The 67,659-nt window shown below is 34.8% G+C and overlaps 10 protein-coding genes and 3 long non-coding RNA genes across 18 annotated transcripts in view; 9 read left to right on the top strand and 4 right to left on the bottom strand.

Annotated features, from left to right (window-relative positions):
* LOC100185209 (caspase-7) overlaps nucleotides 1–1,229 on the top strand; it is a gene marked incomplete at its 5' end in the record, with an annotated part of 6,550 nt that extends 5,321 nt beyond the window's left edge. The window contains 1 exon segment of the mRNA XM_018814230.2: nucleotides 880–1,229. Coding sequence (XP_018669775.2) covers nucleotides 880–1,038 — 159 coding nt within the window.
* A 1,085-nt stretch (nucleotides 1,230–2,314) lies between these two features.
* LOC100186836 (leucine-rich repeat and immunoglobulin-like domain-containing nogo receptor-interacting protein 3) lies at nucleotides 2,315–7,239 on the bottom strand. 2 transcript variants are annotated; one of them, XM_009862156.3, is made up of 8 exons: nucleotides 6,853–7,239; nucleotides 6,482–6,613; nucleotides 5,244–5,990; nucleotides 4,949–5,022; nucleotides 4,201–4,308; nucleotides 3,636–4,043; nucleotides 2,728–2,891; nucleotides 2,315–2,628 (listed from the first exon to the last, which is right to left on the bottom strand). In XM_009862156.3, exons 1-8 carry the CDS (start codon nucleotides 7,074–7,076, stop codon nucleotides 2,617–2,619), a joined length of 1,869 nt encoding a protein of 622 aa, XP_009860458.1. In that variant the 5' UTR covers nucleotides 7,077–7,239; the 3' UTR covers nucleotides 2,315–2,616. The 2 variants fall into 2 exon arrangements, with proteins under 2 accessions (XP_009860458.1, XP_002130298.1); XM_002130262.5 differs by having other exon boundaries at nucleotides 2,317–2,628; nucleotides 3,636–4,040.
* Nucleotides 7,240–11,865: 4,626 nt separating this feature from the next.
* Nucleotides 11,866–14,114, bottom strand: LOC100175016. The gene is made up of 3 exons (XM_002124534.3): nucleotides 13,353–14,114; nucleotides 12,955–13,099; nucleotides 11,866–12,445 (listed from the first exon to the last, which is right to left on the bottom strand). The coding sequence occupies exons 1-3, from the start codon at nucleotides 13,534–13,536 to the stop codon at nucleotides 12,097–12,099; spliced, it is 678 nt and encodes a 225-aa protein (XP_002124570.3). The 5' UTR covers nucleotides 13,537–14,114; the 3' UTR covers nucleotides 11,866–12,096.
* A 1,921-nt stretch (nucleotides 14,115–16,035) lies between these two features.
* Nucleotides 16,036–18,338, bottom strand: LOC100176614 (solute carrier family 43 member 3). 2 transcript variants are annotated; one of them, XM_026836972.1, is made up of 2 exons: nucleotides 18,162–18,338; nucleotides 16,036–17,926 (listed from the first exon to the last, which is right to left on the bottom strand). In XM_026836972.1, the coding sequence occupies exons 1-2, from the start codon at nucleotides 18,321–18,323 to the stop codon at nucleotides 16,463–16,465; spliced, it is 1,626 nt and encodes a 541-aa protein (XP_026692773.1). In that variant the 5' UTR covers nucleotides 18,324–18,338; the 3' UTR covers nucleotides 16,036–16,462. The 2 variants fall into 2 exon arrangements, with proteins under 2 accessions (XP_026692773.1, XP_002130161.1); XM_002130125.4 differs by having other exon boundaries at nucleotides 16,068–17,926; nucleotides 18,087–18,285.
* Nucleotides 18,339–20,896: 2,558 nt separating this feature from the next.
* LOC100178938 (biogenesis of lysosome-related organelles complex 1 subunit 2-like) lies at nucleotides 20,897–22,023 on the top strand. The gene has a single exon (XM_026836910.1). The coding sequence runs from the start codon at nucleotides 21,129–21,131 to the stop codon at nucleotides 21,588–21,590; it is 462 nt and encodes a 153-aa protein (XP_026692711.1). The 5' UTR covers nucleotides 20,897–21,128; the 3' UTR covers nucleotides 21,591–22,023.
* A 2-nt stretch (nucleotides 22,024–22,025) lies between these two features.
* Nucleotides 22,026–28,174, top strand: LOC100181293 (ethanolamine kinase 1). Of its 2 annotated transcripts, none has more exons than XM_002129968.5 (9): nucleotides 22,026–22,177; nucleotides 22,792–22,914; nucleotides 23,238–23,374; nucleotides 23,755–23,883; nucleotides 24,211–24,344; nucleotides 25,798–25,881; nucleotides 26,406–26,560; nucleotides 26,858–26,931; nucleotides 27,367–28,174. In XM_002129968.5, exons 1-9 carry the CDS (start codon nucleotides 22,049–22,051, stop codon nucleotides 27,425–27,427), a joined length of 1,026 nt encoding a protein of 341 aa, XP_002130004.1. In that variant the 5' UTR covers nucleotides 22,026–22,048; the 3' UTR covers nucleotides 27,428–28,174. The 2 variants fall into 2 exon arrangements, with proteins under 2 accessions (XP_002130004.1, XP_018669883.1); XM_018814338.2 differs by lacking the exon at nucleotides 22,026–22,177 and adding an exon at nucleotides 22,623–22,722.
* Nucleotides 28,175–30,013: 1,839 nt separating this feature from the next.
* Nucleotides 30,014–30,712, top strand: LOC108949995. Its single transcript, XR_001974989.2, has 3 exons — nucleotides 30,014–30,321; nucleotides 30,462–30,505; nucleotides 30,571–30,712. It is a non-coding gene; the product is annotated as an uncharacterized LOC108949995 (long non-coding RNA).
* Nucleotides 30,713–32,467: 1,755 nt separating this feature from the next.
* LOC100177355 (fatty acyl-CoA reductase 1) lies at nucleotides 32,468–42,518 on the top strand. The gene is made up of 13 exons (XM_002129821.4): nucleotides 32,468–32,594; nucleotides 33,304–33,504; nucleotides 34,041–34,216; nucleotides 35,512–35,606; nucleotides 36,052–36,190; nucleotides 36,641–36,764; nucleotides 37,229–37,439; nucleotides 37,918–38,085; nucleotides 38,285–38,363; nucleotides 38,759–38,848; nucleotides 39,972–40,101; nucleotides 40,708–40,835; nucleotides 41,093–42,518. Exons 1-13 carry the CDS (start codon nucleotides 32,577–32,579, stop codon nucleotides 41,286–41,288), a joined length of 1,755 nt encoding a protein of 584 aa, XP_002129857.1. The 5' UTR covers nucleotides 32,468–32,576; the 3' UTR covers nucleotides 41,289–42,518.
* On the top strand, nucleotides 42,175–51,538 carry LOC100186004 (fatty acyl-CoA reductase 1). Of its 2 annotated transcripts, none has more exons than XM_026837248.1 (14): nucleotides 42,175–42,246; nucleotides 44,042–44,174; nucleotides 44,654–44,845; nucleotides 45,030–45,205; nucleotides 46,192–46,286; nucleotides 46,893–47,031; nucleotides 47,413–47,536; nucleotides 47,890–48,127; nucleotides 48,502–48,609; nucleotides 49,136–49,214; nucleotides 49,702–49,791; nucleotides 50,263–50,392; nucleotides 50,814–50,941; nucleotides 51,184–51,538. In XM_026837248.1, exons 2-14 carry the CDS (start codon nucleotides 44,118–44,120, stop codon nucleotides 51,314–51,316), a joined length of 1,689 nt encoding a protein of 562 aa, XP_026693049.1. In that variant the 5' UTR covers nucleotides 42,175–42,246; nucleotides 44,042–44,117; the 3' UTR covers nucleotides 51,317–51,538. The 2 variants fall into 2 exon arrangements, with proteins under 2 accessions (XP_026693049.1, XP_009860455.1); XM_009862153.3 differs by lacking the exon at nucleotides 42,175–42,246 and adding an exon at nucleotides 43,660–43,805.
* Nucleotides 51,539–52,738: 1,200 nt separating this feature from the next.
* LOC100179698 (fatty acyl-CoA reductase 1-like) lies at nucleotides 52,739–58,944 on the top strand. The gene is made up of 13 exons (XM_004226724.2): nucleotides 52,739–52,846; nucleotides 52,988–53,179; nucleotides 53,306–53,481; nucleotides 54,407–54,495; nucleotides 54,693–54,831; nucleotides 54,985–55,108; nucleotides 55,574–55,853; nucleotides 56,052–56,171; nucleotides 56,280–56,364; nucleotides 56,625–56,714; nucleotides 56,886–57,015; nucleotides 57,697–57,824; nucleotides 58,321–58,944. The coding sequence occupies exons 1-13, from the start codon at nucleotides 52,754–52,756 to the stop codon at nucleotides 58,460–58,462; spliced, it is 1,788 nt and encodes a 595-aa protein (XP_004226772.2). The 5' UTR covers nucleotides 52,739–52,753; the 3' UTR covers nucleotides 58,463–58,944.
* A 2,028-nt stretch (nucleotides 58,945–60,972) lies between these two features.
* The window catches only part of LOC100175818 (bile acid-CoA:amino acid N-acyltransferase), a 15,935-nt gene continuing 9,248 nt past the window's right edge, over nucleotides 60,973–67,659 (top strand). Inside the window, exons 1-7 of the transcript XR_003396457.1 lie at nucleotides 60,973–61,196; nucleotides 61,411–61,552; nucleotides 61,748–61,880; nucleotides 62,242–62,400; nucleotides 63,146–63,305; nucleotides 66,581–66,679; nucleotides 66,990–67,076. The gene's annotated coding sequence lies outside the window, so the exon portion shown is untranslated. The remainder of the gene's footprint in view (nucleotides 61,197–61,410; nucleotides 61,553–61,747; nucleotides 61,881–62,241; nucleotides 62,401–63,145; nucleotides 63,306–66,580; nucleotides 66,680–66,989; nucleotides 67,077–67,659) is intronic.
* Nucleotides 63,858–65,359, top strand: LOC108949991. Its single transcript, XR_001974985.2, has 3 exons — nucleotides 63,858–63,986; nucleotides 64,714–64,835; nucleotides 65,068–65,359. It is a non-coding gene; the product is annotated as an uncharacterized LOC108949991 (long non-coding RNA).
* LOC108949993 lies at nucleotides 64,958–65,539 on the bottom strand. 2 transcript variants are annotated; one of them, XR_003396458.1, is made up of 2 exons: nucleotides 65,240–65,539; nucleotides 64,958–65,176 (listed from the first exon to the last, which is right to left on the bottom strand). It is a non-coding gene; the product is annotated as an uncharacterized LOC108949993 (long non-coding RNA). The 2 variants fall into 2 exon arrangements; XR_001974987.2 differs by having other exon boundaries at nucleotides 65,262–65,353.

Genomic DNA, 67,659 nt, shown 5'->3' with positions numbered 1-67,659 from the left:
TAAGCAGCAGGACAGATCAAGGCATAAGCACCTTAAGACAAAAGNCTAATGCTTGTGTTTATCCAATATCCTATATTGTTTTTAAGGACCGGTTTTAAAAGTCCACAACGGACATATCAATTAACCTCTTGTTGTTACTGCGGTGTTCTTTTGCTAGATATATATAGGCTGTCTTAAAAAACTTCTGTTTTAAGCCAAATACTATTTTTACTCAGCGACTGAGCCAAACTAAACTGTCGGTAAAACTTACTTGTATGCGGCACGTGGTTAAAAGTAACTCCTATCTGTTCAGTCATGCTTAAACATTTATAAAAAATATAAGATGTTGATAAAATAACCCGAAAAATAAGGTAATTTAACCGGGAATGGTAAATAAACTGTTATTTGGTGCAAAAACTACAGCCAGACAGCAAAATCCATTCATAAAACCGTGACGTAACAATGTATTATAATGGGCATTATTCGCGTCAATAGGCCTCTTATTTTCTGAGCAGTTTCGGTGTATTCCTAGGCCGTGTATTGAGTAGGCCATGGTGTACTATGGTGTATGGCAGTGCTCTTAACTTTTTTTGGATTGGTAAACCCCTAAATTGTTGTGACGAACTCATGCACCCCTGATTGCTTTAACGTCAAACTAATGACGTTTCGCAATTCCCAGTGATGCAAGATATAGAATTAATATAAAAAAATGTAAGAAAGTGGCTAAATTGGTTAAAAATGTTCAAAACTAAATATTAATGCTGACAATCGTTGAAGTTTGTGATGCAACCTTGTATATCCTTTTGTAATGGTGCCCCATTGAAATATTCGTGCACACCGGTTGAAGAGCACTGGTGTAGTGCCAAAACGCTCAGGTAAATAAATTTCTTTTGCCGTTAGATTTTAACGCGAGTGAACCGTGTGGTTGCTTTCAACTTCGAGTCTTGGACACAGCGTCCTGACATGAACCATATGAAGCAGATTCCATCCATCACCAGTCAACTAACTGCGGAACTATTCATCAAAAAGCCAAAACGAAATACCAATCCGAGCACTTAATTGTACAAACAGTGGGATCTACTGCTATTAAATAAACAGCCTGAAAACGTTTTCGTTTATTCCAAACGTGTACCATACCACAAGAAAAGGCAGAAAAAAAATGTTTAAGCTTGATTTCCAAACCGTACATATTATTTTGTGCTATTTTACGTGTATTACGAATAATAAATTCATCTAATATTTAATTAAAATTAACAAGAATTTTAAACTGTCCCGTCAAATTCCATCTGTTTTCGAATTGCTAATATTACATCGGTGAGCGAAACGCTAAATAACTCATCATGTGTGCTAATATATATTTTTATTTTGAGTTTGGAAATATTGCGCTCTTAAATTATAGTATAGGGTGGGAGAAAATGGGCCACTTTTTATACTATTTTCTCTTCTCAATTTGTAGTAAAATCATTTTTTTGATATACATCGCGAAGGGAAACTCACAGGGCAGCGCTCTCAAGCAAGTAGAGCGTCCGTAAACTGGTATATTATGATCACTCAAAAATGGTGCGGTTTCCAACGGAGAAATCATCGTTGGTGTATATGACTAGTATTATATTAAATTCTGCTGTTCTACTACAACTGCTGGCCTTATAAAACGCAAGTTGGTTGTTCCGCCACATCAGGTGTTTATAACGCTTCGGTTTCATTAACAGTTTCTAACTTAATACTCTTTAACAACAAACTTTTCGGAGCGCAGCGTCAACCGCATATCGTAAGCAAAAATTTCATTGTTCACTAAAATCTTTAAAATATAGTAGAATGGGGGAAGATGGGACACTTTTTCTTCCATTTTCTCGCCCGCTTGGTAGTAAACAAAGAACATTCAAAGAATTATAAAACCCTATACTCCAAAGACTCCTACAGACCGTTGGTAATTGTTTAAAACGCGATCAGGGTATTTGGACAATATGTGTTAAGGGCGTCCCGTCTTTACCCACCCTAATATATATATCGTTATTCGAAACCTAACAACGGATAAAACAAGAACAACTGCTTTATGAAAACATATTCGATGCGGATACGTTATACCCACGAATGAGGTGTATATTATTTGAACTTTAGGAATTCTCAATTTACAAATGTGTGAGGTAATTAGAATATAAGTTAATCTGTTGCCCAAACCGATTTTTTTGTCGTCATATCTCATTTATATTTGTGTGACGGGTTAGTCAAACGAGTAATCTATATTAAAAATTTTACGAAAGTGATGAAATCCAATATAGGATTTCTATAATATCTGTTTAGCCTATTCCACTGGTTTAGTTTACATAATACTTTGTACAATATGCTTGAAAGTGTATTACGAAGTAACATAAATATGCTGTGTTTAATCGAACTCGTTGGAACATTTGTTCACAGTGCGATTACAGATAGATTATCGTACTGCAAGGGTGCAGTACTTATATATGTGTGTGTGTAAAATGCAATGCAGAGAAGCCCTATTTACAAGTACAAGCATTATTTAGTGCACTTATAAGGCGCAAACTGGAACTTTTATTATGGACTGTTTCAACAAAAAGCGTAAGCTTTGACGACAATGCACATGCATTACAGAGTTATGTGGTGTTGCTTTCCATTTCATCAGTTTAACTCCTGAAAGGTAGTGTAACGTATTACTATTTTCCTTACAACATCATAGCCTAAACCCAATTCCTTAAATTCAAAGTCCAATTTTATATTAACAAGACCTACCGGACACTTTGCACAGTAATCCCATGTACCACCATCATCAGTATAGCACCACGTCCACGTTGTACTTGATCTATAAGGAGCACACTCATTGTAACTGACTCCATCATAAACAAATGGCAATATGCAAGTCACGCCATCGTCCGTACAGAAACGTTCCTGGATGTCTGCAATACATTATGACGTTATAAAATTGCTCTATTACAGTGGTTCTTAAACTTTTTGTATGCTTTACTTTACGCCCTTAACAAAGATGCGTATCAGTTTTACCAAAAATATGTAATAAAGCGCTCATAATTAAATCAGTTATATTTTAATGCCACAGATGTGCTAGCTTTTTGGCAACGATCCTTTTAATGTCTTGTAAAGTACCACAATCGGTACAAATTTTCTGACTTGTCAACTGGTGTGGATTCTTATTGGTAGCTCATTTACCCTTTAAATACGAGAAAAATGCTCCAGGAATAAATGTACCCCAGTTTAAGAAACGCTGCTCTATAATTGGATGTTAAATGTACACAACCTGCGGCGAAGCTACTGTTTAAAGCAGCACTTCTTAAACTGGGGTAAATTCACCCGAGGCCAAATTCCTCGTATTTAGAGGTTAAATGAGTTACCAATCAGAATCCACATCAGTTAACGGGATAGAAAAGTTGTGTTAATTGTAGTACTCCAATAGAAACTAAACAACTCATTGCCGAAAAGCTAGCGCACCCATCGCCCTAAGTTTAAATATAACTGATGTAATTAGTTGTTTTTCCTTTTTAATAAATGGGCGCCATGTTACATTTTGGGGGTAAATCTGATAAGCATCTTTATTAAAAGGGTAAGGCATAGAAAAAAGTTTAAGAACCACTGGTTTAAAGCAAGATACTCTGAAGTTGAATACTAATTAAACTAACCAACTATACCTGGAGCATTGTTTCCTAAGGTGGTAGTTACAGGTAGTTTGGTAGAGGTAGTAGTTTGCGGTATTGTGGTGGTTGTGGTTGTGGGTGGTAGTGTTGTGGTTGTGGGTGGTAGGGTTGTAGTTGTGGGTGGTAGGGTTGTAGTTGTGGGTGGTAGGGTACTGGTTGTGGGTGGTAGGGTACTGGTTGTGGGTGGTAGGGTACTGGTTGTGGGTGGTAGGGTTGTAGTTGTGGGTGGTAGGGTTGAAGTTGTGGGTGGTAGGGTACTGGTTCTGGGTGGTAGGGTTGTAGTTGTCGGTGGTAAGGTACTGGTTGTGGGTCGTAGGGTACTGGTTGCTGTACTTCTTGTAGAGCTGGGAATGAAGCGAGTAGCAAAGAGGGTCGGTTTCGGTCGAGTAACGACTTTGTCTACTGATGCAAAAATGTTTTAAGTTAATATCAATAAATTAAAATTAAAAAAATGTGTACGTGTAGGTAACACGGACCTTCTGATCAGTATCAGTACAAAAATGACAGCCCATGTTTGCTTTTGAAGACAAACTTAATATTTCAAAATTTGTTAACCCACCTGACGCAATAGGTGCTGCAAGATGACGACAGATTGGTTTTTTTCCACTACTGGGACCTTGAATTGTACAACGAGATTTCACAATGCTGGTGTAGTTTTTATTCATTTCTGTAGAAGAAAAAGGTCTGATTTATACAAATACAATTATAACACTGAATATAAAACTTTTAACTCCATGTTTATCTTAAGCTCATATATGTTATCTTAGATGTTAGAATATATTTTGTTCATAAGTAGGCTCTATACGTCTACTACTCTACATCAGTGCTCTTCAACCGGTGTGCACGGTGCACCCTAGGGTGCACCAAAATATGCCAGGGGTGCACCAGTGCAAGAAGGTATGCAAGGGTGCATCACAAACTTCAACAATTTTCAGCAATATTTTTTCATTTTAAACTTTTTTAACCAATTTAGCCACTTTCCTACATTTTTTTTATATGAATTCTATATCTTGCATCACTGGGAATTGTGAAACTTCATTAGTTTTACGTGCATGAGTTCGTCAGGGGTGCATGAGTTCGACGCAACAACTTTAGGGGTTCACCATCCCATAAAAGGTTGAAGAGCACTGCTCTACATCATTCTTTCATTCTACTTCTAATGATACAGGTTTCTAACAAATAGCAATATGTAATGTGTGAACCACAAATGCGTTTGACTTACGAATAAACGTAGTTGTTAATCTATTTATTACTATCGCATAAACACTACAAAGGTCCAAGCGTGGGAACGAAATAATGTTACATACCCCCATGTTGCATGGTGGCCAATCTCATGTCGATGTCGTTGCATACGATGTGGGATGAATCAATTGCAAAACTCCTAAATAAATGTAATTTGTTTAAAAATATTATTTAAGGATTGAAACATGTTTTATGTTATAAAAATTGGCGACAGACCAATGGCGGCTGCATAACATAAATGCATACCTCAAAATCTTAAAAATTTTGTACTGGCATATTACAGACTTACATTAGTGGAGAATCAACACAAATTAAATTAAAATTTGCTTCAAATGACGTAAGACATAAGTACGAAAGTACCTGAACGTTCCTGTTGAATCTCTTGGAAACGAATTCAGAATTTTCCGATTGAGACTTTCAAGAGAGGAAACCAACTCACAGTTGCATTCCAACGGATTCCCGGAAACTTTAACCTCACGGAGATTAATATTGGAATGGAACCAATCGAAATTCACTTTTCTGAGAAGGTTGCCTCCCATATCCACCACTCTGAGGTGAGCTAAACATGCGAATGCATCAGGGTGAATAACATCAATGTTAGAATGCCCGATTCCAAGCTCTTGTAAGCTGTTGATACCGCGGAAAAACGTGTTTTGAGTAATTGGACCAATCCCGATATTTCCACCCAACATAAGTCGACGCAGATGCATCAAATTGCTCACGTCTAAAGATTCAATGGTGGAAGTTAATCGGTTTCTACAGACGCTCAGTTCAACGAGCGAAGAAGGCAATAGGTCAGCACCAATACTTGTCAGTCGATTTTGTTCTGCTTTTATAATCTTCAAACCTTTCAAATACCGCAAGTCCCCAAAACGTGGAATTAAATTATCGCCTATTGAAATTTTCGCCAGCGATGGTGGTAGAGAGCTGGGGAAAGTTTCAATTCTATTTCTTTTTAATATTAGTTTCTTAAGAAGGGGATTTCCGACAAAGACGTCTGGTCGAATAGACTTGATCTTGTTACCACCTAAGTTGAGACTTTTAAGATTTGGCAAGGAGCGTATCTCGTTGGGAACAGCGCTTAGCATATTCTTATGCAGGTCTAACCTGTATGACAGTTAACTCATTTTTATTATATTGCCTTTGATGCGACAACACAAATGAAATACTGAATATATTCGAAGTCACTTATGTTTAGGGGTTTCTGACGTAAAGGCCATGCATGCTCATAAATTATAAATTTCATGCAAGGCAATTATTAAATTTCTGTCCAACACACTTAACATTCAATCCACCAAATTCGTAATAGCACAAACGGTGCAAAATTTCGATTCCCACTGCAATACTTAGACTGTGTAATAATAAATGGGAAGATTTCTCGTACGTTTTAAAGTATCAGAAGTTCTGACACACATTTTTATACGCGCAGGTGATTTTGTATCATTTCGAAACAGATAATGTATGTAACGTGGAGGCTTTACATAGTTTACAGAATACAATAATCGTGTAACCTGAGCGTTTATTGTCCATGTATCAATGGACTCTCCACCACAACAATGTAACTAGGAAAAAATGACTTCCGCTGTTGTCTCACTCACCTTTTCAGATTTGGAACGTTCGAAAATGCTCCGTGCAACACTGCGTAGATTCCATTATTGAAGAAGCGAGCACTTTTTAAGTTCGGCAACACTGCAAGATCACGTGACCGAATCACACGAAAACTACGCTGTCTGAAAAGCACGTGAACATTATATTTTAATATTCTTACAAAATTTTTCGAACCCTTTTTTAAACTCTGATAAACTTTTTAAATGTTATCCTATAGTTTAAACCACAGTCTGCAAAGTAATTGTCTTTTTATATGGTTTAGTGCCTAAACGACTCAACACGCAATGGCCTATCTTAGGTACACGCGTTTATACCAGGCAGTGATAAATACGTTTAAAAGTCATATATGTCACACGTATACCTGGAAACTACGATGCCTGTAATCTTGAGGCCTTCTTCAAAAGTAATGTTACCGGTGGGCAATCGTTTCAAGCAGTTACTTTTCATGCATACCACTGTTCCCTTCTTGCGGCACCGACAAAGTGGGATTCCGGCAGGGCAGTTCTTGCCCGTTTTACCGGCACTACTGTGGTTGCAAGCAAAGGCCACTAAGCATGTAATGAATGCGAACCATGCCAATTTCATTCTCCAGTCACGTTATATACAGCTATATAGGTCTGCTTCACTTAATTTCTGTGGGTAGTTAACTAATTTCTGTGGGTAGTTAACCTATAACGTTGGTTATATATATTACAATGTCCTAAAATAGAAGTGGAAAACTATCCACACTGTTACTAAACTACGAAAACCTCAATTCTGAAGCATGAAATCAGCATTAATTAAGAATCCACTTAAATTCAGATTAAAAACCGACCCTGTCCTGTTTGTCTCGTGGCGACTTTCAGTCAGTGTACGCGACCCAATGTAAACATTCCGCGTAGTGAAAGAGTACAGTGTACTACGGTCCAGAACATCGCGCAAGCCAACGTAAATAGCATTCCTTTTCATGGGTAATCGGCCAAAGCAAAGCCATAATCACAAGTGCTTTTGTTCCTCGAGACGAAAGCGTCCGAGTGCGAGAAGCAAGTGCTGCCAGATTACTTTTATTGTTCTCGTTATTACAATGCGAGGATCAAATAAGAAATATATCCGGAAGCACTTTAAATGAAAGAAAACGAAATCGTAATTGGGGCGAGGGACCCTCAGCTGACTGAGGTTACTACGTTGCATTCTTACGTCATGTCCATAGGGGTTACTACAGGTCATCAGACTCGTAGAGGTTATAAAAAGTGACCACTTTCCACCACACAGTATATACTAATACGATAATATGACCAACCAACGTTTAAATTACATTAACAATAATAACCACATTCCGAGGATACAAACTAATAGAGCTCAGAGACACGGTTGAATTTTACAACGCATCTCGGTGGTATATATGGCAAATCCTTCAATTTTCGCCTCTCTAACTTTTCCCACTGCCTTCCTTTTCCCAAAATTCTTATAACCAGTGGAAAAGTGATCGGCGGAGAAATTTCTTCGTACGACTATCGTACGATGCTTGCCAACTAAAAGTATCACCTCCGCTTTCTCTCTCTCTTTATGCGTCTCAGAGGGAAACCACCGGCCACGCCCATCGCAAGCTGTACTACAAAGGTACTCGGGCATCCACAAACTATATCAATGGCTCTTGCGATTAATGGATATATCTATAAGCTTAAGAGACTACAAAGTGAATTCCAACATTTTTACAGTCTCGGCTGTGGTAGTTGTAGTAATAAAGTATCCACAATTAGAACCTGAACACTGATAACTTACTCTGTAAACATTAAATATTATGTAAACGAGTTTTGACAAAACACGTCAATTTTGCCAGTCTATAGAATTTCACAGACCATAAATATATAATTTGATTTCCCAGGCAGTGTTTTTCGAACAGGTGCCAAATTAAATTATACCAAACGGCAAATCTGTATGTGACATGTCTGCCTTGGAAACCATTTCCCACATTTTGTACATGAATTGGCAGTTCAACCGCTTGCTTGTGGCGTTCTTATCAGAAGTTTTTTCGGAACTGGTAAAATGTAACTCCCGATTACGGCTAATAGGAATCTACATATAGTTCAACCACCAAATTACCCACATACGACTGATAAATCTACTCACGCACGTAAATTGTAAGGAGCATTGTTATAACAAAGGAAAGATAAACGAAGCTTGAAAAAGAACATGTATATGATAACCCTTCATTATGCTGGTTTGGAATTTTAAACAAAAATTTCTTCAGGTCCGGTGTGCCTTTACAAGACAATATACAATCTCATGTCTACAGAAGCCAGACCGGATAATTTATATTTCAGCACGCATTTACGTTTGCGCGCCCCAGCTACCCAGACATGCAGTGTTAAATTATTAAATAAACTGCGACACCCAACCCGTCTTTCCAGACTTCCGTTAATATCATGAAATATTAATAACCCATATGCTCTTTGTTGTAAAACTACGATCCACTAGAAACTACTTAAAGTTCTAATTTTAGACCCGCTTACGATGCACCAAGCCTTGTTCTTAGCTAAATAAGTTTGGGTTTGCCAAAGGCATTCGTTAATTTTAAAGTTACATCTTATAAAAGCTGGTATAAGCAAATATGAATTTGAAACGTAAAAACATATGCAATGACTGGTTTTACCTTGCTTTATTCCCGCATGGCCGAAAAACGACGGTCGGTATAATACGTATATGTTCTGTTTCATACACCTAGCTCGTACTAGCCCACAAGTTAGTTAGTAAGTACATAACTTTGTGAATGATTGTGTTTCTGTATGACTGACAATTTAGACAACCCATTAGTGACCAGTGGGTTAAAACAATTGCAGTAAATGTCTTGCCAAAGGAACACATGTCCACAAGGTAGCAGCGCAACCCCTGAACCCATTACTTTGGGTTAGAGAGAGTCAGCCGTGCTAACCAGCAATGAGCCGGACCCGTGTTAGAAATCTTGGTTCCCGAGCGGTAATAAATTAGTAGACGCCACCCGATGCTGCCTCTGTTGTGTGACAATATGCCCCCGCAAGACATTTGTTAAACTAATATACTCCAAGTCATTGTTCACTAATATATGGTAGAGTGGGGACAGACAGGACCCTTAAGCCCATATTGCGAAATATTTCCAAACTCAAAATATATACCTTTTTGGGGTGATACCACAATTTAGTACTATAATATACTTATATTAACTGACAACTACACAAACCTTGTATAAGCTACAAACAAACCCTCCAAAGTTTGGCAATAAAAACTACACTACTCCAAAGGGGGGAGACAGGACGGGGTATCTAAATGATTTTATAATAGTTTAAATGTTAGCAATTCTACAAACAAGTTGTGGACATATTTACATTTTAACATTTTTACTCAATAAACTACTGATAGTGCTTTTAATAGCCTAAACAGGCTTTTTACAAGTTACACTCAAATGTTATGTATTTTTAATAATGTGCACATAAAAATATCTAAACTAAATTATTTTACTTAGGTGGCGCTCATGAGCGATTACTTGCACAGCCGTCTGCATCGTTATACGAAACAAGGTGAGGTGTTTGAACTTTTAAAATCTACAAAACCAAATCGTTTTATCTGTATAATCAAAGCCGCAAAAGCTCGTGGCGATGACGGTATTTAATGATGTAAAACATTTTTTACTATTAAATTAAACAGTTAGCAGAATAACAACAAAGACTATTTTACCCCAACTTTATATTAAGTTAATAAATACCAAAAACTAAAGAGTTATTAAAAATGGCGCAGCTTTCATTGGCTATAGCACAGGGTATATACAACTTAAGACTCGTTGCAAATTCGCAAACACATAGTACTGATGGATAAGACAGAACACCTTTAACACATAATATCCAAATACGCCCTTTATCGTGTTTTAAACAGTTAACAATGGTCTATTTTTGGGAGTCGCTAGAATAAGGTTTAGAATTCTTTGAATGTTCTTAGTTGACTACCAAATAGGACGAGAAAATACAGTAAGTCCCATCTTTTCCCACCCTATTGTATATTAAGTTGGTATGATATATTATTTCAAATTAGCAAAACGCAAGCATACCTCTGTATGGACAGAATTGATCCAGCTATATATAAATTAAATGCTTCGTAGCTATAGTGTACCTTATAGCTCCCCATCGCCGCTATGTTGTTGTTACAGCATGTTGGGTGGACAGAAATGTTTTTAACGGTAATTATTGATACTAGTTGTTAAAGTTGCGTAGGTTGGGGGAGCTGGGGCACCTTACACAGTGGGGTGGGAGAAGATTGGACTCTATTTTCTTGTTTCGTATTAAATAAATTCGGTATTAAATAAAGAACATTTAGGGAAATTTAAAACTATATCTTCACGACTCCCATAGACCGTTGTTATAATTGTTTAAAACACGATCAAGATATTTGGATTTATGTGCTAAAGGTATCTCATCTTACCTCACAGTATTATATATTTAATACCAAAGACAAAAAACGGTTTAACATTTTTTTATCTGGGTAGTAATAGTTATGTGCGTAAATCAAGTTATAGTTAATGGGGTATAGGTTCGAAATCGGATGAAAAAGGATGAAATCGACTGTCGCATTGTGACTTTTTATTTAACGTTAATTGTACAAACAAATTCTCAGAATTTCTTGGAAACGAATGTATATTGATGTTTAATTAGTTGACGCCTCAAAGATTAACAGACCAAATATATTTGCCCAATTAACAGACTCGGTTGGCCCATTATGGCCGTGACGTCAGCCCTATTATCGTTTGTGACCAAACAAAAGCCTATTATAATGAGCGACGCACGAGGCGTGTGCGTTTTTGGCGACGGCAGCCAATTCGACGTAATGTTATTAGCAACAACAAACACAATTATTACCGCATATATCTTATTGTGATATCATATCTATTCTCGTTCAGCACACAGAAAGAGCAGTGTTCATTACGGATTCGCCATCAGTAGCGCTAAAGAGGGCATGCGTTTGTTTTGCAACTTTTCGATTTTTGTTTTGCAACTTTTCGAATGGATGACATAATATAACACAGTTCACTTTGCATCACAACATGAAGTATTGAAATCCATATATAAGCTTTTAATGCATCTGAAATAAATAGTCTTTATTTAAAAGTTAATCAAACACGTATAATAATTCTTTCCAAAATATAGTGCTTTTCGGTTAATATGGAATTTGTAAATTGTTTTTATAACTGACCGGTGAATGTATAAATTGCATCTACACACAATTTTCCTAATATTTGGTATATAACGCATAGTCTACACCTTTTAAAACGGCTATATGCCCCATGACGATTATATACTGCAAAACCGCAATCCTTTATTCCAGCTGCCAAAAAAATAACTTCTACCGGCCCCAACAAAACGCACAACTGTTAATCTTTGTTTTCGACCTTTTATTACAAAAATACTCGTTTCCACAGGAATATAGAAGGTACAGGGTTGAATGTATAGGACCAAACTCAAATGGTTCTTTTATAAACAAATTAAATATAAAAAGAGCTCTTCGTGTATAGTTGAACATACAATTAAACACACATATTACACAGAAAAAAAGTGTTCAAAACACATGTTTTGAATTTCGTAACATTTTATTAAAAAGTAAATCATTCCTGAATAAAATGAATCGTTGGCCCGCCAAACCGAGTTTGGTTCGCAACTAGCAAGAGCCAGTTGGCCATTTCTTTCACAGTGATTTTTCTTGCCCTCCGTTTTGCATTGCTACGTTTAGCGCTTGAAGCGATCGCGAAATTTTCTGGATCGTCGCGGGAAGGAGACCATTGCTTTCCCGCAAGAGATCGCTGAAATTCCCAATCTCTGCACGGAATAGGACGTCTCAGAGAAGAGCTTCTTTCAATCAAGGGTACAATGCATGAACCCAGGAGAGGTGCTCGGCTTCTGCTCCCAGTCGGATCAGTGACACAATTCTCTGGAATATGTGTGGGCTCCAGTGTTCTAAATAACATGGCATGAACTAAGTGCCCGAATATATAATTCTTTATATATAGTACTGTGAAGTAAGAATGGTCACCTTTAGCACAAAATATCCAAATATCCTGATTGTGTTATAAACAATCAACAACGATCTATAGGAGTCATGAGAATACGGTTTTATACGTATTTAAATGTCCTTTGATTACTACCAAGTGGGAGAAAAAACAGAATGAACATTTTTCCATGTTTTCCCACCCTGCTGTATAATTTCATACGCAGCAGCGTAACCGATAATCGTGTATTACTATTACACCCCAAAGGTAATTGTTGTTCGTCCATCACCTTAGCTTATTACACAGTGATAGCTATAGATCTATTTGGCCAGCACCCCGAAATTGGAAACCCCGGGTGTTTTATCCGAACCTATTACAAACCACTACCCTACAAAACAGATACTGAACGTATATATGCTGTAATACATTTTTTACTTAACATTTTAAATGCTATTCTTTTCATAAAAAGTATCTTACATTTTAGCACAAGCAATAAATTGTGGAGCAAAGCAAACGCAAAGTCTGCAACTTCTGTTGTCAATCCAACGCATCCCATGTGCGTAGTAATTCCTCTTATACTGGCAAACCGTGGAGTTGTCGGACAGTTGATGAAATGATTCCGCTGGAAACAAAAATAATAAAACTTTTAAATTACTGGTAATGTACAGTACGTACTTAAATTACCCTTTAGTTTTTTTATATGATACTTCTATATATATCTATAGAAACGTCTTTTTTGCTTGAGGATTTTATTAAACTATACGTCTGCTAGCATGCAGTCAGAATTAGTTGAAGTTATTTAGAAATGCATTACTACGTCCGCCAATTGGCATACAATATCTAGTAAATTTTGTGAATTAAAATTAGTATCTTACGTCCAACTTGTAAAGATACGGCTCCTTTAGTTATGCTTGCTATCAGCATATGACGTGAGGAGCCTATTCGACGACTTGAAGGAAGTGGTAAACTGTCAAGGGTTGGAACATATACACAACTGGCAATCTTGCTTAATATTAAACTGTAAGCGAACGCAAAAGCACAGAAAATTTTGTCTTTCATTTTAAAAACTGTAAAACCTAAAAACTTGCCGCACCAAATTTGGAAGATGTGATCGAATTTATCCGAACTTGGTTTATAAATCGTTGAAGAAAATTAAAAAAAGCATCTGCAATCAGCCTGAACAAAAAAGCGAATTCATAAAACCCGTTTTTTTCGGCGGTTGGTAGCACCAAATTACGTCATTGTTTATACGTAATTTAAATTGCGGTCTTTATTATAAGACAGCTTTAAAAGTTCTTGGTCAAAGCATAGCTTTGTAAAGGTATAAAAATAAGATCAAATTTGTAAGCAGGTTTAAACAAAGATGTTTTCTTACGTTTAAAAAAAGTTTGCTTGAAAAAATCGGCTGATTAATACTAAGGAATGTTTAGATTGGTTTAGGTGTAGATAGGCATGCGTAAAATACAAAGCAGTATTCATATACATGTGCTTAGATTAAATATGAATTTTTTTTTCGGCTATGTAATTTGATTACATATAGTACCGTGGGGTAAGATGGGACACTTTTATCACATATTACCGAAATATCCTGACTGGTTTTAAAAAATTAACAACAACGGTCTAGGGCAGTCGTGCAGAGAATACGGTTTTATAATGTATTGCATGTTCTTTGTTTACCACCAAATGGGTCGAGCAAATAGAATGAAAAGTGTCCCAACTTCCACTACCCTGTTTTGTTACATTATACTGTTCGTTGTTTTTCATATTTCACAGAACATCATTACATACAACAACATTTGTTCGTTGGTGTCTGGGCGTTAGTGATCACACCCATATCGCTGCGTTTACCAAAACGCGATAATTACCACGCCGTGTATACCGACGTTTGCAGTCAAAACACGTTGTTTATTTCCTGAAAACCTACGATACAATGTGGACGATTTTTCGTTTTGTTTTCCGACAAATTTTAATTGCGTGGGGTGGTTTTTGCGGAGTTCGGGTTTTGAATTTTTTAGAGGGGCGTTCCTATAGGAATTTAAAGTGAACCTGTTTGAATTTGAAGATTCTCCACACGCGTATGTTGCAAATATAAACATATTTGGCATTCAGATTTAAAATTCCGGAAATTAAAAACTCAAACTAAAATTGACAAGTTGAAAATTAGAAATTTAAACTTAAAACTGACTAGATAAGTTAACAAGTGCAATTCTGCCGGAAATGCCATGAGAAAATGTTGTTTGGAATTTAGTTAAGGCATTTCGACTTCGAGTTTTGAACATGAAATGTCGGCTTTAAATTTTCGATGTCATTGACTTGTCAGTTTCCTGCAAGGCTCGCTGTTTTTCGAACTTGTAACATCGTTTACGTATTTATTTTTATGATAGTATGGTGGGGGAAGATGGAACACCTTAACATTCTATTTTCTTGTCCCACTTGGTAGTAAACAAAGAACGAATTATAAACTGTATTCTTACCACTCTGACGAACCGCTGTTAGTTCTTTATTACACACAATTATATGATATTTGGATATTATGTGCTAAACGTGTTCCGTCTTCCCTATCCTATACAATATTTAACCGCGTTGGATAATTTCAATTCTAACTTTAATATTTGTTTTGAGTATATCACAAAAGCTAAAGAAGTTAGCAATTAGGATTTTTTTTTCTACGGATTTGGGTCATGTTTACGTTCTTAGTGTGCCATGTGTGTATACGTAATACTCCCAATATGACCTTATAATACAACGTATACTGATAAGGCCATGACTTAGTCAATTGTCTTGATTTTAATCGAAATGCGGTGAGACGAAACTCGTGTAAGTCGTGTTATGAGCCGGTAAATTTTGACACCATTTACTTGTATCACAATAGTTGGCGGTAGTTTATCAAGGTCACGATTTTCCGGTTCTTATCTCATTTAACGTCACGGCTTACATATATATGAGTGGTATACCTTTGTGTAAGTAAGAGGATTTGGTTCATTACGAGAATCCATACTATAGTTAACACTTTTATAGGAGCAGTATAGTGCATCTGACAGTATATCGCACTAAATATAATTATTTTTTATGAATGCGGATGTCTGCGTTTTAGGCATATTGATTGCGTCAACTAAAATTATATGTTCGCATCTCCCAGCACTTATAAATACATGCAGCAAATTTAATATATGACACTCCTATTGGCATATTGTTTACAATAGATTTAATTTGACTGTGCTATGGAAAACAAGAAGACAAAACGGCAGAACAGTACATGTACCCTTCATTCACTTTTAACGGAATAGTAAAACAAAATCAATAAAATCTGCTTCGTTCTTTGGCAAGTAAGTGTATGCCTCTGGCTGTCTGCTTCACAATGCAAACACTGCACAACACCTTTGTTGACAAACATTACATTTACAAATATTTGGCAACCGTTAATCCGCTTTCGGTGGCCTAATCCAGATTATTCAATTGACAACAAGGGTCTATAACGTCATTGCGGTGCAGAGATACCAGAAACAGGGGCACGCTATTTGTTTTGGCATAAAAAAGACACCAAACCGCAATTGTATTACGTATACCCGCCCTTAATATGTCATTTGACATAGTCATATATTTTGCCATATACTGCCCGACCTGAATTTGCAAGACAAAGATTTGCCTCTCGTGCGCCACCCACGTATAATGATGGATTAAAAAAGCATCCGCTTGTAGTGCTAAAGATCTAAAGTTCTGCGACGGCACAAAACGCCCGTTGTCTTTTTAAACCAGTATATGTGCCTTAACGATAAAAGTAAATTTTAATGGTTCTTTTTTATTTTTATTCATACAGTCGGTTGACTTGTCATAAAAACATCAAAATGTATCACAAAAATCGATAAAATAAACAAGGATTTTAAAAACAGTAAAACAGTAAAACATAAAACACAACTCATCTCAGTAACTCTGCCTTAGGTGCAAAGTACATTTCATTCGATGGTATTTGGCAGCACATGTGTTGTTATGGAGTTTTACGAGACTTTCTGTACACCATAACAGAATGTACAAAAGTACAAGCGGACATGAGGATCATGACAAAATTAGTAATTCTGAAATTTCGGTCTACTGCGATACCGATAGAAAAAAGTCCATATTGCAGAAAACCGGATATCCCAGCGATTAAGTTGTTGATGCCATATAGCTTGCCAAAATGTCCGGATGGAAAAGCAATTGACACGAACGCTGTATTACTTGCATAAACGAACGATCGCGTGATGACCAAAAGAACAAATGATGCATACGTCTGTTTAAAGGCAACTGTGATTGAAAATAAAACAGCCAGCAAGCTTGTGGCGAAAGTTGAAGCGAATAAACCGTTCCAAGTTGATTTGAGTTTACTGCAGCCTCGTTTTTCAGAAAAGTAAACTGTACCATCCGTGATTAAGCCGTTCGCAGGGGAAACGAATATTGCAAGTACAAGAAGAATGCTGAATATGTCAGTCAGTCTACTGACGTTTGCATCGCTTTGAAAACTTGCAAGCCAAGTTGAAAAACTCCCGAGGAAAAATATAATTCGTAGGTTAAGAAGGCAAAAGTAGAATTGCCCTGACCAAAACATGGGCGACTTTAAACATTGTTTTAAACTTATTTCCGATGTGTCCCGAACAGCCTCTTCTGAAACTTGATCGATTTTCGTCGCCAGTTTTTGTTCGAATTTGTTAGTTTCTTCATTACCGTCTTCGGCTTGATTCGCAACTCTTGGTTTTGATTGAAATATTTCTTTGAGGAAAGTCTTGATTTCAAAAACGCCGTATGCGGGAATGTCAGAATCGTTGGTATTTGATGGGCTTGCAAACCGTTTCCTTGGCATTAGAATAAAGGTTGAAATCCACGGGAGGATAGTAAACACCGCATATGCCTTTGCCATTAGTTTCCAATCTAGACCTAAATCATGAGCTATCTTAAACATAAGAAACACAAATGTCCCAGAATCAAAAGAACCGTTCAGTAATGTGATGATTGATGCCCGCGCTTTGCCTGCTAAGTTTCCGAGCTGAATATTGGACATTAAAACGCTGAATCCACTGATGGCGAATACAAGCATTGATGGGAAGAGTAAGATAGATGTATCCACGGTCGACAAAGCAAGGCAGGTAGCGGCCGCTGTAAGTAAGAGGACAGCAACCCCGCGATGTGTCCACGTACCAAATCGATCAAACACGTATCCGCCGAAAGGTAAAATGGTTTGAGATAGGGCAAGCGCTATCGTAAAAACCAAATTAAACATTTTGTAACTTTCGTCACATTGTTCGGTTGTTGCTTCCGACAGAGTGGAGTTCTTTTCACATAAGCAGGTGAAATATCCTTCATGTTTTAAAATATATTCCAGAGAAGGCCAACCGAAAATGACGCCGCCAAATAAAATACATTCTAAGCAACCGTTCAGAATACTTGCTATATGCTGCAGTCTCATGACTTTAAAAACCTAAGAAACAAGTAAGTGATTACTACGAGAGCTAAAACCAGCCCAAAGAAGCGGCGTTTGATTTATAAATAGTACAATAACATCGTTGGTGATTGACTGATTTGACTGAGAAGAACTATTGCTTATATATCCTGCTGTTATTTACCGTAAAGCAACTGACCTGCACTTCTTCTGTGTGAAGGCACTTTAAACTGGCCGTGGGGTTTCAGTTTTCGGCCGTTTATCTTTTACAAACCTTTGTTTTGCGCAGAGAAAAAATAGAAAGAATCCGTGTGAACTGGAGAGTGATTGTAAATCCTAGTTTGGTTTTGCGCCCGTAAAAACAGAAACTACTTTCTTTCCTCCTAAAAATGAGATTAAAAATACTGTCAACATATGGTAAGTTGGGGTTGAGCATAACTAAACCTGATTGCTCTGATAAACACCTCGCACATTTAGAACAACTTGGGTCGAAAATAATATATTTTGACCCTGTATGAACTAATATTTTTCACTTTTTCAATTTATAAGACACAATAACAACTTGATGTTTACGAGTATCGATACGCCCTTCTTTCTACCCAAATAAGTAAAATGAATCAACCGTAGTTGTAAACAATGAACTAGTCGACCGTTGAAATATATCCTTTTTGCATGGTAAAAAGTTAATGCGAATAGCGATTCGCATTAACTCGTCATTTGATAACTCGCTAACCGCGTTATTTTGCATGGTCATTGGTTTATGCGCGTATCAACGTTGAGTTAGCCTATAATTTAGCATAATATTGTTAAATCTAATTAAAATAAGTTCTGATGCTTTATAGTGCTATTACGAACTAAAATCTGTAATAATAATACCCGAAAAAGATTAATCTCTTAAAAGTGAAACTGTACTTCTACAATACTTTTCATTACTCGCATAATGCGAGTAACAACCACCTTCTACAGCAGATGACACACTTATGACGTTATGCGTGTTAATATGCGCATAAAGGTGACCATGCAAAAAGGGTAATAGAAACCTTAGTACTCTCTACGGCGTTTATAGTGCTACAAATTTTAACCCCCTTCTGCTTATATACCATAAAAAAATTGCACGGCGTTGGATAGCCGCATTGCACCAAGGTTTCTATAATTGGAAGTTTAATAATAATTTATTTTCATCCAAAAGTTTTTAAAATGACTTGTAGCATACTAGAACATACAATACAAAGTTGTTTTAAGCAATGAATACATACAAGCTCTATCGCGATTTAAACGAGGAAATATAGGTTCGTAAACATGTTTTTCTTCTTGGGCGTGTTTTTTACAAGGCGAAGCTTTTCAGTTCATCTGAGTTGATAATAATATTGTTGCCAACACAATAATACGTTTAGTGCGCCTCATTTAAAGATATAAGCAGGGTTAGTATACTTTTACACAAGTTGGTATACCTTTAAATCTTCGTTTACGGGTAATCATGATAAACAAAATAAATTGGTATATCAGTATTATTTGAAAGCATTCTCACGGTCCAACAAAGCAAGTGGCAAAGGCGATTACTGCTGTTAAATGGGCATAAGATCTAAAGTTATCACCAAAGTTTAGATATCTATAAACTCAATTGGGTTCGGCCGTCAATTAGTGGCCAAAATAACACAGCTGGTATTTTTATTACTTTTTGTGGGTGAGGTCCTAGTAAAAAAAACTGGGATTCAGACCAGCTTTGGCCCATTACCTAAACACCCAAAAGTCCGTTTACTTATTTCATGCGATCGGTGCCGCGATACCACATTCCACTCAGACACATATGTCCTCGTGTGCTTGCACGTTACCACACTTTTAAACTTTGTTTATGTTTTGCTTTAATATGGTTTATAACTTGGACAACTCATTAGTGACTACTGGACAGGAGCACCCTACTACCATGGTTTAATAATACAACTCCTTTATATAAACTATCCTACTACATACCGCATATTAGGATATGATTTCACTAAAGAGATTATTACAATAAATGTTAGAATCAAGAGTTTAGATAAGTCGCGCAAAAAACAACAAGATCAACACTGTTTGACAAAAAATAGATCCATATTGCTACTAACGTGCCCAACCACTGTTTGACGAAAACAGATCTGTACATATAGCGCCATGACTCTATATGACCATTTACGTGCTCAATAAAATATATTTTTCAGGTTTCGCTTTTTGGGGAACTACCGTCATTTCTTCAGATACCAAAACAGGATAGTCAGTCAACTCTAATATGCAGTAACCGGTAACCTACGTAATATATCACTACTGTGACATTAAATATGTTTTTGCGCATTTTCAAAGTTAAGTTTCGACACGAACGCCCTCTCTGTTGGATAACTTCTAACTTGCCATAGAGCCATTAGGCCCATTACACTTGTGCCAAATTTCCGCACTGCAGCCTGGAAATATAATTCGTTTTTCGTACTGGTCCATATATAATATATACAACAAGCTAAACGTTGGCAAGCAGCACTGCTTATTTTTCATTGTATATGCGCATATTAATACTGATGAGTGATGATCCTATCTCTTTACGGAGGGAATAGCCACCGCCAATTTTGGTGTAATTTCTACAGATGGCATTGCGCTAAATTGCAATCCAATGGTGAGATTCATACAAACAAGAATCCTGGGAAAGTGAGAACCTTTGCATATATGATTTATCGAAATCCCAATATTTAGTTTTATTGGTATGCTTAGCATGTTGCTGTTCTTTGCAATTTATTACCATTGTCACAGTTCTGTTGATAAGTTGTTAAAAACACATGGGACTATGCAAAGAAGACGGTACACTTTTTCCGCTAGGTGTCGGTAATTATTTAAATTAAAAAATAAGAAAAAACACACAAAACAACACTACAGAGTGTTAATAAGTGTAAAACAAATTAATTAGATAATAATAATACCTTTCTAAATTCATAAAACATTTTTACCGGGTTCGAGTCCCCCACAGTGGAGTACTTTTTTTTTTTTTTAAGTTTTTTTTTGTTTGATTAGCACGAGTTTGGGGTTATGGTTTAGGATTTAGCGGTTTAAATCTTATGTGTATAAACCGTGAAACTAACTGCTCCCCATAGAATAGAGAAAGAATTTGTCATCGCCTTCTAGGGGAAAAAGTGTACCGTCTTCTTTGTGTAGCCCCATGTGTTAAAAACAAAAGTGAAAAAATAGCTAATATATAGTAAAAACCTTGGGACTTTTTTGCATTATGGATCAAGCTATAGAAGCTACAGAAGAATTGCCTACTAGTGCTGAAAATACTTCACATACTGACAAAAATGAAACAAACCGCGAATCTAATGTAGAATTACCCCAACATGCCTCAGATGAAGAGAACGACCATTTGCAACTTCTTTGCTCTGAAATGTTTCAGAAAATGTCCCTGTACTTAAATGGTGAGGTGGAAAACACAATTCAGGATTACATTTTACTTGAAAATATGAACAAAGCAACAACTGTTAGGTATGATGAGATGCACCACACCGCACGTACAGTTGGCGATTCACTTCACGAGATTAACCAAAAGTTTTCGGACCTTCAACCTTATCTAGAGCAGATTGAAAACATTGAACAGAGCATACTAACTTTGGAGCAAGCAGCATACAAACTTGATGCATATTCCAAACGCCTGGAGGAAAGGTTTAAAAGAGCACAAAAACTGGCTCAATAAATTGTTTTGTTTTATTTCATTTTGATTAATTTTTCTTTATATTTTTGCAATGCATTATAATATGTATACATATAATCATACACTTTTTCTTAATTTGATAATTATGATTGCAAGTTAGGTTTTTAAAGAATTACCTAAAAAATAATGGGTTTTATCAAAAATTTAGCATGATTTCTGTGATTTTGCAGAAAAAACGGTTGACAGCCAATCGATAATCAACATTTTTCCAAAATTTAGTTCCAAAACTATTGTTTTTAAAGTGAATTGTAATTCGTGGCTGATTGTTACCATTTATGATTAAAACAATTTTCGATATATAAATTTCCCCAAAAAAGGGGTTTCTAAATTTTATTTATATATATATATATATATAATTTTCTTATTTTATGTCATTGCAATTTTGATTGCTCTCTTAAACATTTGTTACTTGATGTTAAAGGGCAGAAATTGTTTAAATTATGAGTAGAATACAGAATCCTGTTTTAAAAGTTAACACAATTGTGGACACAGAAAATGCAACCGACGGAGCGTTCAAAATTTTAAAACTTGTACGGCCAGAATGGGACATTGAAAACATTACTTTAAAAGTTGGTATACAATATTAAGCTTTACCATTGTATAGTTTGTTTAATTATTATTGATTTGTAATGGAAACTGTGCTTAAACTTGTTATTTCTATTTTTTAAGCTTCACAATGTTTAAATGAGAAGTATATAAATAATATAATACGTATAATATATAACAAAACAGTTTTATCGATGCTTTTTTCCTAGTATGCTTTGCAATAGGTCAAAGCTTTATAAAACATTGATATTAACTTTTTAAGATTAGTTTAGATTTGACATTGACATTTACTGATTTTTGATAAATGTTTCAAATAATGTAATTTTGGGTTCAAGGCTTGTTGCGGCTATCATTGTGTATGTGTCCCTGGGCAAAACACTTTACGGCAATTGCTCCTAGTGGTCACTAATAAGTTGTTCAAATTATCAGCCATACATAAAATTATCCAAAATACTAATTAGTAATTACCCACAAAGTAAAATACATGGTGGCCCAACTCTGGCACAGGTGTATGAAACAGAACAATTGTGATATAACGAGCGTCATTTTCTGGCCACTCGAGGATAAAGTAAGCCAGTTACATATTTGTTTGTGTTATTAGCTTTTACCTATTTCAGTAATTTAACTTTCTTAACAGGTATTTAGCAATGGCATTACAAACAAGATGTTTGGATTCCATCATTTGGAGAATAAAGACGACACAGTCTTGGTCCGTATCAATGGAAACGGTACAGAAATTTTCTTAGATCGTAAAGCAGAGGTAAATTATATAGTTAAGATTTTTGGCATGTTTGGCATTTAACATTTTTACAAAGTTAACTTCAAAAAACTAGTTTTTAACAATTATATATAACATATTAATTTATACTGTTATTTATTTAAACCTATAAAATGGCAGTAATTTTTATTAAAGTTGTGTTCTTGCTCTTGCTAAAAATGTTTGTTGTAAGACCTTTTGTCTTGTTAGTGATAAGGTTGTTTAAGCAGATAGGCAAATATGCATATATAACATATACAACAACATGCATACGATACTCCTTTTTTTGGTCAAAATTTGATTTGCCTATAACTTTTTTTTGCAAGGTCGAAAATTTTGAGATTCTTCATGAACACAACTGTGCCCCTATTCTATATTGCATATTTAACAATGGATTGGCCTATCAATTTATTAAAGGTGTGACGTTGACTACAGAAAGTGTCAGGCAAGAAACAGTATTCAGGTATATACTTCAAACTAGGGTAGAAATTAGGAAGTTCAAATTGTCTTAATCAATTAGAAGCTTACAAGTTATCATGTATGTGACTACCTACTTTTTGGTGTTTTCCCAAGGACACATACCCCCACAATGGTAGCAGCGACGAGCCTTGAACCCATTACCTAAGGGTTACAGGCAGGCAGGCTAACCACTTTGCCACGGCGCCAGACAATGTTATTATTAGCCTATAAAGTTTAAAATATTTGGAAGCAACTGGGAAATTGCACACCAAGAAATTGATAATTTTATCAAATGATGTTTTATTTTATTCTGAAAAATTAAATACGAGGATGTTGCAATAGGCCCAATTAATATTTATCAGTTATTAACACTTGTTTACTTAGGTTAGTTGGTAAAGAAATGGCGAAAATGCACAAGATCCCTCTATCTGCTGCTGATCGAGCATCTGAACCTCAAACTTTTAAGCTGTGTAGAAAGTTTTTAAAAATAGTCTTTGGAGAAACGGAAAACAGGTAAATTCTATACATGCGATGCATTTGTAACCTGTAATTTTATAATCTAATGTAAATAAATAAATGTCATTTTTTAAGTTAAAGTGGATTTATTCAACTATCTTTGTATGTAAACTGTGAAAAATGTACTACTAGACCTTCTGTTTCCATTTTATATGAGTCTTTAAGGCACATCAGGGGAAATAGTATTTTGGTCGAAGGTAGCACATTTCCAATAAACCACATCTAAGCTATTTTCAAGAGTGAAATGTGTAAGCAATGTATGACTCAACTTGTAAAAGAGAAACTGATGTCCTTTGTTTCTTTAATAAGACTTTCTCTTACCAGTGATCTTAAGTTGAAGACCATGATGTACTCTGAGGTGGAACAATTGGAGGAACTATTGAATGCACTGCATTCACCACTTGTGTTTACACACAATGACTTATTGCTACACAACATCATTTACAATAAAGATCAAGGTAATATCATATACTTGGTCATTGGTCTTATAAAATTGCTGTTAAAATACAAATGATTAGTTTTTACAAATGGGTAATTTACTAATTATATTTTTTTTTAACATAGGCTTACTTAATTGCCATTCATTGTACTGTTTGTAGTCTTTTAATGGGTTAATGGTTGCAACATCATTAAATACAAGAGATCACAGATCTAATGAATGAACACGTTTTAAACTAATTAGCATAAGACAGTAGAGTCGGGGAAGATGGGACACCTTTAGCACATATTATCCAAATAGCCTGATCGTGTTTTAAACAATTAACAACGGTCTGTGAAAGTCAGAAGATACGGTTTTATAATTCATTAAATGTTCTTTGTTTACTATACCAAATGAAAAGAGAAAACAAAATGAAAAGGTGTCCCATCTACCCCCACCCTGCTATATTAGTTAATCCTTTTACTACAACGGTCGACTGGGCTCGATCAAAAACAAATCTGAAGTAACCAACAAAACGGGTTCTAGTCGCCATTGGTGACTGTGGAGCAGTAGGCAGAATGTATTTATACATGTATTATTTATAACTAATGAAACTTATGACGTATGAGGATTGAGTGATTGGTAAAGAATATGTGTAAATACGCTTTGTACAACTCCTATACTACTGTAAACTTACACTAGTTAACGTTGTCGTCGCTTAAAAACGTTTGTTTTTATGAATTTTGACAAACCGTAATCACGCAGTAATTAGGTAATGTTAGAATTTAATATTAATCATATGATGTTGAATTAAAAATAATGTTTCAATTACGATTAATGATAATACGGTATAAGAGTAGTGCATTTAATGCGTCCCCACTTAAATGCTAATAGTTTGATTCAGTCGTGAATCGTTGTGTGGATACGACACGTGCCGTCGTTTCCCGCCAAACTCCAGACAGTGTTTCCGCTATGTAAAGTGCGTGAGGAAAGTAATCGTTAATTAATCGCTCATCTTGCGGTTTTAAATCTGAAAATTCAGTCTAAAAATTATAAATATATATTACGATTTGATTTCAATCAAGAAATTAAAGAAAAATGCTAGAATTAAGAATTAGGATAAGTGCGGAAAATAATCGCCCTATCAGCAACAACAACAACAAAGCCAAGAACAACTGTTCGACGAAAAAGGATCTATATGACCACTAACGTGTTCAAAAACGATATAAGGCTAAGGTAGAATATATATCCTTATATTGTTCTATTTAGTGATGTTGGTATTATGCCCTTATATAGTAACCAAGTCTATACCCGTTTAATGCTGTTGCCATTATGGGCATGCAAAGTTGTGAAAGTAAAAAAAACTATATAATCCACAAGTTACCGGCGTGGTATGTCATAGAAAGGTACGAGGAGTATGAAATAAGACACTGCTACTATAACGACCATCATTGTCATATGTGGATAAATAAGTGTCTTTATTCATCTCACAGAAAAAGTAAGCTTCATTGATTATGAATATGCTGGTGTGAACTACCAAGCTGCAGATATTGGTAACCACTTTTGTGAGTTTGCGGGTAAGTTAAATCCTTTTGCAAATACTTGAAAATTTAACGAAAGAAACCGCAGACCTGAGTAAAAATATTTGGTTAAAAAGTTGGTGTGTTTCACTTTCATTAATCTAAAAAATACAAGTATTTCTGACTCTTTAAGGGTCCTTGGACATTTTAGAAACCTCAAACAGTTAGAAATCAACATATATGATTTAGTAACATATAGTTCTGTTATCTTTGTTTTCCACCAAATGAAACGAAAAAAAGGAAATAAAACCCATCTGGCCATCTTTACCCCACTCTACTTTTCTATATAATTAGAATTAAATTAAACCCTAAACAATAGCTTCTAGAAACATCTAAGCTGTACTCTCCATACTCTATAATACAGTTCTGGATTTTTCTGCATCGTCACAGTGCCAGAGTACCTCATCTTGTTTTTTGTTTCGCCTTAATTTGGGACAGTGTTCCCTTTTTTTCGTTTTGCCTTAATTTGAGACAGTGTTCCCTCTTGCTACAGGGCAGCTTTCAAGCTTATTTTTAAACAGGCGTTGAGGAAGTGGATTACAGTTTGTACCCTGACCGTGACTTCCAGTTGAAATGGTTACGTAACTACCTCGCATGCTTTAGAGATGTGGCTTTGACAGACGTTCCAGATAATGATGTTGAACGACTTTATAAGCAGGCAAATAAATTTGCACTGGTGAGTTACTTAATGTTTTAATTAAATTACTCGACTACTCCAAATTACATATACTTGGTAAATAGTAAGCAGGTGTGCAACCGATGGTGTGCACAATATCATTTTTTCTATTCCATCAGCACAATATGATACACATCATTTTTCAGTGGCCTTTCTTAATATGTTGTCATTGTGTATGTCTTAAACTGCTAAGTTTTTACAATAAAATTTATATATCAATGTATGCATTAAATTTGTACAACTAACTGTATTTTATGCTGGTGACATCTTTCCAAACTAACTTGCAAAACTATTTAGGCAAGTCATTTGTTCTGGTCTATATGGGCATTAGTGCAGGCAAAATATTCCAAGATTGACTTTGACTATAAAGGGTAAGTAAAAATTTCCTGTAAGTTGGTATAACTGAAAGCCTTAAAAAACACAATAATGCACAGATGTACATAATTTGTAAATCGTAAGTAGGCACGAGGTGTATGAAATAAAACTGCTGAAATATAAATTATATAGCTTTTTATAGTTTCTAACATGCCAGAATACGATAGTACCTTGCATTTATTCCCATTTATTCAAATGTCTTTAACTTGATACTAATTAAACATAACTGGCTCGTTTGTCTGCTAGGTGTAGCGACCATGTTTATTTTCTTCCAACTAAATGTAAATCTGTTTATAACTGTTAGCGTGTTTTAACAACTGTTGTTTTGTCGCTACATCCCACCTTTTCTTTTAAAATATTTTTCAAATCTTTACTACCGTAATGAAAGAGACATATAAAGTTATTATTATTATATCATTTTTATATTGCAGGTATTCCAAACTTCGTATGGACGAATACAAAAGAAGAAAACAAGAATTCCTTTCTTTGTAGCCGCACTAAACCAAGCAACATTTTTATAACATGGAATGTTTGGTACCTGAGATACTGCTTTACTCTAGTCAGTTAGGTAATATTTTTTGAACTTAATTTGTAAGTGTTATAATGTGCATGTACCAGCAGATAATGTTATTTATTGCGCACACATATATTCGGTTGCCCTATCATTCCTCTTTTATTGAATATTTTTTCATTTATTTTTGGCAGCATTAAAAGTTAGTTTTATAACTTGAGCAATGACCACAGTACTTGTGATGTTTTTTTACCAGAAGTTACAAAATAAATCTTTATTATATTTGGCGCTTTTTTGGATTTTACCTCTGCTTGATTTTTTTGTGAAATTTACAAAATATGCCAAACTGTATATGGAATCTGCTAAAATGAATATTTATAAAAAATTGTTTTTATGCATTTTATAATTATGACTAAGAAAAAACACTGGTCCATTTAATTTTTAATTTTGGTGTACACTAAATAACCTGCAATTGTTATGGCCACATAAACATGCGCTTTACTCAAAATATTATTTTCTTTATTTTATGTACCTGATTTTTTGAAACTATTTTGGTATTAAAGTTACTGTGTATATTACGACCCATGCAATATTTAAAATACTTTTTTTTAATGTTTAAGTCCTGAACGTGCGGATTGTTTTATACTCTGCCTTGACCATTTTAACATTTCTAAGTATCTGTATCACACAAATGGTGAATATAAAGAATAAAACTAATTGATGCATCTGATTTTTAAGTTGAATAGGCATATTTATAAACCAGTTTTAGAAACACAACAACTTGTTATAACTTTAACTAAGTTGCCTTGCCGCGAAGATTATTGAGTTAAGGGGCACAAAATTATGAACATTGTGTTATAACGACTACCTTAAATCTGCCACACAAGGATTGACAGTTCTTCGTAAAATATTTCATTTTCCAAGTAAAACTAGAATCACAATAACATCCTGTAATTAGTGTATTTCAAAAGAAGCGGTTGGCAGATCAATAACACATGGATCCGACCATACACAACAGCTGCATGCATAATATGGTCCGTGCAGTGCCAAAGTGGTTGGTGCGCCTGCCTGTAACCCAGAGGTAACGGATTTAAGGCACGTCGCTGCTACTATTGTGGGCGTATGTATCCTTATCCTTATACCCTTAGCGGGCGTATGTGTTCTTGGGCAAGACACTTAACGGCAATTCTCCATACCAGTGGTCACTAATGGGTTGTCCAATTTATCAGCCATACATTAAAAATCCCCTCAAAAAATATTTATCCACAAAGTAACATGCATGATATAACTCGTAAGCTGGTACGAGGTGTATGGACGCCCGTGTTATAACGACTGTCGTTTTCCGACCAGCACGCAATAATAATGTTTTTCAACCGTGGATGTGTTTTGATTAAAAGAAAATTCGTTTGAAATGTGTTTGGATTAAAGGAAAATTTAGTTTTAATCAAAACACATGCAGTATTATGCATACAGCCAATGCTAGTTTAGATAGTTCGGATATGTTTGAAACAAAAGACTAGGAGGCTTCGAATTCACACACAATCTATTTAAATATTATAGAATGGGCTGCGTAAAGAATAATTCGGTTGTGTTGCAGCAAGATAAGTTTATTTTCGTAATGATATATCAGATATATACATGTATATATACATTCATAATCATAGACGCTTGGTTTCCAAATCCTGGACGTGCAAAATGTGACGTCATAATTAAATTAAGCGCCATAGGCATCGCTTATTATTATTGGCGTATCGCTTACCACGCACCTTTTTTTGAAATATTTTTTGTATATGCAAGCACAGAAATAAAAATAAAAAAAGATTAGAAAGCGCATAGCTCCAGTGTATATGATCTATGTATACACTCTCTCTTCCTTTTGCGATTCGGCCCCGTTTACTATTGTGGTCAATGGAATCCCGGGCGTTTGCGTAGTTTTTTCGTTATTTGCTTTAATTTAAGTTATAGGGAAAAATAATTTATATATATATATATATATATATATATAGTAGGGTGAGGGAGATGGGACACCTTTTCATTCTATTTTCTCGTCTCATTTGTTAGTAAATAAAGAACATTCACAGAATTATAAAACCGTGTCCTCAGGAATCCTATAGACCGTTGTTAAATGTTTAAAACCCGGTAAGGATATTTAGATTTTATGTGTTAAAGGTGTCTCGTCTTCCCCCACCCCACTGCATTATTAACAAACTGTTTGTTTAAACGTTTTTACTTAAATTTTTCAATTAATCAAATTTTTTAAACAAGCAGAAGTCAATAACTTGCGTGATTGTTTTTATTATTGGTTCACAGGTCGATTACTTGCGTGATAATGGCGATTATAGGTTCATTGTTAGTAATCCAGGAGAAGACATATAATTGGCGCTGCGTACCTCACAGTTTGATATAAAATAAACCAATAACCAATCTATCCGACCACATACAATAACAAACATGACTATTTCTTGTTAATCAAAACAGATTTTCTTTCAATCAAAACATACAACTGCTATAAAAAGCCCATGGAAGTTTATAATTTAGATAGTTGCGGAAATATAGTTTAAAACAAAAGACTAAGGAGGCTGCGAATTCAACACGCAGCAGGCTATGTAATTGTTATAGAATATATATAGGCTTCGTAGAAAATAATTCGTTAGTGCTGTTTGTTATATTTACCGTCTTTACTGGAGGAGTGTAGGTGAATATCATTAAACTAATAACAATCAAAAATGAAACAACAACTCAGTGTGATTCTTCTCTTTTGTTTAATTGGGTTCCAACTCGAAGAAGTCAGCAGCACAAAAATTGAAGATTTTTCGATGAGCCATGTGTTTAAAACCTCAGGACCGTCGTTCAAATGGACTGATAAGTGGAACGTGTAAGTATTAAGCCCATATTCCCGAGTAGTAGTTGCTACGATTTACGGTAACACATATTGTCATATAGCCGGTAGCTTTAAACAAGTTGTCATGTTTATATAAGGACAAAGCCATATTAACTTATTTTTCCCACATGCAGAAAACCGCAAGATGTGCACGTTTCCGACGACGAAAGTCAACTTGGTTGGTTGAGTTTTTTTGATATTTATTTGTTTTTCATGTGTTTTTGAAACTTTATTTTATTACAGAGGACATGCTTGATTTATGGGACTAAAACAGCAATTTCCATTAACAAGAAAGAAATCTGCACACATGTATTGTATTTCATTATATTCACAGTTCACATAAAATGTTGTGCTTATTGAACAAAATACATAAATATATACTGTTTCTTTTACTGTTTTTTTTTTTTTTGGGGGGGGGGGGGGTTTATGAAACAAATTGTAATTGCGAAATGAGGGTTCATGGTCCACTTCGTGCACAAAGTATGCGCCGTGTATGACGTTCCGCTTGATTACTTATACACGCCGGTGAATTGCTGCGGAGTCATAGAAATACTCACAGAAATAAAAACGAATAGAACGCGTATCTCCAATGTCGGCAAAGGAGAGAGGTGATACCTCTCTCTCTTTCGCGGGTCGTTCCCGTTTGGGCCTACTATTGTAGTCAATAGAATCGAGGGCGTTTTATGTAGCTTTTCTTCGTTTTTTGACTTTGATTGAAGTTATAGGGTAAAACAACTATTTTGTAATGAGTATATTTCTAACAAACCGTTTTTTAAAGGTTTTTAATTAAATTTATTAAATAATTAAATTTTGTAATAAATGGTAAAATGTAAGCGTTAATCTACCAAATAACTAAACTGGCCCATTAAACTTGAATAGTTGGTGTATTTTTTAAAATAAACAGATAAAACCTCCTAAAACTACTATGCGCCTATCTTTTACAATGGATACCGAGCGAAATGGGGATGGAGTTGGCGGTCACATTAATAGAAAAAAGAATGTATCACGGTTGCGCGTTCTACTCATTTTCAACTGTCGCCCATTGTGCGTACAAAAGCGGGCAAAGTCGATTACTTTTGCGATAGGTCTAAAGTCTAAACGAAAGTTTTTCTTATTTGGGGAAAAACGTAAAATGGGTTATTTTACCTCCTCAAACGTTTTTTCAATATAAACTTACCTTTAATAAATAATTAAAATGTCACAAAGCAACCTCTTGTTATTTTAGTTTTTAACTTTTTTTGAAAAATAAAGCTAAAAAATCAGATTTGTTTTACAATTTTAAACTTTTAAACCTAATTTTGAATCCAAGATTGTCATCATTCACCGAAAATGTACGTTTTCCTATGTTCCGCTGTTATTTTTGGACCCAAAATGGCGACCAGTTTGCCTTTTGACTGTTCTCTTTTGGTTTTCTATGGCATCGCGGTGCACAGAAATAAAAAAGAATAGAAGGCGCATCTCCAATGTCGGCAAAGGAGAGAGCACGATACACTCTCTCTCTTTAGCGGGTCGTTCCCGTTTACTATTGTAGTCAATGGAGTCGATGACGTTTTGTGTAGTTTTTCTTCGTTTTTTGACTTAATTTAAAGTTATTGTGTAAAAAAACTATTTTATAATATATATATATTTCTAAAAAACCGTTTGTTTGAAATTTTTAATTAATTTTTTTAAATAATTAAATTTCCTAAACAAGTGGTAAACTGTAAGCGTTAACGTACCAAATAACTAAACTAGCCTAACAAACTTGAATAGTTGGTGTAGTTTTTAAAATAAACAGCTAAAACCGTCCAAAAATACTATGCGCCTATCTTTTACAATGGAGACGAAGGGAACTGGGGGCGGAGTTGGCGGTCACGTGAATAGAAAGAAGAATATATCACGGTTTTGAGCAGTTGCGCGTTCTACCATAGATATCTAAACATATGTTTAGATATCTATGGTTCTACTCTTTTTTATTTCTGTGTCGCGGTGCCGGTGCGGTAATTCTTCACGCCAAAACAAAAATTAAACAACGGCGGTGTAGTTAGGGTCTTGTGTTTGCTGGAGTATTAGGCATTAAGATGGAACCTTGCCAGTGGTTTTAATCCATTTAAATGTATTGTTGTACGATGTAGTAGTTTTCTTCTAAAGTAGTAAATCACTTAAAAAAGTAAGTGTTTCATACACCGTTATCACTTTCATTTGTTTAGTGGTAAGGTAGTTGCGTTAATATATCCTGAAAGCACAAAGCGATTTATAACTGCAACGAAATGGCAGACTCACAAGAGGTAAGTTTGTACCACTGCATTGATACTCCGCTTATTACAACTTATGCTTTTAAAGATTTAAATTATTTTGTGATGTAACATATCGCTATTGTGACGTAATAAATCCTTAAGCATGTGAACATGTCAAGCGAATAACGGTAATGATGTTTTCTTGCATTTTTAAGGTTAATTTTTCGACACAAATACCCAATTTTTTTTCGAAAAAAGTCCCACTAACATTTCTTAGGCCTTGCTTATAACTATATATAGGCTATGTATAATATATATATATAATTCTTTTTTTTTGCATTTGTAAAGATAATTTTCAATACAAACATCACAGTTTTTAAAAAAGTGTACTTTTGCAGCTGGAATAAAAAAATTGGCAATTCAACATTGGCGAAATATCAGCCTTAAACGAGCGATTTCGTTTACAAACTTTTGGTTATGCACACCATAATTTGTCCCATGCACAGCAATTAATTGCCATTGAAAAAAATTATGTTAAATTAAATAGGATTTTCTAACATGGCTTGGATATGTACAAGCCGTGCACACAGATTTTTGATAATAGTCTTGCATGTGCGAGATGTTGTCAAAAACTGCCATATTCTGCAGACTGGAAAACAGTCAAATTTGAGGGCCTAATGATTTTTCGTAGGAGAAATCCCATGGGCAATGTTTTTACTCTAATATGGACTCTAATAGTATATATATTCTATATTTTTAGATACCAGTTAATGTGCCAAGTATAGCTGAATTCTTCAGTGGCAAGTCAGTGGCAATCACAGGTGCAACTGGGTTTATTGGAACATGCTTGGTAGAAAAGATCCTACGCTGTTGTCCGGGTGTTTTAAAAATCTTTGTCTTCATAAGGGAAAAGAAAGACAAAAGCGCAACAGAACGACTTGCCCATCTTACCCAGTTGCAGGTAAGATAAAGAAATATACATAACATAACTTCTTCATTGTTTTTTTTTTGATTTTAAGAAAACAAAGATCATTGTCATACACAATGACAAGAAGACCGGATATTATAAAACAACAGTTCTTAAAGGCATTTAAAATATGTCTGCATATTGGGTAAAAACTTAAAAGCATAGGTTTCACTTGTAAACAGATGACAATAAATGTAACTTGCTTTATGCTTGTGTGGCGAAAAACAACAGCCGTTATTACACTGATGTTCTGTTTTCTACAACTCATGTCCAGTTACCAGGAGTGTAACTTGGGTGATGTTTTTCTTTATGGCTCAAAATTCAATTTAAACAGCCTATTACTGACCCCTGTGTTAGAGCAATTGCTTTTAGGTGTCTTTTCACAGACACATAGGCCCACAGCCCCGAGCCTTGAACCCTAACCTGTGGGTTATAGGTAGGCACATTTACCATTGTGAAACGATACCAGATAAACAAATTGTACTTAGTCTTTATTTGTTTGTAACCATTATGGTCATTTTTCTGTGTAGGTATTCGACACAGTGCGCACGCAACAACCCGATTTTCAATTGAAACTTGTTGCTGTGCCGTGTGATCTTGAAAAGGAAGGTTTTGACCTCAGTGAGGAATCACAAACTCAAATCCAAAACGAAGTGAACATTTTCATTCATTCAGCAGCGACACTTCGTTTTAATGAACACATAAGGTAACAATCTACTGGTGTGTGTCACATTGATTCCTTTTATATTAACACTGTTTGCAAGTCAATTTAAACTGTTGTTTTCCTTTGGATATATATAATTAAGCATATGATACGACTAATATGAGGTTACCTTTTTGCACCATGATATCATTTATTTTTGATATAAATAACATACATTTCATGATTTGTCTTGGTTTAAGCGAATTCCTGTTTTACAATTATTTACGATTTTATTAATAGTTTTTGGTAGCGTACTCTGTAGATTATTATATTTCCTAAATTTGTAGTATGGATACCAGAAACATTTTAAGTAATAATATTCATGCTTATAGCTGGTGCCATTGGACAATAGTTTTGTTCATTTTTATTACAAGTCACACCATATATGTTATTCTAGAATTAGACATTAAAGCTTGGTATCAATAACATGTTTGCTTGTTTACGTTTGTTTCGTTTTGGTTACGTGCTTTAATACGTGACTATAATGCAACATTGATTCTAAGAAAAGAATGAATGTTACGCAATCTGAGTTGCTGTCACCCAGGATAAACAGTTGCTGTTTGAAACTGATTTACTAAAACATGTAATATATATGTTACAACTTAAAAGTTACGTAATTATTTAACTGTTAGCAAATTGAAAGTCTTCAGCATTTACCGAAACTTTCTGTTAAACTTATGTTTTGTTGCGTATTCCAGCTTTTTTCTAAAACATATAAATGAAAAATCCAATTGAACCTTTGATCTTATAGTCGCACTGCCCACACACGTACAGTTTACATAAGGTCACCTCAAACCAACATTTGTCTGAAATATCATACAATCAGCAATAATTTTTGAATATTAAAAAATTGCTGTATTGCATTAGTTGCCTAACTTATACTTTTTGGTCCGTTTTGTTTAATGTTTTATTTCAATTCCCTCTTTTTTTTCCATGTTGATACATGTAAGAATGCATATAATAGTAATAATATGTGTAACAAACTGATGTGTTTTTTAGTAATTTCGGTTAAATTTTTTTATTTTAAAAATATGTATATAATTATGTATTGTGTATTTCTGGCTCCACCAAATTACAAATAACATGTCAAAATGTTATTTTAAATTAATTTTATAAAACGCTGTTTCATCTGGAAACAAGTCTTTGCCAGGACGCTTTTGGTAAGGTGTTATCTAAAAAAAATGTAGCTTTTTTAGGTTTACTATTCCTTGACAACAATGGCAGCAGAATAAAAGAAAGTGCCATTCAATAGTTTATCTGTATGTTCTTGATTATCTCAATCAGTGTTTATATTTCAGGCTCTCCTACCAGATCAACACACTTGGAGTACGTACGATGCTTAAGTTATGCCGTACAATCAAAAATCTGGTGTCGATCGTTCATATTTCTACAGGTAATCCATATACAATGGTCTCTATTTTTAGCGATACAATGTAACGCTCCAATATGACCTAAGTCAAATCTGTTTTATAGGAACTGAAAATGGCTTTTTCTTAAGAATATATTCTGTTTGATAATATTTTCGTTGTAAAAATATATACATGTACAAATTGGTGCTTACTGTATCATTTTTAACTACAATGTGCATTTGGAAAAATGGTATATAAATCACTAATCAATGTGTTTCTAGCGTGTTACTAAGAAACCATTGCCTTGCTATGTTGCCAAGGTCAATGGTTCGTAAACTTTTAGTGGCACACAGATTGGAAAGCTATGGTCTAGTTTTAGTGATCTTCTAACTAAAAGAAAACATTTAAAACATAAATGTGCTATGGTTTACTTCTACAAATAATTCCGTTTTTACAGTCATCTTCTAACAAAAAATATGATATTCACAGCTTATTCATTCTGTGACCGCAAGGACATTGGAGAAGAAGTTTACAAGACAGGTTGGAACTTCAACAAACTCCACGATACAATGCAGTGGATGAATGATGATATGTTGACCAAGCTAACTCCAGACATCTTGCGCGATCGGTGTGAAATTATTTTATCTTTTAAAGTTGTATGTGTGTATGAATGTAAGATTTTGGTTTCTGGCCTTTTTGCTGATACCTAAAACAGACATTCCCCTGTTATAATTTAATTAATAACGCAACCTGTCGGTGAATGAGACTATTATAGTAACTGGAATAAGAGGTATTATGTTACTATTTTAATTAAGTTGACAGGTTACTCTCTGTCATCAGTAATAAACTGTCTTTAGTATTGCTATTGCTAATTTACTGCTATGTTTCTATCAAGTTACTAGTTAAACATATTGCAACATATTGGATGATTAGTACCCAAAATAGTCATATAATGTTATAATGTACTTTTGGTTTTAACTTATTTTCACTGTTATTTAAAGCTGTGTTCTGTCAATCGACCATAATCATTTATTATCCTTGTTGGTCATGGCACTCCTTATAATGTAAATATTTCCAGACCCAACACCTACACACTAACTAAAGCATTTGGAGAGGAGGTGATAGTTAAAGAAGGTGAAGGCCTCCCTGTTTGTATAGTTCGCCCAAGTATTGTTGGCGCAACTTATTCTGATCCGGTCGCTGTAAGTTTCATTTTCGATGTTTTTTCACTGTATAATTACTATTCAGGTCATGGTTTTCAATCAGAGCCTAATAAATATAAAAATTTTAGTGTGCAAAAAGGTTGCCCATGCTAATGAAACTTTCTTGTTTCTTTTATACCCAGATTATTTCAAAATAATAAATAAAATAATAAATGTAAAATCAATGGTTTAAAAACAAATTACTTTTTTATGGTTGGGTAGAGGGTCATGTTAAGTATTCCTTAAAAATGCAACCGTTCTGCGAATTGTTGGAAAACACTGTTGTAGAAATACAGTTTAACTGTGTATTTATGCCCAAGTTGGTTTGTAGTCTGTCCTATATCATCCCTTGGGTAAGGTAATTATTTATTTTTTCTGTGAAGATACTTTTCGGGTCGCAACCAAGTTTAGAAGCATGGTCTAAAGTTATGTTTTGTACCCCAACAATTCTTATTTATTTTTAGGGCTGGTGTTCAAATTTCAACGGAGCCACTGGTCTGTTTATTGCATACGGCAAAGGCCTCATGCGTTCACTGTATGTGAAGAGAGACATATGCATGGACATCATACCTGCAGATCTTGTGGTGAATGGAACAATAGCTGCTGCATGGAGAAATGCTGTATGTCATAACCCTGTCAGTGCAAATTCTGTTCTTTCCACCTCTCCACTCATAGGTAATGATTTCACAATAATTTATCTTAATATAAAGTCTAACCAAATAATTTTAGTTTCATTTTTACATTAATAACTATGTATAACAACCATCTTAGCACTACTGAGGCTGTGATACATTATTAGTTACTGGCAGAGGCAGGCAAACTTTAACTTTTTGGGGTGGGAGGAGTTTATAGGCATGCTTTTATACACCTTGATTGAGTGCCTTAGTAATAAGAAATTATCAAAGGCTCAAGTGGCACTCTTTCTTACTGAAAATCTATTCATTGTCGTACAAACAATATTTATTCACTCCAGTAGTTCGATTCAATTTTTTTTTTCAGAAGCTATTTTGTTTTTACAAACTTCGGTTGTACTTAGAACACATTTCGGCATTTTTATCAATATACAATTTTTGATTTTTCGATGATATGCTAATTTAAGATTTAGCAATAATGTGAGAAACATTAAATTCAAATTTGTAATCTCTATTTTCAGATCGGCGATCAAATTCAACATTTTCATCTGCTAGCGATCTTTCGGAGCTTCGGACACTAGGAAGAGAAAGAGAGGAAGAATCACCGGAAATTGAGCTTCGCAGAAAAACTCTTCCTATTTACAACCTGGTTGCAAGCAGCTCAAATCCAGTTCTTATGAGAGAGTGGAGTAAGTCTTTAATATATAACATGCTTTGGCCCTGGTTATATAACTTACACTTTATTAATCTGTTGCTGCAGCCCAAAGTTAAATCCTTTTGTTTCATGTTTATGCACCACATGATTTACGTTAATTAAATTATTCTTATTCCTCTTTATATTATATGACATAGTTTTTTGCTCATTTTTATCTGTGTTATCGAATGTAGATGATATTATGACTTCATCATACACCAACTATCCACTTGACGCTTTGATGTCGCCAGATTTGAAAGTTGCGTCAAACAAGTAAGTTTTACTTGGTTTGTGTTTTGGCGATTGATTTTTAAATATGTTTGTTAAATGGGGAATGTAAATTTATTATTACTGATTGCTTATGTATACCCGCACAGCTTAGATGTATATTACAGGCAACATGGGTCGTATAATAACTTTGTACACCATCTTAGATTGTTCCATTGGTCTATCTATTTCTGGGTGTGTTCACTTTGTATGGTCGTGGATCTGGGTAACCCATTGGTGATCACTGGGTTGTAGCAATGAGAATTAAGTGGCCTGCACAAGGACACAAACATTCACAAATAATAACCCAGCTTTAAACTGTGTATTATTTTCCTATGCCAAGGAAATTTAGAACCATCTCTTATTGAGTTACAGTTTCGAGATTATTTCTGTCTTTGCAGATTGATGTTCAGAGTTTTTCTTTTTTTCAAGCAATATATTCCTGCATATATATTTGATGCTGGGCTTATCCTTATTGGGAAAAAACCTCAGTAAGTAAATTTCACAATGTTTTCTACACATTTTTGATTAAAATCTTTAAAAATAAACAAATACTAAAAAATTTGCTTTTACATTTATTTCATTATGTTACAACAGCTAATTTTACATAAAAGGTGACAGTGTATCATAATTTAAAATTGTAATATATATATTTGGATTTGGCAATAGAGGTTGTTAACTATAAACATACACTGTGTTTTAAAGTTCAGATTAACCAATCACTGTACAATATCATTAAATTAAATGCATTGTGTTTTGTTAACTGGTCATGCAAGGGAAAAGATGATTTCCTGTTTGAACAAACACTCACAGGATGTAGTGTGAAATAGATCCACAGACTAAGCTTGCAAACAAAACCGTGTGTTAAATTCTAGCTAATATTTAATTTTTTAGTTATAATTACATATTTCGACATATAACTTACTACTGTGGTTTTAGACTAAAGGTTTTAGACCTTTGAAAAGGCATGTTATACCAAAACATATAAATGATTTTGTATTTTTTATCCAAATCAGCATTTCTTTTTCGGCTCATTATTTGTAAAGTTTGTTCTTCATACACCAACCATATGTTGAATATTTGGTCTAACTTTGAAAGAAAAGCTAGATTAAATCAATTTTAATTATTTTGATAACAGTTCAGTGCTGCCAGTAATTGCGATGATTTATATTTAAAGTTTTACGTATTAGAAAGATTGTATATAACGTCCGTACACAAGCACTGTAGACTTGGTATAGCTTCACGCTTCAGCAGTCACAAACCAAAGTTACCCCCAGATATTATTCTTTAATCAGTGACTCGATTGCTCTAGACAAGAGAACTAAGTACTGTATCTGGTTAGTGGTTACACTAAAATCCATCTCAGTTTTTTTCATAGAATGATGTATAATTTCGATGCTATCCTGTAAAATATCATGTTAATCGACAGAAACTCATGTATTCAAATCACATAGTTTTACCTTACAAAAACCCTTGGCTATAACTCAAGATTGCTTATATTTTAATGGCAGCAAATGGTATACAATACTTTTACTTTACTCTTCCCTGTCTTACGGAACTGTACATACAACATAGAGAATTCAATAAATCTAAGCCTATTCCATCTTTTACCAGACTTTTACGTTGGACACAGCGTGTAAGTGGCACGATTGGTGTGCTTCAGTTTTTCCTCACCAGCCAGTGGAACTGGAGTAACAACAGTATACAGAAACTTCAGCGTGAGATGAATGAACAGGACAGAAAGGTGGGTTTATTAACCGAAAATTCTTGAATTTCTTCATATTCAACTAGGCATTGTTTTTATGGGAAAAAGGGTAATCTTGTAAAAGGTGTCTTCCTTCATTTATGAAAGTTTTGTGACAGATTTATAAACATTACATCAGCTCAGTATTGTACATTTTGTATGATGGTGTAAAATTACTTAACTGTTTTACTTTTACCAAATTGGTCAATTTTAACAAATTACAGCTGTTAGCACACAAACAAAACACCTTAAAAACATGGTTGATAAATTTTCCAGAACTTTTACTGGAATAGTAACATACAAGTTAAGTAACATACATGGTAACTCGTAAGCTGGCACGAGGTGTTAAACCCGTGTGATAACGACTGTCGTTTTCCGGCCACGCGAGGATAAAGTAAGTTACATTCATTCAATCATTCATTCAATACTCTTTAAAATATTCGCAAAGCCCCAATCCTATATCTTTCTCAGGAGATAAATCAGCTCAGTTTATAATTTTGTTCACACCATTTATAAAACCCTATGTGCCTCCCAAACTATCCACCCGGATTTCAAGTCCCTGTCAACCTGCTTAGTGCTAAATACCAAACCCCTGCATTTTTACAGCAATTTAATATGGATGCAGCAGTGGTTGACTGGGAGCAGTATATGAACAATTATGCAAAAGGAACAAAGAAATTTATTCTTAAAGAAGATCCAATGAATTATCCAGCTGCCCGTCGCCATGTACAAAGGTTATGCAGTGTTTTGAGATTATATTTGTTTAAAAGTTTATGTATCTTACTGGATTTTTTATCATTGTTGTGGCTTTATGTCGCATTAGAAGCTTCAATGGTTAATAAGTGTCTTATCCCACATGACTGACCATTGTAACATCATCAGCGTTAAACCCCATTTGCTTTGGTTATGATGCAAGCACTCTGCTGAAGTGCCAAAATGAATTAGTTCGAAACCATGCATATATCAGTTGATGACAGTTGTTTTTTTACAGGTTGCGTATTTTGGGCTACTGTTCACAGTTGCTTGTGTTTATGGTTGTATGGCGTCTTCTTGTGCCTCGCAGCGGCATTGCAAAGAATCTGTGGCATCTCTTCATGTCTCTTTGGTTTAAGTTCCTTGGTTTTTTCCAGATCTCCAGTACCCTGCATCGATCAAATTTTTTTTCCCGTATTCTGTCTAGTTCTTAATTGTTTTATTTATTTGGTCTACAAATTTCATTCATTTTCATAAAATAGAATTAAACCAACGGCACTTTGAATTAATTTGTTTCTATATGTCAATAAACTATTTCCATTCCATAAGCAGTAAAAATGGAACATCTCAAAATGGTCATAGTCGGATACAGCAACCTTTTTAGCTGAATTACAGCACATTTGAAATAAATTTCATCTATTAATTTTTTCTGTCCAAAAACAAAAATCTAAGAATCACGTAATATATATCTCTATCGATTCTTTTAATTACATAATTGTTAAATTTAGCATTCTAACAGAATTGTATACTATATATTACGTACTGTTCTATCATAAAATGCTGAACAGTATCCTTTGGTACTATACAGACGTATAATGTGTGTACTGTTTATAGAGTAATAGGTAAATATATGTGGTAGTTGCCTTGGTGTTGCAAACGTTTCATACATGCTACAGAAAATTCTGTTAAGCTTTGTAAACTAACAAAATAAGAATTTTATCGTCTTTGCTTATATATTCTGTGTTTACCACACAACTTATGCTGTCCGGTGAAAATACTTTCTATATTAATATAACGACTGTACTAATTATTATTCGCGAAAGTCAGTGGTTGTTCTTTACGGCGAAAGACTTTGGTCTTAATGACCTATATTTCCACGTTCATTCCGTTGGCTGTTGTTTTAAGTCTATTTGAATAATTTGTGCTTGCTGCAAAAACCGTTTTCCTATACCGTTTGCGTAATGCGTATTTCTAAATAGTTCGTGAGAATACCGTACCGCATATAACATTTAATTTCTTTTACTATGACGTTGACCGAATTCATAATTATCCATTCAATCATCACAATTTTCTGTTCGTTTATTTCGTCTTAAATAATCCAAATTTTAAATTTAATATTTTTAACTGGTCTGTGACTGTGCGCTGCTGGGATTTGTTCCCCGAAAAAAAGCGGTGAGTACATTAAATAGTAATATTTTTTATGCAAAAGCCATTCAAGTCTTGTTTATAACATTACTTATTTTGAAATCCCGGTTGTGGTAGCGTTCGATCTTCTTTCTAATTTCATTTGAAAATGTACATTCGTGCTGTATTGTACATAGGTTGAACTTGCGAACATTTTTGTTACACGGTTAATTTGCACAATTTAAAATGCTTGCAAGTTCCATTTGAATTCAAAACTAGTGAATTTGGTTTCGAAATAGAAAATATAATGATGTATAAAATTTCTCGGCAAGTGTGATTAAAATGCTGTAGGTTAGAGGTCTATTTTGTTGGTGCCAACATGGCTTGCACCAAAAATACATTCAGCGAAAAATGAAAGATAGAGGCACAAGTTATAAGCATGCGTTGTTGTGGCTACTCGCGCTGGTTATTGTGTGGTGAAGAACACCGGATAAAACAAAGGAAGCCGACACGCTTGAATCACGCTGTGATGGTACTATCCATCAAAGAACTCTACTACACTGTCCGACTGTTGCCATTTACTATAAATCGGTCTTGTTAAAGTTTAAACAACCAACGACAGAAAATGAAACTCTTTGGGCTAGCCGTAACGATGTGTACCAGAAAAGTTTGAAACAGAGTTACCGTTCGCCGAATATTTGTGTATAACAAAAGACTCGTTATGAATACGGCAATAACAAGCATTTCGTCGAACCACACCTTGAGCTAGCTACCAGTACTGCTGGTTCAGCGCAGATCCACAATCCCAACGCCAATAGGCCCATATGCCGCTTTTCCAATTTAGCAAGCGACATAGTGGAGTGTATTAGCTTAGATGCCTTAGAAGTAGTTCCGGGAATTGATGTGACATTCTTTGTATTGTGGCATTCTTGAGTATTTTAATGCTAGTACAGTGCGCTCAGTTGGGCATTAGGTATATAGTTGTTGTCTTTGGTTCATTATTGGTTTTAGACATTTAAAGATTATACAAGCAATCACGATAGCATAACCGGGTATCCGGTAACGCTAACCGCACGACTTTACTACACGTTAGCTATTTTCAGTGAAAAGTCGACTTCTCCGAAATAGCAGTTTCGTGGGTCGGGGGCTACAGTACAACTGGCGATCCATATGGATTAATAATAGTATGTATATATAGTAGGGTGGGGGGAGATGGGACACCTTTTTATTCTATATTCTTGTCCAATTTGATAGTAAACAAAAAGACATTTAAAGAATTATAAAACCGTATACTCACAACTCCCATAGGCCGTTGTTCATTGTTTAAAACACGATCAGGATACTCGGTTATTATACGATAAAAATGTCCCATCTTCCCCCACCCCACTATATTACAGTAAAAGTCTAGCCAGAAAAGGTATTTTTTATCATTAAAATTGTAAAACGCTGTAAAAATTTGATTGTAGTGTCGCTAGTTGATGCTGGTAAGCTTCTGTGATTAAATATTCATGTACTTTTCCAAGCAAACAAGTCAACGAGGAATGTTTTCACTGTAAACAGATTTTAAATCAGTTTCTCTTGGGGCTCACTTGTTCTGGTGATACAATGTACGAAATCGATAATTTTACAATGTTTAACTTTGAAAACCTTCGGGTAGTATACACTTGTCCGTTTGGGATTGAAATTTGAGCTTAACTACGTTATAAATACAAAGGCGGCTGGTTGCCGTTATCTTTTGTATAGTGGGGGGCAAGTCACTATAGTAGCTATTGTCCACCGTTGACTCTCTGTTACACAAGAATCCGCGCATTTTCTTTGCTTCATTATTTACTGTTTGCTGCAGGCGATTTTGTAATTGTCCCATGTGAGTCCACATCGACTGCGAAGCCTGTGTTCGTTCATACTCGATTGGTAGAAAAATGTCAGAAAATGTTCTAGGAATGTTACCGAGCCAACCCGAAGCACCAGCAGACCGGGTATGTTGCTCTTTCTTTTGCGCGTAGGGTGCGTGTGTGTGCGGGCGGGCGTATGTTTGTGTATGGATGTGCCGGCTCATTTTGTGTGTTGTTTCAAGACATATTTTGGTCCAGTTTTAACTGTTCATTATATCATTGTTGCAAAAAGTATGATTCTTTTTTCTGCAATAAATGATTCTTTAACGTCAAAACTAGGACATAATATATACCATTGGTGAAACACAGTTTTGTAGGTTTTATGTCAAATTTAAACATCTGAAAACTTTAAAAATGTAGGAGATTAACATTAAATATATATATATATGTATGTATTATGTAACATATAATGTTTTTTACTTTTTTGAAACGTTTAGATCAGAGTTTTAAAATCCTAAATTTTAATGCTTAATATTTTCTATGTAAACTGTATTAGTAATGTGACACAATTTCTAATACAGTTTACATTCAACTACTGAATTTCAATGCTTAATATTTTCTAGACATGTCCAACTATTGCTGAATTTTATGCCGGAAAAACTGTGGCGTTGACTGGTGGGACTGGGTTTCTGGGTCAGGGGGTTATTGAGAAGTTACTGAGGTGCTGTCCTGAAATAAAAAAAATAATTCTTTTTATTCGACACAAGAGAAATGTGGAACCAAAAGACAGATTATCTTCACTTGTAGAATTACCGGTTAGTTGGACAGAAATAAATGATCATTGATCTGAACTCTGAACTGAGGTGTCTTAGTGTATTTGTATGATTGCACCTTTCGATATTTTAAGAGCACTTAAAATTTGAGTTAAATAAATTACAATATTACAAAATTCTAATATTTTGTGATTGCTTAGCTTTCAAAAATAGATATTTTTTGTAGGCATTTGACAATCTGTGGCAACTTCAACCAAATTTCGTAGAGAAGCTTTCTTTCGTGTCATGTGACCTTGAAGCAGATGACCTCGGATTAAGCAAAGAAGATCGGAAAACTTTGCAGAACGAAGTCAATGTGTTTTACCACTCAGCTGCTACTCTTAAGTTTAACGAGCAACTTAGGTTAGTGTTATTACAGCACAAACATTACCTAAGAAATGAATTTGTGGACCACAAATTGTGCCATGTGGTTTGGACCTGGTTGGCAATTTAGTGATTTTTATGTAGCTACATACCTACATTTACATCATCTTACATGCTTAGTCGTAAGTTTTAGGTCAAGGTCATAGTCAATAAACCCTAAATCATAACCACTAACTAACAGTGGTACCTAGACCATTCTAAATTTATGGTTTTGTTGTCATCACACTGGCAGGCCTACACCAGTGTCCTATATTATTATATAAATGTATATTTATAGTGTAAGTGTATATGCATATTTATTTAAATAACAAGAAAAATATTTGTTAAAAATCTAAAACTTAATTTTTAGTTTTAAAGGACGCTATTATCAGTACTCCGTAGTCTGTAGGCTATTATTCTATTCATAAAATGTAATAACAGTTTGAGCTTTTAAATTTAAATCTACATATTACGACAAGGCAAAAGTTTTTTGTATTATTGACCCCACTCCTAATTGCTTTGTGTTTGCTTTTCATTATCTGAGCTGTCCTTGAAAGTATTTTGAGGTCAGTTTATTTGATTGTCAACGTTTCACCAATGTTTGTTCAGGATAACCACATAAAACAAATACATGGTTCACCATAGGACAATAACCGCAAATGAAATGTTTAAAACAAACTTCATGTCAGTTATTTTAAACTAAAAATTCTAATTATTTCATTACAAATCTTAGTGAGAAGTCAACAAAGAGAATTATACTCTTTGGAGGTTGTTTTATTGGTATAATAATAATAATACGATATTTCTTTTTTTCTTTATAAGTGATACCCTTAATTAGAACATTACCTTATTTATCATTAAAGTTAACACATAGATATGGCATAACAATTATGTCAACAGTTATTGACAGGAATTCTGTTCTGTCTACTTAAGCCTGTTATTACAATGGGGAATTTTTCAAGTAACCTTGTGTTCGATATTTCAAGGTTATCATTTGAGGTCAATGTCCAATGCGTACGTCGACTGTTGAAACTCTGCAAAGGAATGCACCACTTACATGCTTTTGTACATGTATCTACAGGTATATACTATAGTAGGCTACCTATTACATTACAAAAAATACTTTTCCATAAATTTCCTTATTTTCAGCTGTAATTTTTCAGGATATAAATTTTTTCAGTGGTAATTTATTAAGGATATATGTGAATGTGAACATGTGTGTTATTGATCAAGAAACTTAATATTAATTTTTCCCTTACCCAGTAGTTACTATACTCACTAATATATTGTCTATGCAGTCACATAAAAAGATAGTTATATATCAAGTTACATGATTACAAGCTTACATAATGTTATGTTGGATGTATGGGAAGAGGCTCTATGCAATAAAGCATCCATTTCATAACTACAAGCTTCATCATAAGTAAATAAAAAAAAATTATGTATGGTAGGGTGGGGGAAAACGGGACACCTTTAGCACATAACATGCAATATCCATATATCCTGTTCGAGTTTTAAACAATTAACATTGGTCTGTGGGTGAAGATACGTTTTTACAATTCTTTTAATGTTTTTGTTTACTACCAAATGGGACGAAAAAATAGAAAAAAAAGGTGTTTCAACTTTCCCCACCCTACTATATTTTTAACTGTTATACTGTAACATTTATTATCCCTTCCTCTTCTAGCATATTCACACTGCAATCGTTACACAATCGATGAAAAAGTTTACGATACTTCACTTGATTATCACGATCTCGAGAACTCGTTTCGATGGATGAATGATTCCATGGTGGAAAAAATAACTCCCGATGTTCTCGGCAACAGGTATTTAACCTATAGAATTCAAATTTTAAATTTAAATTAAAAAAACAACAGGATTTAATCTTTAACGTTTAGTTTTAACCACTTTTGTATTGAAAGAGTATTTGGTAAGCATATAGGTGTAAAAGTTTAATTATGACATGCTCGTAGTTAAATTAAAAAGGTTTAGCCGGTTACGAGGTGAATGAATTTTAATTTGGTGAATAAATAAAATGTTGATAAGGTGCAGATCAACCAGATATAAAACAGATAGTTAAAAAATGATGTATCAACAATTTAAACATCAAGAAATGCTAATTCAATTCTATTATCACCATAAAGAAATAGTAGGAATAATGACAGCACTTTTTTCATTATTCTGTTTAGTTCGTTTTATTTTCCCAGGCCAAACACATACACGCTAACAAAGGCGTTGGCAGAAGACGCTGTGTGTCGTGAGTCAGGAAATCTTCCAATCTGTATTGTTCGTCCAAGTATGATCATACCTGCATGGCAGGAACCAATGCCGGTGAATAGAATTTTGAATAACAAATATCTGTTGAGTAAAGTAATCACATACATTAATATTTAATATATTGGTTTATTGCCATGTTGTAACCTTATCATTTACACAAGCATGATATCATGGTTATATGTTTTCTCAAAGCTAACTTAAATATGTGATTATTTTATAGTGTCAATATAAAGTTGGTTTAAATTTAAGATTTACTAAACTTCTACTCTTACATCAAACCAGTGCTTAAATTAAATTTAACCTAAATACCCATGTCATGAGGTGATGTACAGTTTTAAATTTTTTAATTGAGGCAGTTATTTTTATTTTAAATTTTTAACTTTTCTTAATTTTATTCCTTTCAACAGGGTTGGTGTACAAACCTGTACGGACCAACTGCCTTTTTTGTGGCTTATGGCAAAGGCGTGCTTCGCTCCGTAATTGCAGACAAGAAAATTGTTGCCGATCTCATTCCTGTTGATCTTGTTGTGAACGGAGTTATTGCCGCTGCGTTGAAGACAGCTGTTGATCACAAACTTGGTGAACGATCTGGTAGCATCGACAGCGGTAAACCTGCAGACGCTGTTTTCACTGAAGATGAAATGGGTTAGTTTTATTCATTTTTCCACAATGTGTTGAGCAAACTATGTTAATTTAATGTTTCAGTCAATTTTCTTTTTGTTTAGGTTACCTGAAAATGTTTATTTAAATGTATTCCTTAAAAACATTAAACATTAATAGAAACTTAGACTAAAAAAAAATCTTAAATTAGTTTAAGAATATCAATTTTTACATTATTAACACATGATAAATAAAAGAAGCAAATTAAAAGATACTTAATTTAACATCGCTTACAACTATTCCATTGTTTAAATCAAACATTTTTGTTCTCCTACAAGCGTCTTTTGAATCTTTTATTTATTTAAAATCTAATTAACTGATTATTATATCAATGGAAAGTTTACTATTTAAATCTACAGATGTTTCATCTGACAGCGACATTGAAGCGATGGTGTCAATCAAACATTTGGTTCCAATCTACAATCTAACCACCGGGTGTCACAATCCACTCTATATTTCTGACCTGGGTAAGCAAATATCAAATTTCAATGATATTGAAATGATGACTTGATTACTTTTATCTGGTTGGTTAACTCTTGGGTTATTTTTCTTAATGCACATTATGTCTGCTTAAGAGCTGGTAGTTTCATACACCTTGTGCTCACCTACAAGTCACTGAATAGATGGTGCAACCTATTTAGTATTTTTGTAGGTTGAAGCAATCTCCATTAATACGTATCTTGCTTATGCATCTTTGGCAGTATCCCCCATTAACAAGGCATTGTGGACGTATGTGTCCGTAGGCAAGACATTTATCCGCAATTGCTTCTACCCATTGTTCACTTATAGGCTGTCGAAAAACCTTAATTATGAGCCATACAATATAAAAAAGTACATAAAACAATAATTAACAAATTTACATACTTGGTAACCCGTAAGCTGGCATGAGGTGTATGAAACAGAACACCCGTGTTTAATGACTGTCGTTTACGAAGCAAGTTACATTGTTTATTTTACCTTATTCAACTGACATTTAAAATCTGAACATCACAGTTACTTTTGGAAAGAAGTGGTATTCAACTTATCCCCTTGATCCACTTAGAATGCCTTCGATTACTGTAACTTGCAACAAGTAAGTATTATTGTAACTTTCGCATAAATTGTGCAAAATGTCCCTTTCTGGAATAAGCTGCCCCCAAAAACCCTAGGTGCGTTTAGAAATGCTGTCTGCAATAGCAAGGCAAAATGAAAATAACACGAATATAAAATTATACAAAGGTGCACTAGTTATTAATTAATTGATTAAGTGTGTTTTATTTAGATTTAGTATTTCCCTTACCACGATTATATAATTGATGACAAATTAATTTGAAAAATAAAATAAGTGGGATGAAAAAAACTAGAAATAGGGTTTTTTATCTCAATAATTGTACGACCCTCACTCTGTATTTAATCTTTTATTTTGCACTGCGCTGATTTGTTTTTAAATTTACAATATAACGTTTTTTTATTTAAAACTGTTACTTCACATTTAAAGTGTTTTTAGATGCATTAATTATTCTTTTAATGTTTATTATGTATATAAACATAAAGTAATTGATTGCTGTCTTAATTTACAGGTACCTCCACAATGCTTCCATCATAATGTTACAAACCATACCCGCATATATTTATGATATGGTGTTAGCGGTATGCAGCAAACGAAGAAAGTAAGGGATATTTTAACCATTTATCATTTTTTTATTTATAAATTTATATTAGTTTTTGTTGTGATAAAAGCAAAGTAATTAAAGCTAGCTACACTCTTATGTACAATTGTGTTAGTGGTCCAACGCTTTATAGATCCCGCACGCTTGGATCCTCTGTTCGCAACAATCCTCATTTTTGAGTCTCATATTTTAGACAACGCTTTTTTAATTAGATTATTTTTAATTAGTAATTAGTGAAAGTAACACGCAAACCTGAACCTGTAACACCTGGTTTTAAAAATAATGCACTATAGCAATAGTATATAAGAATGTGGCCAGCATAAATTGCAGGTGTTCTGTCTATAAATAAAATCGTGTGTAGCTGGTCTTAATGTAAGTAAATTTAAATAATTTATTAATTTAATGATGTAGAACATGACTGCTGGCTTGCTCATAATATATAAAAAGAAAAACACCATTACATTTTTACAGGATGGTAAAATTGAACAGCAAACTAAATGCTGGTATGTCAGTTATGGAGTATTTCTTTACAAACGAATGGCGTTGGAAGCAAGATAACACAACAAAACTACAGAAGTCACTCACCCCGAAAGATCAAAAAGTTAGTTGGTTAATATCTGGTTTAAATATTAAATGAATTTTACACATTATCCTGTGGTGTTGAGGCAGTTATAACACTCTTTGGAAGTTTAACAGTGATTACTATTTCATAGTAAAAAGATCTAACAATAAAAAATTAAAAAAAGATGCTTGATTTCAAGTTTTTTTGTTTTTTTTGGAACCTGTTTTTTTTGGTGGTACCTCACATTTAAGCACTATATTCATATACAATGTAAATTCTGTGTGTAGGAAACCTTGGCCCACAATTTTGATAGAACCTTTGTTACTACACCAGTAACCTTAACTTGATTTTGGTTTTTTTTTTCAATTTTCTAAAATTCTTCAGCTTTTCACTTCCCCTTTTCAGTTTAATTACATGCTTGATAGTATAGTAAACTATTAAACACTGAATATTTTTGCAGAATTTTAATTTTGATGCCCGTTGCTTCAGCTGGTCAGAACAAATCAAACATTATGTCATCGGGACACGGCAGTTTCTTGTTAAAGAAAATATGAACGAATATCCAAAGGCGAGAAAGGCAGTTGATAGGTATGCTTGTGTGAGAAGTGATTTTGTCGTTAATTGTCTTGCCCTAAGACACACACCCAACAATGGTAACAGCAAAGAGCCTTGAACCCATTGCCTCTGAGTAAGAGTTAGCGCAATAACCAACTGTGCCAGGACGTCGGATAAAAAATTGGTGATAAATATGTTGGGGAGGTCGCTGGGCTTACAAATTGTCAGCTTTAAACTACCGTCACAAGTTTTTATTTATATTTATTATTGCTTAGGTTGCGTATGATGGCAAGGTGCGTGAACATTGTAGCAGCGATTGGTATCTATGGTGTGCTATCTACTACCGGCATCACAAAGTTTTTATGGCGGGTTCTCACTTTTCTTTTCTCTGTTCTTGGCTTTGTTTGACGTTAATGGCTTTTACTGTGCTTTCTTTTTATTTTGCCAGACTAGAGATTCCTTTATACCCACATTTTAGGAAATGTTTTGGTTTGCACAAATTTCTTATTTTAACCTTCACTTTATTAAGGACTAATGCAATAAAGATGTTATTTATAAAAGAGCTTGTAACTTTTCGTATTGCTTGTTATTCGTCAGTTCATGAAGTTAATGATAATAATAATAACTTTGTTTGTTTCTTTGATTACAGTAGGAATGATTTAGAAATATTTTTAACGAAAAGACAGGATATAGCACAAAACAACAGTTGTTAAAACACGATTACAGTTAAAACACAAATTATTAAATTGAAGTTATATACTGATACCAACACCATTTTAACTTGCATTACATACCTTCTGCAAGTTTTCAACAGTTGAAAATTACAAAGCTTTGCCTTTGAGTTGCCTTCCTACAACAGCACCTACACCTATGGCCCTAACTTTTACTTGGTCCAGTCACCATTTATGTGGTACATTACAATTACCGGCCTTGTACTGTGGAAAAAATGAGTATCCTAGTTTTTAATACTCTAGAAACGAACATATTATTGAGGTATTACGAAGGTTTATATTGACCGGAATAATGGTATTGATACTGTTGGTTTGTCACATAAGTTAAAGGGTATGTTTTTTTCGCGCAGAAATGTTGTTACGAATGAATGATGTTATTTGAGTAAAATGTCAATTAATTCAGTGAACAAAAAAATTAGTATGTTCGTACATATTCATAGCTATTATGACGTCATAGTCAGCGGGCGGGTTGTCCAGCAACACACTGGTTGCTGAGCGCTTATGTAAAGCATGAAGGCGACACGAATGAATGTATAACTTGTTTCATCTTCGCGTGACAGGAAAATGTCAATCGTTACAACAGATGTTCCGTTTTATACACATACTACCCACTTACGAATTACCAAGAATGTATTATGTAACCAAGTTGGTGATTGTTATTTCGGTATGGCTGACAATGACTTTTAGTTTATATCCATTATCTTAGGATTTTATAAACTAAAGGTGTCCCATATTTCCCCACCCTACTTATAATAAAAATAAATAATAATAGCAATGCATTCAATTCAAATACTAAAAACACAGTCAACGTAATTAAAACTAAATTTCAATCGTTCGTGTAACATGCGCGGCCTTGAGAAACTTCTGAAAAGTAAAGTGCAGGTGTGGTGACGTTAACTTTACTGGAAGCCTTGTTAGCAATGTTCAACCTTGCAAAAAAATGGTGCGATTGTACCCGCAATGACGTCAGCTAAGGATATAAATTGAGCCGACTACAATGCTTCAGGTACAGACGTCAGAATAGAGACGTCGACAAGGCCGAGCAGGCAGAACAAGCGGTCAGCAAACAGAATAAAACTGTTTTGTGCTTTAACTATTTTGTACTGTTTTTTTTATGCTGAACTTTCCTTCAGGAATAGGGATTTTTTTAGTGTTTTATTTCGACAATTCCACCAACAACATGGATTACAGCGATGTTCTGCCAAAGGTATAAAAAACATTACTTCCTTAAATTAGAAATTTATGTTTTAAACTATGAAACATAAACAAAATTAAATAACACCATTTTTTCATCACATATTTAAATAACTTAGAGTATTTGTCTTTAACAAAAATATACCTTTTCCAGAAATATCCAACCATTGCCGACTTTTATGCTGGGAAAACTGTCGCAATGACAGGCGGAACTGGGTTCCTGGGCCAAGGTATCACTGAGAAATTACTGAGATGTTGTCCTGATATAAACAAGATAATATTGTTTATTCGACACAAGAGAAATTGTGACCCGAAAGAGAGACTACAGCAACTGGCACAGAAACCGGTAAGAATTTAAATTAAACAGCGAACAGTCGAATTTTTACTCTGTAAAATTGTACAGAGTAACACCGGGCATATGGTAGTGGTAGGAGATAAAAGCATGCTTTTCAGTAAAACTTCCTTATTTCAGGCCTTTGATATTCTTCGAAAAACTCAACCGAATTTCGCGGAAAAGCTCGCTTTCGTGTCATGTGACCTTGAAGCAGATGACCTCGGATTAAGCAAGGAAGATCGGAAAACTTTGCAGAACGAAGTCAACGTGTTTTACCACTCAGCTGCTACTCTCAAGTTTAACGAGCATTTAAGGTAAGATATTAAAATACAGCATTGTACAAAAATCCAGTAAAAGAACTTAGATGTTTATGACCATGTAGAATCCTTTTAAAAATCGGCGCATGTCTCCCGTACGCAAACCTTGCTATATATTGAACATTTTGTTCGAAAATAACCAAAATTCTTACAGTCCCACATTTGATTGATCGTTTTGGTTATATTATTTTTATGTTTTCGTTTCGTTAAAAGCTTAGTAACTTTATATAAAAAAAAAACTAAATTGGAATTATATTATTAATTAAATAAAAAAATGGAATTATAGTATTGGTTAAAGTATTTCGGGATTGCCCTTTGAGTCTCATTAAAGTCAATTGTCGCAATGCCGCATTCTCAAGGCCAAACGTTCCGCATCGAACTAGTTCACGCCGGTGTGCAAAGTCCAAACGTGGGTTCAGTTATACAGCCAGAACCCGCTGTCCTTGAAATAATGTTTGCTGTCATACGTTTGCGCAACTACGAAGACTTTGTATTGAACATCATACAAACTATAGTCGAGGTCGATTATTAATCCCGCAGTGTGGGTACTTTATTTATTTCAAAACAATGTTTGAATTGTTGAACGACAGTTAACCTGAACAATCACGATATAAAAAATGTGGTTATAGAGCTTCTTGAATTACCACCGTCCTGCGCGGTATTGTATTGCTTAACTTTTTTTTATATAGTACGGTAGGGGAAGATGGGACATTTTTACTCCATTTTTTCGCCCCATTTGATAGTAAACAAAAAACATTCAAAGAATTATAAAGGCGTATATTCACGACTTCCATAGACCGTTGTTAATTATTTAAAACACGATTAATATACTTTGATATTATGTGCTAAATGTGTCCCATTTTACCTCACAGTAAGAAACTATTTGTCTAACCTAAGTATACATGATCTAATTTACATACAGAATATCATTCGACATCAACGTACAGTGCGTGCGGAAACTGCTCAAACTTAGATGGGACAACCTTCAAGCATTTGTTCACATCTCCACTGGTAAGCGTTCAAACATATTTATACGAGTTAGCATGTATGTTATGTACCACGCTCCCTGGTTTCCAAAAATACACTTTTTACATGATTTTTATTCTATTTGGGAGGTTTAAAAACACAGTGTCCAATTCGCGACAGTTGGTTTCAATAAAATTAAGCGTATTCTTGCATTTGCTAACACATTCCTACGATTTCAACAGCGTACGCTCACACTGACAGAAAATTTGTCGGTGAAGAGTTTTATGATTGCGGTGTCGACTATCTGGATTTGGAAGCCATGTTCAAATGGATGGATGACGATACTGTTGAACAACTAACTCCAAGTCTTCTAAAATCCAGGTTTCTTATTTACGCGTTCTTTCCGTTTATTTAACATAGTCACATACAATCGCCAATAGTCCATATGAACAATTAAATTATATCATACTTTACTACATAGTTTCCGCAGCTATATAAACTTAAATACTCATTGTACTGATTGTTTTTCTGCAGACCGAACACATACACGTTAACAAAGGCGTTGGCAGAAGACGCTGTGTGTCGTGAGTCAGGAAATCTTCCAATCTGTATTGTTCGTCCAAGTATGATCATACCTGCATGGCGGGAACCAATGCCGGTAAGATTTTAAATATTCCTTGTGTGCTAATTATAGGATTTTATATTTTTTTTAATTACGACTAAGTGTCTATAAACAAGCAAAGGGCGCGAGACAAATGAAACAGGAAATCCGTGATACATATTTGTGTGGTGGAAGAAGGGACACCATTACTTTTTATATATTTCTCCCATTTGGTAGTAAACAAAGAACATTCAAAGAATTATAGAACCGTATCCTCACAACTGCCTTAGACCGCTGTTAATTGTTGAAAAGACGATTAGGATATTTGTATATTATGTGCTATAAAGGTGTTCCGTCTTCCCCATCCAACTGTAACTCAGATTTGATTTTACATAAGATAAATGAGTGTCGTTCATTTACAGCCATTTTGCAGTGCTATGAAAACGTGTCCTTTGTTTTCCATGCATTTTATACTGTTTACCTTAATGGCATTTCGTAAATTCTATTTTGTCGTATTCCTAGGGTTGGTGTACAAACGTCTACGGACCCACTGCGTTCATCATTGCCTATGGGAAGGGTGTGCTTCGATGCTGCTTAGCCGACCGCAAAATTAACGCGGATAACATACCAGTCGACTTCATTGTAAACGGCGCAGTCTCCGCTGGAATGAAAACTGCTTGCGACTTCGTCCATAGACGGAGATCATCAGGTTACAACAGCAGCGATGGTGAAGAAAGTCTGGACGATGGCGTTGAAGAACTCTCAAGCGGCACGGAAAGAAGTGACAGTCCGGGTTCATCAGGTTTGAACCGGCTTTGAATTTTTGCTCTAGCTAGGTTTACAGAGAAACCGGCAAAAGTATACGGGGTCGTTTTATTTAGTTAGTGCTGAAAGTAAGGCATTTTTTGTATAGGTTCTAAAAATCTTATGGAAAATATAGTTCCGGAGATTGAGTTAGTAGTGTTTTTATTATCAAGCCCTTAACCGTTATAATTTACAGTTTTTGCTGAGAGCGCTGTGGTTGAAATTCCCTCTTCAGAAGCTGCACGAAAATCCACAAAGATTCCGATTTACAACATCAACAGTTCAACCACAAACCCGTTGCTCTTGCACGATTTGGGTGAGGAAAATTTACGATTCTAATTTATTTAGCTCCGATGTAGATGCTTTAACGTGCAACTAATATTCTTATAATGCAATGAATTCAAAAAATATAATTTCAATGCAGAGATTTATACAAAGGAAACTATAGATGTTTATCCAATGAAGAGCGCAAGCTTCTTTCCCCCTTCGTGTATTTTAACCACCAACCAGTAAGTCTAAAATATATACACCATGTTGTTAATCACCGTTAAATGTTTTTAATCACTGTTTTTATTCTATTTTTTGTCCTATTTGGCAGTAAACAAAAAAAATCACATTAAAAAAATTCTAAAACCATATTTTTTGTCTCCCGTAGACCGTTGTTAATTGTTTACAAAACGATCTAGATATATTGATATGAGATGTAAAGGTGTCCCGTCTTTCGCCACAGTGCTATAAAAATTTATTTAAAACTACCATTTTTTCGTAGAAAAGTGATGGATTATGCCACTTTTGCTCTTCAAACTGTACCTGCTCACATCATAGATACGATACTTGCACTAACTAAACAGAAACGACAGTAAGTATCGGTTAGAATTCGATATAATAAACTGCAACATTGTTTTCTCTTTGTGTTTCTCTATAAACCACTAACCGCAAAAACACTTCTTATTATACTGATATAAAGGATATTTTGCTTTATAATACGACCGCCTCTGATCCCAGCTAATTTTGAAATTGTTTTTTTCAGAATGGTAAAATGGGATGGCAAGATTAGGTCTGGAATGGAAGTTATGGGTTTCTTTTTCACCAATGGATTTGTCTGGAACCGAGATGAAACCGATCGTCTGCATAACTGCTTGCACCCCAAGGACCAAAAGGTAATATTAACCTAAACTTTGTACACGAATAACCACAATATAGTAGGGCGGGGGAAGATTAGACAAATGTTCATTCTATTTTCTCTTCCTATTTGGTAGTAAACAAAGAACATTGAAATAATTAATAAACCATATCCTTACAAGTTACAACCCCCTTAGACCAATCACGGCCTACTAGAGATATCTCTAGTAGGCCGTGGACCAATGACAATTTTTAAAAGACGATCACGATATTGGGATATTATGTGGTAAATGTGTCACGTCTTCCCCCACCCTACTATACATACAGTCAGAAACGCACATGCTGGATTTTGAATTTCTTTAACTAAAACACAATAATTTTAAACTTTATATTCATTCGCATAGCGAGCATGGTACAGTGGTTAGCTCGCTTTCGTCTATAACCCATCAGTTACGAATTCAAAGTTCGCGCTATTATCATTTTAATCCATGTGATATTGAGCAAATCACTTAACGGCAATCATTGCTTTAACTTAGTGGTCACTAATGGGTTGTCTGAATTACCAGCCATACATAAAACATTCGCTCACAAGATTGCGTGGTACTTTGCTAGCGGTCATCATGTCGTTTTTCGCACCACACGAACGTAAAACAATAAGTTACATTTAAAAGTAAACAAAGTTAGGTTACACGAAATAATTTTAAATTTCTTTTTTATAGACATTTACTCTTGACGCTCGTGCATTTGTCTGGAGAGAATATTTTAATGATTACATCCTCGGAGCAAAGAAGTTTATCCTCAAAGAAAACATTGAGGATTTTTCAAAGGAACAGAAAGCAATGCAAAGGTAGCTTAAAAACCTAGAATAATCTATGTAGTCATGACATTGCAGTGATTATTGATTACGTGCATAATTTAACATTTGTGACACAAAATATATAAAACAACTTCCTTTAACTGTTTCGTGCCCAGCGTTGCCATTTCGCAACAGCAAGTTTGGGCATGTGTTAAAATCATTTTTAAGCGGCATTGCTCGAAAGTTGGAACTAATGCATTCGATAATCGCCCGATAATTTATATTCGCCCGATAATTTACTGCACTTTTCATACGTTTATTTAGCCAATATACATTTGTTGTTATATCAAAGCAGTGTTTCCTAACATTTTTTTATACGCGTCGATACAACCATTACAAGCACATAATATTCAAAGATGTGGAAGAGCTTGTAAAAAATAAAAATATTAGGCAAACAGTTAAAAGTAAAGGTCTTCTATAAGTCGCCGCGCAGGGTCTATGAAATATGATATAGCTTGTATAATTAACTTGTTTTATGCTTCTGCAGAATGAAGACTTTGAGCAAAGTCGGTTTGCAAACGATTGCTGGAGTAAGTGCTCTTGGACTCGCCTCCGCTGTTGGCCTTACATCGAGTTTATGGGAATTAAGCAGTTATGTTTTGGGTGACGGACTGTCCTGGTTCGTTTAACGTAACAGTCTCCCCCTCCCCCACCCAAAAAAATATTATTTTCCGAACATAGTTACAGTCTTCCGTTTATGGACTGAATTTTTACAATGTCTCTTTTATCACTAGATGATGCAATCAAGTATATTTTTAATTATACATATCTGTTTATTCGAATTTTCGTATTTGTTATTTTGTTCCTTTATATTTGCCACTGTGTTTTTCCTTTTTATCAGTTTTCAGTCTATATTTTGGAGTAGTGCATATATTATGCTACAAAATGCCATTTGAGCCTTTGTGTGGCTATAAGTAAAGTTAATTACCAACGGTATGATATACGCCTTTTATTGTGTATGTATGTATTGGTACATTTGTTTATTCCTGTTTTTCTTTTATGTTCCTTATAAAGTATGTGCTTGTAAAGTTTGACATAACTTTTTCTTCCGCTTTGCTACGCATTTTGCGCTTGACGTGATTCGTATTAATACAAGCAATTATAATGCAAATTCTGTTTTAATATTTTTTTGTCCATATATAGAACAAGGTCAGTTTAATGTGTCCATTCGGTTACAGTAGCTAACTGATGGTTGAACGATTGCCTATGCAAGAAAATATATAGTACAATGGGGGAAGATAGGACACTTAAGCACATATTGCCAAATATTTCCCAAATCAATATAGATGACGGTTTTTGGGTAATACCACGAATTAGTACTATCATTCCTTTATTAATGACACCAATTTAATAAAATATAATAAAACACACGAGGAGTTATTTAGCGATCCGCACAACAATTTTACAAATTCGAAAACATACAGGATAAGATGGGACAGTTTAAAATCCTTATTAATTTTGATTATTAAGTGTATTTATAAATAGGAATATACGTAAATAACACGAAATAATACTGGACGCTTTGAAAATTAGGTCTAAACATTCTTTTTCTTGCCTTACTGCTATAGTTTTTAACATGTTACCTGTACATTATATTATTGCATAACAATTGGTATTGTTTGAACGACAATGGGTAATGTTCGAACATCAATGGATAAATATTATATCCTACAAATGTATATGAACTTGTAATAACAGAAAAATTATAATAACACTTGATAAAGTTTAAATTTTTGCTACAACTTGGGTATTACTACTCTGTTTTTGGCACAAGCCACTTCTCATAAATTATCACTAAGTGCAAATGACCAAATTTCAAATATATTTTCAAAATATTATCTTTTTATATATCAGTATCTTATAGTTGAATAACCCCCGAGGTTTAAGTTACTAAATTAAAAGCAAATCTTTCGAAGTTTGGCAATGAAAACATACAAAACTACAATGTGGGGGAAGATGGGACTCTAAATTGAAATATATTTACATTAGCAGTATTCTGCAACTTGTAGTTAACCTACCGAGTTTAACAGGCTGTGCTAGTTTCTTTGCCATGTAAACTTCATATACATAACGTTAAACCGACATTTTTTGGTTGTTTTTATCTCAAATTAAAGTCATATTGACCCCTGCCTATTTTCATCATGCTTATATCTCAGTTTTTTTTACAAAACTAAAATTAGTTTTATGAGACAAAATCAAACTGTACCAAGTATTCAAGGTTGTTTTATGAAGCTATGAAACTAGTTTAATCGTTCGCACACGCAAACTAAAAAAATTCATTGACTTTACTATGATTTAGAGAGCATTAAAAAATAGCACCTTACTATTTCGCATTTTTTACCTGTTCAAAGTATACTGTTTCTATTTTATATATTTTTTTAATACAAAAAAACAGTAATCAGCTTTTACGGGCGTTTTATAAAGTCGTGATAATACAGTCGAATAATTCTGTAACCTCATTTTCCTGATTATCATTAAATGGGGGTCCGTAAAAAGAAAATTTAAAAAAGTCTTCTCTGACAAAGTGTCCCATCTTCCCTCACCCTACTATACAATAAGATGGGGCAAAGTGGAACACTTAAAGGGCCGTATCAACAAAAAATCATTATTTGTGTATATAGTTCTGTGGGGCAAGATAAAAGTAGTCATGGGATTAGTCGGGAACTTGCTTTATGAATAAATAAAAAGCCTTGCAGTTTTTTTGCTTGTTTTATTCGGGTGCCAGACAAAACGTGCAGTTTAGAGTGTTTTGATATTTAAATGTAGACATTACGGTAGGTAAAATTAATGACTCTGTCAGTTTTCTGTAGACATATTGATTGTGACTGTCAGGTTCTGAACAGTGAAAGATTGCTTTGACCAAAGTTGGCTTTTACTGGTGTTCGACAGACTTGTTACTTCAAAATGCAGACAAAACGTAGTTATCAACATTCTAAACTAGACAACTAAGTCCAGTAGTACGAACTAGTCGCATAAATATAGTATTCTGTCTAAGCGTAAAGTTTAGGCTACTATTTTAGACTTGGCGTTCTACTAACATTGCATAGAAGCTATTACATTTATAAAATTAGTTCTACAATATTTTGTTTTCAATTGATTCAAAACTGAGCCTCTAAAAAAATTCTTTCAGCTACTTTTAAATTAGGAGACGCTTGGGAAACCTTAACAATGATTTACGCCGAATTGTCGTTGGTAAAAGGGTACGTTATGCCAACACTGATAGCGGACCTCGTTCTGTTGTTTGTGCTTTACCGGCTTAGCAAGGCAGTGGTGCTTAATTGGAAGTCCATAGCAGCTGGGAGAAGAATGTCCAAGACTGTAGGCTCGCCTCCAGCACAGTGGATAGTCGGGCACGCCTACAGTGTAAGTACCGGATTCAATCGGTGCTTTTGTTTACAGTATTGTAAATAATTACGTTTTGTTTCTTACGTTTAAACCTCAAAATGTATTAAATGATTTCGGGTGCGAACATTCCCTAAATTTTGTCAAAACTTTAAAATTTCAGGGCACGAGTATACGTTATATTCTTTCATACTATTACGAAATGAAAATTTTATTCCTATTTTAAAATCAATAGCTAGCTCCAACGCCCGAAGGTCTTCTAAGCAACGTAAAAACAGCAGCAAGTTATCCTGGCATGATGGTGCTGTGGTTGGCACATAAATGGATCGTGCAAGTCTACCATCCAGATACTGTGAGGAAAGTTCTCTCCACACAAGGTAGGCTATAGTAGGGTGGGGGGAGACGGGTCACTATTGCAAATGCGCAGTAGGTCGAAACAATAATAATGAAAACCCGGTCAAAAAAATGTTAAAAACGGTTTGAACACGACGTCTAAGCCAGCAGAAATAAGTTAAGTATGTTATATGAAGCCTATTAGAGGGTTTTACCAGGAATATGTATTTTAATTCCAGCAACCAAAGACGACATGACATATGAGTACTTAAAGGCGTGGGTCGGGAATGGACTTCTAACCAGCAACGGTAAAAGGTTTCAACGGCAAAAGAAACTTTTGGTAACCGTTTTTCACCAGGACCTAATAAAACAGTAAGTTTAGGTAACAGAAGAATCCAATGGTTTAAAATCTAAAGTCAGTGGTTACAAAATATAGCAACTATATATAAATGTTCTAACTATATCTGGAAAGCCATTTAGTGTGTTGCACTTCGTTGGTCGGTGAGAATACTTTCGAATAATACTGTAACATTCGTTTTGTCTATCATCAAATAGGTAACCGTGAAAGAAGATTTCCAAAAAATCGTTCTTTGTCCGAGTTCCGACGTTGACGTATATTTTTTAATGTCGTACAAACGTGCTTTTGTTTTCTAATGACCAGCAGTGAACATTTTCGTCAGGAATACGACATCTACACACAAACATGCTTTTTAACGATTTTTATGCGGCACAGATATTCCACGGTTTTCACGAACGCGGCCGACAAGTTGATCGAAAAATGGAGCGAGAAACAAAATCAATCGGTGGAACTTTTCGAGGACATGAGTCTTCTTACATTAGATTGTATTTTAATCTGCGCTATGTCTACGGACCTCGACTGTCAGCGCATAGGGTAAGTATTCACGCAACTATAGACACGCAAACTTTACTAAATGGCCTATGTTTTTCTACAGCTGAAGCAACAGTCATGCATTTTATAAGTTAGATAGTTTAGAATGTAAATACTACAACGCGTTATCGCGGTAGCGTCTCAGCCGGATCTGAATTATGCATAAATAATTTGAATTGCTGCGGAGCAAATTGTGCATTAGTTTGTTTGACGGATACAGGTTAAAACCAATTAATATATAGTAGGGTGGGGAAGATGAGGCACCTTTTATTCTAATTTCCTGTTCCATTTGGTAGAAAAAAAGGTCAAAGAAATAAAAGTCCATATCTTCACGAATCCCATAGACCGTTGTTAATTGTTTAAAACACGATTGGGGTGTTATGTGCTAAAGGTGTCCCGTTTTTCCCCAGTCTAATATAAGTGCTTTGACTGAATAGGAAAGGAAAATGTGATTAAGATGTTATTATATTATACGGGTTCAAGGCTTGTCGTTGCTACCATTGTGGGCGTATATGTGTCCTAGGACAAGACGCTTAACGACAATTGGTCCAACCCAGTGGTAACTAATGGGTTGTCCAAATTATCAGCTATATATAAAAAATCCCCAAAAAATAATTATCCACAAAGTAAAATAGCCGACTTGGTAACTCGTAAGCTGGCGCGAGGGGTATAAACCACAGTGTTATAACGACTGTCGTTTTCCGGCCACGCGATGACAAAGTAAGGTGCATTCATTCATTCATTGCAGAAAACAACACCCCTATATAGATGCCGTACATCAATTAGCCTACCTAGCCATAAAGAGGTTCTATAACCCGTGGGTTCGACACGACTTCATCTACAACCTAACAGCTGATGGCAGGCTGTGGAAAAAAGCACTAAACGTTGTTCATGAGATGTCAGAGAGTGTAAGTGCAACTTTCTCTAGGTTTGACCAAACTTATTAGACATTGTGCTCTTTATACACGTTATAGTTATACTCTTTTAACATTGTTACACGTTAAAGTGCATGTGACACGGTCATCTATAAATATAAGCTATTTATACTGCAAAATAGTTTTAATTTATACAAATGTTTTGGCGAAAGAATTAGCCCGATCGGGTCACGCGTTTCTCGAGATACAGATGTTTAAAGTTGTGTTTGAAGCGATGTGAACGAAATCGAGCGAATGCGACGAGAACCGTGCGTGACGTCATCGAGGGTCAAACAGAGAATCGAACAAAGCGCAGTCAGTGCTAGTACAGCTTGCTGAGCCTGAGTTGAAGAGCGAACATGGCTAACTTAGAAAGTTTTTATGGTGCTTATTCAATTTCCGACCTACATGAAGATGTGGAGAAAATACATGCGGTGATTGTGGATATATATTTGAGCCTGAATATTCCGAAATGAGGTGCCAATATTGTTAAAAATGCGAATGGCAAACTGCTAATAGTTAGTTTTTTTTTAGTATATCAAAAGATATTTCATAAAATAATTTTCATTAACGTGCACATGTGACAATTTATACCAATACCCTCTTTTTTACAATTGTTATGTTGCTGTTAACTTGGCAGTGAGGTGACTGAATCAATTAATGGAAATCAGTGAGGTTACTTGTAGTCCGGCGTCGTGGCTCGGTGGTTTAGGCGTCTGCATCGAGAACCGAAGGGCCCCGGTTCGATGCTCGACGGCGGTACTAATACTGATCGGCGTATGTGTCCTTGGGCAAGACACTTAATGGACATTGCTCCAACCCAGCGGTCACTTATGGGTTGTCCAAATTACAGTCATACACAGGAAAAAACAAACAATTACCCACAAAGTTGCATATATGTGGTGACTCGCTGCCCAGACGAGGATAAACCTTCTGTGGAAGTGCGTCCGGTTGTGACGTTGTGTTCTCGAATGATGTTCGCGAATCGTGTGAGAACGAGTTCGCAGAAATAGTCCGCAGATGGAGTCCTATATATACGGGTCAAGAATCGGGACAAAAAAACGGAACTTGGTCGGAACGGAGAACGAGTTCGCAGAAATAGTCCGCAGATGGAGTCCTACGGGTCAAGAATCGGGACAAAAAACGGGACTTGGTCGGAACGGAGAACGAGTTCGCAGAAATAGTCCGCAGGTGGAGTCCTATATATACGGGTCAAGAATCGGGACAAAAAACGGAACACTTGATCGGAACACTGGAGTCGGAACATGATAACAAGAACTTCACTACCGCGAGCACGTCACTTCCGGACGTAGAAGGGTGTTGGGGTAATGGGCCAAGTCTGGCCTAAATCCCAGGTCCTCACAGACCTCACCCATACAGAATAGAATAGAATAGAATAGAGGTTACTTGTATCACGAAGCACCCCCATGATTCCAAGGCTCAATCCTTTGATTTTAGAGACAGCACACTTAGCTTACAAGCAAGATTAGGCAGTGCTGTGGACTCTATTTCAGCGCAACACAAGTTAGCATGTTGTTCAATTTGTATGGGTTAACCTGCCCAAAGTGTTCTTGCGCCTTTCCCATCATGTGTTGTTAACATGTTAACATGACTGATCTACATTTCCAAATGACACCTATACTGGATTCAAATTGCCCATTTTGAATTTTTTATTTTGTAAAAAAAACAATATTAACAATAAAAATATACATCGAAAAACAATTTGTATGGGCTAAAATTGCAACTTCCTTGTCAGGTTCAAGGTAATTGGAGGTTAAAGATGGCGCCAAGAAAGATCTGATGAGCGAGATCCATCATATTATCCAGTATTAAACTTATTTCGATGTACAGTTCTTGTACGTATTCTGCAAATATTTGAAATTTGAATGTTTATGATAACAATTCAAACTATGAAGTCACAATCACACCAAATTTTTGTGCAGTCATTACTTCTCGCAATACGTCCTTCTTTGCTCCTTGTAAATGATTTGCTGTATAGCATATAGTTCACCATCACAGCGTGTAAGCCTGCTGACGGTTTTCACATTTTAATGAAAGTATGCTAGAAGTAGTCTAAAATATTGTATATTAATTTTCAGGTAAAAATACTGCTGTTATTTAAAAATAAATTCCCTCAAAATGAGGTTGCTCAAAATCCGCCCTTGTACAGTTGCACAAACTACCCCAACTGCTTTGATATTGGGCCTTTTGGAAATTTAAGTATTTTCACATTATCATTATAGCTATTTGAACACCCTCCAACAACGCAACGGTTTTCGGCATCTTCGAAGTAAGGCGCTTCTCGCATTTAAACAAAGACTTTTTCTCGCTACTCGTATCTAAACCACAGAACTAAAAAAGAGTAGAACGCGCAACTGCCCAAAACCGTGATATATTTTTTTTCTATTCACGTGACCGCCAACTCCGTCCCCGACTCCCCATTTCACTTGGTCTCCATTGTAAAAGATAGGCGCATAGTAGTTTTAAGAGGTTTTAGGTGTTTATATTAAAAACTACACCAACTATTTAAGTTTATTAGGCTAGTTTAATTATTTGATAGGTTAACGCTTACAGTTTACCACTTGTTTACAAAATTTAAATAAAAAAAAAAAATTAAAAACCTTCAAATAAACGGTTTGTTAGAAATATATTAAAATTAGAAAATGTTTTTTTTATTCTATGAGTTTAAATTAAGTAAAAAAACGAAGAAAAACTACATAAAACGCCCTCGATTCCATTGACTACAATAGTAAACGGGAACGACCTGCAAAAGAGAGAGAGTGTATCACCTCTCTCTTTTGCCGACATTAGAGATGCGCGTTCTATTCTTTTTATTTCTGTGATCTAAACACAGTCTTTCTCACTCGCGTTTGACCCTCGATGACGTCACACTTCGCTATAGCGAAAATCTCTTACGAGTTTTCGAAAAGGCTACTTATTTTGCAATTATTAAATTAATTAAGCTAATAAATCAACTAAATACAGTATATTTGTGTTTAATATAGTTGTACCTTTAATTTTAGGCAAAGTTGTTTGACCGTGTCGTATGCACTTTAAAGGAAAGCATATTTTTTGTCAATAGTTTACCATGCAAAAGCATATGCTACCTCAACAGATTTATAAAGCAACAGGTAGAATCACAGAATATAGTTACAATAAATCTGAAATTCTGACATAGTTCATGTTTTCATTGTTTTCTCTTATCGTCCCATTGGGTATATAGTAAACCTATGTGCATACCCATATATAGTAAAATAATATACACATAGGTTGTCAAAGAGAGAAGAAAAGTAGTTTCCATCAGCGACAAACCAAAGCTTACCAAAACCAAATACGTTGATTTCTTGGACGTCCTACTACGTGCAAAGGTAAACACTTCACTAGTTTGTAAAATAAAACATCACGGCGGTATTGTAATAATAACTTTCACTTGTCTCTTCGATTACGTCGGCGAAGATTAAGTAATGAAAATAACGAAATGACAGGTTTTAGTGACTAAGTGACACGTTAAAACACGCTTACGATATAAAAAAAAGATATTCACATTTAACCGGAAAAAAAAAATTATTTAAATTTTATCCTGCGACATTTCGACTGAAAAGCAGTACGATGTAAGTTAAAGTTGTCCGATAAAAATGATCGAATAGCTGCAATGTGCTTAACTATATCTTTATACAGGATGAAAGTGGCGACGGCTAACCGACCAAGAAATAAGGGAACAGGTTGATACGTTTCTGTTTGGCGGCCACGACACGACGGCCAGTGGTAAGTTAAATTACCCAAAGTTAGTATAGACCAAGTTAGGAAACGGCGCTCGTGTCCGCCATTACGGAGCCCACAGAGCGTGAATCGCCCATACAAATGCATGGTCGGCATGTGTTTATTTAGTTCTTGTAAGCGATACAAAGCTAGAAAACACGTATAGCGGTTGTTTTAACATTAAAAATATAATTTCTAATATAAATCTTGTTATATAATATTAAATCTAGGAATTAATGTGAAGTAAAGTAATATTTTGACTGTTTTTCGGCGTACAGTGTGGTTTAACAGGATACTTTACGTTGGCGATTAAGACTAGCATCAATCAGCTTAGTTTACATAATAGTATATGATCATACCTACGAATCTACAGAGCTATTCTTTACTACATTTATAACCCAACATGAGTGGACATGCAGCTTCAAACTGCTTAAGTACTAGCAGATAAGGTGTTCGCGTTTTCCGATTTCATAAAGACCCGTAACGCAGAAAAGGTAGCTTACTAATTCAAGCAGAGGACCAAAAATAGTAACTTGGTATTGTTTTCCTCAATGTCACTTTGATATTAGGCAAATTTTACACAGATACC

Source organism: Ciona intestinalis, chromosome 12 (genome assembly GCF_000224145.3).
Source record: "Ciona intestinalis chromosome 12, KH, whole genome shotgun sequence".
NCBI classification, from domain to species: Eukaryota; Metazoa; Chordata; class Ascidiacea; order Phlebobranchia; family Cionidae; genus Ciona; species Ciona intestinalis.
The sequence above is the reverse complement of the archived record's forward strand: the minus strand, read 5'-3'. Positions and strand labels throughout refer to the sequence as shown.

What these genes read in the sequence shown, in the direction of transcription:
- LOC100186836 (XM_009862156.3), bottom strand. Translation starts at nt 7,076, where the DNA reads ATGAAATTGGCATGGTTCGCATTCATTACATGCTTAGTGGCCTTTGCT. An exon ending in GATTCAACAGGAACGTTCAG is followed by an intron (nt 5,023 to 5,243) that starts GTACTTTCGTAC and finishes ACATTTATTTAG; the next exon opens with GAGTTTTGCAATTGATTCAT. An exon ending in GGCCACCATGCAACATGGGG is followed by an intron (nt 4,309 to 4,948) that starts GTATGTAACATT and finishes TTTCTTCTACAG; the next exon opens with AAATGAATAAAAACTACACC.
- LOC100175016 (XM_002124534.3), bottom strand. Translation starts at nt 13,536, where the DNA reads ATGAAAGACAAAATTTTCTGTGCTTTTGCGTTCGCTTACAGTTTAATA. An exon ending in CGTATCTTTACAAGTTGGAC is followed by an intron (nt 13,100 to 13,352) that starts GTAAGATACTAA and finishes TTTTGTTTCCAG; the next exon opens with CGGAATCATTTCATCAACTG. An exon ending in TTTATTGCTTGTGCTAAAAT is followed by an intron (nt 12,446 to 12,954) that starts GTAAGATACTTT and finishes CATGTTATTTAG; the next exon opens with AACACTGGAGCCCACACATA.
- LOC100176614 (XM_026836972.1), bottom strand. Translation starts at nt 18,323, where the DNA reads ATGCTCAACCCCAACTTACCATATGTTGACAGTATTTTTAATCTCATT. An exon ending in TTTCTCTGCGCAAAACAAAG is followed by an intron (nt 17,927 to 18,161) that starts GTTTGTAAAAGA and finishes CTTGTTTCTTAG; the next exon opens with GTTTTTAAAGTCATGAGACT.
- LOC100178938 (XM_026836910.1), top strand. Translation starts at nt 21,129, where the DNA reads ATGGATCAAGCTATAGAAGCTACAGAAGAATTGCCTACTAGTGCTGAA.
- LOC100181293 (XM_002129968.5), top strand. Translation starts at nt 22,049, where the DNA reads ATGAGTAGAATACAGAATCCTGTTTTAAAAGTTAACACAATTGTGGAC. An exon ending in TCTTAGATCGTAAAGCAGAG is followed by an intron (nt 22,915 to 23,237) that starts GTAAATTATATA and finishes TTTTTTTGCAAG; the next exon opens with GTCGAAAATTTTGAGATTCT. An exon ending in AGGCAAGAAACAGTATTCAG is followed by an intron (nt 23,375 to 23,754) that starts GTATATACTTCA and finishes TTGTTTACTTAG; the next exon opens with GTTAGTTGGTAAAGAAATGG.
- LOC100177355 (XM_002129821.4), top strand. An exon ending in CCCATCTTACCCAGTTGCAG is followed by an intron (nt 33,505 to 34,040) that starts GTAAGATAAAGA and finishes TTTTCTGTGTAG; the next exon opens with GTATTCGACACAGTGCGCAC. An exon ending in CTTATTGGGAAAAAACCTCA is followed by an intron (nt 38,849 to 39,971) that starts GTAAGTAAATTT and finishes ATCTTTTACCAG; the next exon opens with ACTTTTACGTTGGACACAGC.
- LOC100186004 (XM_026837248.1), top strand. Translation starts at nt 44,118, where the DNA reads ATGTCAGAAAATGTTCTAGGAATGTTACCGAGCCAACCCGAAGCACCA. An exon ending in CCCGATGTTCTCGGCAACAG is followed by an intron (nt 47,032 to 47,412) that starts GTATTTAACCTA and finishes TTATTTTCCCAG; the next exon opens with GCCAAACACATACACGCTAA. An exon ending in GTATGCAGCAAACGAAGAAA is followed by an intron (nt 49,792 to 50,262) that starts GTAAGGGATATT and finishes ACATTTTTACAG; the next exon opens with GATGGTAAAATTGAACAGCA.
- LOC100179698 (XM_004226724.2), top strand. Translation starts at nt 52,754, where the DNA reads ATGCTGAACTTTCCTTCAGGAATAGGGATTTTTTTAGTGTTTTATTTC. An exon ending in AAGTTTAACGAGCATTTAAG is followed by an intron (nt 53,482 to 54,406) that starts GTAAGATATTAA and finishes ATTTACATACAG; the next exon opens with AATATCATTCGACATCAACG. An exon ending in GAACAGAAAGCAATGCAAAG is followed by an intron (nt 57,825 to 58,320) that starts GTAGCTTAAAAA and finishes ATGCTTCTGCAG; the next exon opens with AATGAAGACTTTGAGCAAAG.